This window comes from Diadema setosum, chromosome 18 (assembly GCF_964275005.1).
Source record: "Diadema setosum chromosome 18, eeDiaSeto1, whole genome shotgun sequence".
Taxonomy (NCBI): Eukaryota; Metazoa; Echinodermata; class Echinoidea; order Diadematoida; family Diadematidae; genus Diadema; species Diadema setosum.
The window spans coordinates 19489285-19561373 of NC_092702.1; the positions used below are offsets into that span (position 1 = coordinate 19489285).

At 38.5% G+C, this 72089-nt stretch overlaps 1 protein-coding gene across 1 annotated transcript; it reads left to right on the forward strand.

Moving 5' to 3' along the window:
- Positions 1-15161: 15161 nt before the first annotated feature.
- Positions 15162-57317, forward strand: LOC140241576 (homeobox protein Nkx-6.2-like). The gene is made up of 3 exons (XM_072321310.1): positions 15162-15654; positions 43908-44110; positions 56528-57317. The coding sequence occupies exons 1-3, from the start codon at positions 15162-15164 to the stop codon at positions 56909-56911; spliced, it is 1080 nt and encodes a 359-aa protein (XP_072177411.1). The 3' UTR covers positions 56912-57317.
- The last annotated feature ends 14772 nt before the right edge of the window (positions 57318-72089 follow it).

A 72089-nucleotide genomic window follows, 5' to 3' on the forward strand; every position in this document is an offset into this window, starting at 1 on the left:
ACATCTTCATACACGCAGGATTTGTATAGGTTAGGAACAGCTCGCGACAAGCGAAAAAGTAACAGGTTGCATGGCGATATACCACCACCCAACTACTACGCTCTTGGCTTCAGTAGTTAATAGTAATCATTCCATGCGGAGGTTACATTATTTTGTTACTCGAGAGTATGGGGGTAAAGTCAATTTCTTACTGCACTATATACATTCATTCTCTACAGTAAAAAGTTCTCGGAACATGACAGGCTTCCCCGGAAATTTTGAAATCATTATGGTATTTGTACAGGTACCACCAGGTTCCGTATGCAGGCAACGTGTTCATTTGAATTGCCAAGCAACTGCTTTTGTTTGTTTATTTGTTTGTTCGTTTGTTTGTTTGTTTGTAGTTGTTTTTGTTTGGTTTTCTTATTATGTTCACATTTATGAAAATTAATGTCGAAGTCTAAAGGGATTCAATATTCCTCCTGTGTTCTTGGAAGTTCTTCTCCCCCCCCCCCACTTTCTTCTGAGTTGTCGAGATTACGGTGGGTCCTATGATTATGTGAAATTGTATTCCACTTTCCATATTCAAATCATCTTTAATAACAGAATTTCAGGAGCTTATGATGTGACTGGACATGTGCATATTCATCCAGATTACCCCCATAATTCTTTTCTCACATCATCTAAGCTATGATCAATTATAATATCATTGTCAATACCACTAGAAAAATGAAACTCGATTAATTTATCATTATGCCATGGCAGTACAGATGAATAGTATGATATGAATTGTATGCTCGCATAGCCTGTACAGAAAAAAAAAACAACAAAACAAAACAAAACAAGAAACACACACAAAAACACAAAAGACACACACACACAAAACAAAACAAAACAAAAACACTGGATTTTTTAACAAATCTGGAAAACAAAATGAACATGGATGGTTGATTGTATGATTCCTTCTCATCTTCATGCTCTAGAACTTTTCCTTAAATTCTTTGGCGATGGATGTGCAGTATCATAACGTCCGATCGACTTGAAACAAAGACGGCTATTTACACAAAGACCGTGCTTTTAACACACATCACACCCCTAACCACCGCTTCCCAGTTACCATCGTCCCGTTCCTGTCCCCGGACTGACCGCTGGCTGAACCCATGACACTCCACACCCACCCCTACCTTTGTCCGTCACTTTTGACCAGTTTAAAAAAAAATGCCAAGCTCCCATTTTTTAACCACATTGTTAGCACGTCGTTTTTTTAGCGGCTAACAAATTTGTCCTTCGGCCCTTAATGATCAGTCGAAAAAAAAAAATCCCTCTAGAATGCGAGTTAGGACTTCCTGTCTTGATAGAATAATGGAGAGCTAATTGATCTGCCGCTGTCGAAGTCTGCACACTTTTGTATTGTTGGTAGAGCAGGCACTAGGTGTGGCTACTTGCGCACCTTTGAACTCTCACTCCGCTCGTGAAATAATAAAGCAAGGAAGGACCGAAGGATTATAAAAAAGCTTTTACCAACGAACATAATATAAACATATAAACTGACTTGGGTGGGGGGGGGGGGGGAACATACATTCATGTCATTGATCTGAAGTATATACTTCTTATTCAAACACAATTAGTTTGTCAACTATACAGATCTTTAAAAAAAAAATTGTTCATCAATTCGGTAATGGCCGGTGAACTAATGGTATAGTAAAGTATCGTACTCCTTGTTTATTTGTTTGTTTGTTTTCATTAATTGTTCTCTTTTGAAAGTGATGTCCAACCACACCCACTCCCTTCCCTTCCGGCATGCAGATAACATTTTATTTTTCTCGATGTAAGCCATCAAAACCATTCTTTTCTTTTTCTTTTCTTTTTTTGTTTTACCATCACAATTTACAGTAGCGGACATAACATGCCTGTCGTGTGTCGTGTACATGCCGCTTTAGTCCTTTGTTGCTTCTTGCTATAATTTCCCCATGAGACCTGCCGCGCACCCAAGACAATTTTACACCCTAAAGGATTTAAATGCGGTTGCCCAGTAGACTTTACACCCACAGTTTTGATTCAATAACAGATGACAAGGAGAAGCTTTTTGAAAATGTCTATGAGACGAATGATTTCTAAGGCCCCCAATTCCACAAAACGAAAGCCCTTTACCCTGAGAGAAATGATCAAGATCCCTCGGCAGTCTCCAAGACCAGATAAATCAGAACAGTTTCTATATGATATGGAATGGTTCTTCAAAGACAACAACTTGAAAGATTATCAAAACACCAAAAAGTAGTCTTCAAGCAAATTTCTCAGATCTCTGCGGAACCTTGATGATTGTCGAACGTTCACGGAGAGATCGATAAGACTATTGACTGTATTGAGAGATCACTGCATGATCATGTGGTTTCTCCCTGAGATCTTTGAGAGATCAACCAAGAACTCTGAGAGCCTTAGTCGTTCAATGATACATCAATGATCTTTCAATAATCTTTTCAGTGATCTTCTCCAAAATGTGGCAGTTCTTGAGAGCCTGTCGAAAGACTATAGTATAAGACCCTTGAGCGCTCGATGAGAGATCGCTGAAAGGCAGCTGAAAGGCCACTGTAAAGCTATTTTCATAAAATACCTCCGAAAGACTACTTTGGGCCATTCAAAAGAATAGAGACCATGGAGACCATGAAATTCACGGACAGATCACTTAGGAATCATGAAAGACCTCGCAGATTATTGAAAGTTCACTGAAGGGATTCCATGACATTTGCTCCTATGACAATATTGCCCCCTGACTTACCTGCACGCTATTAAAAGCCAAACATAAATTCTACCCACAAACATTATCCCAACCATAATTCTATTGCTCACATCAAACTAAACCTAAAACCCTATCAAAACCCAAACCCTTAACCCCAAGTCCTTGGAGAAAACAAGACAGGAGTAATTGTCACAGGAGTAAATGTAGTGTCACCTGCTGAAATATCACTGAGAGATCTGTCAATTTTTTCGGTCTTTCAGTGGTCTTTCAGAGGTCTTGCCTTATGTGAAATAGGGGTGTGAGGTGCTTGTCGTCGCAAAGATCCGAATTCGGTAGGTTTGCAAACGGAATACTAGTATGTTCCATGCATGAACTACACACTGCCATACAGTCTTATTGCATTGCCACCAGTGGCCGCTAGATTGGACACGTCATTTTAGCGTGTAGTCATAATTGATGCTGTGCATTATTATGGTGTCTGTGCCCTTTATTGTGTGCCATAATAATGCCCACTCTACCATTCTTTATATCTTTCCCAGATTCGATTCTTTATAAAATCATTTCCTGAAATCCACTTTACAAAAGTTTCTACCTCACCGGTCATGCTAAGTCTCACCCCGAGCTCCCCTATGCCATCACCCCCTTTTTGAATTGTCATTTTTTCATGCATCTTTTCTGAAAACTTCCGTTATTATAGAATACAAGTTGGTACAATACTTAACGTTGTTTTCTGTTGAAATCTCTTGTCAATTTTTGATTGCTGCCCATGTCACATAACTGTCTGTCTCTTTCTATCTCTGCCTCTGTCAACCTTTCTACATCCCTCCCTGTTTTATTCTTCTTTGCCCTTCTTTCCCCCTGCCATCCGTTTCTCTCTGTACGCGAATAAAGCCAGGATTGCGTCGGATGACAAATCGCTACTACTTGATCACCTTAATTTGATTAGGGCCTCACTTCGGCTTGGGTGTCAGGACAACAATCGGCGCGGGAACACAATCTTCACTCGGAAATGAAATTCAAATACAGGAAGGAGCAATGGGGAAAACTAACGGAATCAAACAATAAATACAACCCTTTCACGACTGAATATTACTCATATTTCACATTTCTTCGGGCTGCGTCATTCCGGGTTAACTTTGGAAAAGTCCTGCGCGGGTTCCATCTCGATCCTGTTCATTGCTCGAGCCTGTTGACACCGCGGCGTTGTGTTTTAAGGCGATAGGGACTTGCTTGGTACGGTGCGCAAACATACCGACACACATGCCTACTGGATCCGCTGTAATAAGCAAATTATTTTGATTCCAATTCGTTTTTCATAGAATCCCGTCCATTCAGCTACCCGCAGTAATCATGAAACGTGTTTTTGAGCGCGTATTAAGAGAAGGGAAAAACTCTACAGACCTTTAAAGAAATTGCGTATTAAGTAACACCACTATAACAAATACATCGCCGAAGGGCCAATAGGTGCAAAGAAGAATAATACTGATTCAAGAAATATATCTGCTCTCGCACGACGACTTCTCATTTCCATGCAGCATCTCGCGTTCGGGGAAGACAAATAGAAAAATAGCAGCCGGGGGCACCCGCTTTCTCAGGCGAAGATGACAATAGAAATCCTTTCTATATCGATGCCCGCTTGATATTGCTCTTGTAATAAGATTAATTGTGAATATAAATTTTCAGGGTTTTTCAAGACCATTTTTCCAAGCAAGAGCAGAGAAAAAAAAAACAAACTCATTCGTACTGTGCCTAGAGAAATTGAAAGAGAAAAAAAAAACAGAGAAAGAGAAAGAAGAAGAAAAGGAGAAGGGGAGAGATAGATAGATAAAGAGAATAAGAGAGAAATAGAGAGAGGGTGTAGAAAGAGAGAAAGACAGCGGGAGAGAGAGAGAGAGTGAGAGATGGGGGGGGGGGGGGGTTGCCTGTCACCCAGAATTATGTCTTCAATAATCCAAGATTGATGTAGATTCATTGTGCTAGGCTCCCACCGATATCGTATGAAATTTTTCTTTAATTGGATTACTCTTTAGTAGTCGCTTCCCCCCAGGAGCATTTTTCTCTTTCTCCCACGTCTCTGGGTTATATATTCCTTCCGTTCCTTCTCCCCCTTTTTTCCCAATCTTTGTGTCAATCTACGCTCACTCAACCTATCATGTCTGGTGCCCCCCCCCCCCATCCCTCCAACTCCACTCTTCTACCTACATGATTATAAGGATGGTAAGTCGTTGTCAGGTGAAGTTTGCGAAGAAGTTGTAGTCTCTTTTCTTTAATAGGCCGACAAGACGTGTTTGGTGTAGACACGCGGTACGTCTTAAAACATCAAGTCTTACTCTGTTTCTATTTACATCTATTAATCTTTACGATGTATTTCCTACACGTCTAAAAAAATCAAGTCTCATTTTATTTCCATTTACATCTCTTTGCCCTTACGATGTATTTCATGTGTGTGTGTGTGTTTGTATGTATAATTGTATGTATGTGTATGTATGTATATGGTATGTGTATATGTATACATGTATGGATAAAACCACATAAATACGTTTTCAATTCAATTATGATTTATTTCCGCCCCCCCCCCAAAAAAAAAGAGTGAAACAAAATTATAACTGAATTGAATTGAATTGCATATATAGTATTTGTAATGCTCCTACTATTTTGCAAAGGAAGATCCGAAGACATTCCCACATACCAACTTGTGTATAAGGTGTACTAGACAACAAGTTAACAAGTCCGGGTGGGTAGGCGTGCCCAAGATTCCAATGGACACTGGTTAGTTTCGTTGTCACGACTCGGCCCTCTTCCGGTGGATACGGGGACGCCCGTCTTGGCTACTTCGACCTGTTTGCTTTCGGGGTAAGATGTGGATGTTGCCCGGTCTTACACTGAAAAGAACGGCAAATCTAGGGACACTTGATTTCGTCGGAAAAATGACTGTGCTCTGGAACAAGGTTATCGTCGTTTTGAACTTAGCGTGATGAGTTACCGTATATCCCGGAACTTGAGAAGGCTAAAGATGGAAAATATGGTAGATCTCATTCTTCAATCCTCAAAACTATGGCCGCTAACATTTCGACAACAACTGACTGAAACAATCAAAGTTCTAAGGAGTCCAACCACAAGGCGGGCAGCCACAAATTTAAAACATTTTTGGAAGAGAAATGCCTTAGGGTGTGAATCAGTCGCACATGAGAATATGAGCCGTTATGACGGAATACTCCAATCCAGGTTGACTTTGATAAGAAGGATGCAGTCAAACAGATGACATGCTGAAAGTTTTAGACTGATTAAAAAAAAAAAATATTAAAGGTTGAAGTTTGTTGTGTTCTAAAAGTATCCGTGATATCGGTCATAATTACATGTACGCAAAAAAAAAGATGAAGAGATGAATAGAATTTGGTGCTCAGTCGCTCTTTTTGGATAATCATATTCTGTTATTAGTAGAGGAATTATAACTGTATCCTCCAAAGAAACAGAGTAAGAGTCCGTGAAGTCTTTCTTTTCAGGTGTGTTTGGCATTGATATACGTTCCTCACACCAGCATGGGCATATTGAATAGCTTTGCGCCTGCTATTTATGAACATGAGATGTGGATATAACAACCGCGTGTTTTCATACACATGACGAGTGCAAACCTGTAATCATGCAAGTGCAATTTCGAACCAGTTGAGATGTTGCTCCTTCACATAAACAGTATGTGATGTGTTGGTTCACGAGGTGATCTTGACATAGAAATAATATTATCGACTCACATTTCGTTGAATACCATCTTCTGATATAAGTGAACTTCTCAAGCAAAATAGATTCACATTTAAAAAAGAATAGTGATATCAGAGTCATTACTGCATGGCTTAGGTGTGTATATGCCTACGACATCACAGAACTTTCTGCTAGGCAAACTGCACTTCAGTGTCTTCACTGTACCATGCTCTGCTCCGTCTATCACAATGCATCACCAGTGAACTAGTGAAGCACAGACAGTCGTGTGGGAGTAGCTAGCCTTGGGGGAGTCAGTTTCTCTGTTGGGTTTTGAACCGATTCGGCTCAGGCAAGCGGCTTTTCTTTCTCCTTATACCTCCTCCTCTCTTTCTCCTTGTCCTTCTTCTTCTTTTTCTTCTCCTCCGTTTTCTCTTTCTATTAACCTTTACTTTTAAATCATATTATGATTAATGAACAGTCGGCTTATTATGGCTACAACATATTCAACGCGCAAAGTCATAGGATAAAAACATGCATGATGCAGTACAATAATCAGTGATAAAGCAGAGTAGGTAGTGTAAAGTAGGCTTATAGTGAGAGCGCTCAACGGCGTTTTAATCTGTAGAGACCCCACCCTGATGAGTTGAACAAGTTTGACTAAGTATCATCGTTCATGACAATTGGAAACCTTCTGAATGTCTCTTTAGCTCGATGTACACCCATTTGGACAACAATAGACCCGATGCAGGACGGAGATAATTAGAGCTGAAAAATATAAACAATCTCATTTTGTTCCTGCTTCAAATTATACAATGGTATTATAGAACCATCTTGGAATCCGAATGACATTTGCGGCTATAAACTTTGGCAATTGTTGTGTGTGTCGCTATATGAGACAATTCCGATCCTATATATGCAATTACACGGGATCTAATCAAGTATATAGACTCAAATAGATCTTCAAAACCTTTTTAAACATGCCCACTCTTCCAGCATATTTTGCCACTCAAATCTATTCTCAGGTTCGAATGGCTCGAACAAAAGGGGAAAATGTAGAGCAAGGAGGTAGACATCGGTTTTGAAATCGTACAATCATTGCGTGGACTTAAAAACTGTGCCCCGTGGCGAATAGGAGTATTATTTGTTCAAATTATCAAAAAAACCCTCATTGCAAAAACATAATCCGGTCATCTCCGTGTAATCGAACAAAAATATTGGATTATGTTTCGAGGTCTTTGGTGCGATGCTTCTTGCTGTCTGCTTTGATAAAATAGCGCGCGCTTTTATCAAACGGCGGGAGTAAAGAAAGAGAGAAAAATGGAGAAAGGCGCGCAAAAGAAGAAAGAGCTCGAAATAGAGGGGGGAATGATATGAAAGATTGTAACATTGCAATTTCATCAGTAATATGATTCAAATAGAATGAATCAAAATGTTTGGAGAGTGTGCGTTTACACACGCGATTTTACCGCTGGAATACGATACGAAATAATATTGTTACATCGCAATTTCTCTTTTGTTCTGCCGTACAAGAGGGAGCGCGTAATCTCTGTGGAATACGCCGCGGAAACGAATCGTCAGAGAACCAAAGGGGGAGAGGAAGAAAGCGGAGTGAAAGGAACCATGAATAGGGGGAATAACAAGAGCGATCTCGGATGAAACGGAAAGTTCTCCTTTTTTTTCCTCCCCCGTCAATTCCACTTGGTCGTTGATTAAGTCAGCAATTCTCGTCGCCATCATCCAGCGTCAGAGTTTCCATAAATTTGATTGTCTTCCTGTTAGTAATGTAATACCGGTAATGGGGCGCGGAAAAGAAAATAATTAAGAGTTTTTTTGAGTCGCTCTTGCTTTAATACCGGCGGATGTTCCTAACACGTGCTCGAGCCGTCGGTCGGTCGCGAAGATCGCATCGTGAGTGTGTATGGAAATGTTTCCAGCGGGAGTGAAGCGGGTGGCGTGTCATTTTTTCCCCTTCGTCTTGCAAGGTTGGATTTTCGCTTGAACTGTTGGTTTTATCCACAGTTTTATGTTCCTATAAGGTGTCGGTCGTGTTTGTCTTTTAATGATTCTCTGTATCAACATCACGCCTCGGAGGTTTCATGCGACAGACGTAGAAGATTTTACTCTACAATCAGACAGATTTATTTAAACGGCAGCTACTCTAATGTGTCGCTATAGAAGGGAGAAGTGTGACTTCTGAGGATAGGGGAAAATAAGAGGAAAAGATATATAGATAGAAAAATATATATGAGGAGATATGTAAATACTGGGATCTTTTTCGGTAACTGGATAGACTAAGAGAAATAGGATAGAGCTCGACGTCGGACGCCTGATAGCGCAATGATTGGCCATTCCATTTTTTGTATTTATTTTGTTTATGCTGAATTTTGTAACAGTTCCAATGCAATAACAAATTTGTGCATGCCCACAGTACATAAAATACAGTCGTCACGTTTTATTCTGAAAACAAATAAAAGCTTGGACACAGTCGGCGTCCCTTCAACTTTGATTTATGTCATATAGATATATCTTATATTCTTTATTTGGTATCATTATTTGATCTGGTCTGAACTTTCTTATTCACTCTCCGTTTTGTATTCACTGATGATTTGGGGCTTACAGCCAAACTAGCTTGTTTTTATGTAGATCCCGTCATACTTCTTTTTGTACAACCCGAAGCGTCATATTAATATTGCCCACTTATCATCAAAATAATTCTGTTTTTATACATAATGTATATTTCTGTTGTCTGCTTAAGATAGCAAAGTAGAAGAATTTGTGGACATATCATTTTCAATGACATTAGATTAATTTTAGATGCTATGGAATTCAATAAACTTGTATTGGAATGACACACCCATACACACACGTATACAATATATATATATATATATATATATATATATATATATATATATATATATCTACTCAAATTAATGAAATTATTGAGTCGAGTTGTTTTAATCGCAAATTATCGACAAATTACCCCTACATCGACGTAAATCAGTTGTCAATTTAGTTTGTTAATCAGTTGCAACAAAGCGAAATATACTTATTTACCTAGAGTAATTTGTCAATCATATTATGTGTGTGTGTGTGTGTGTGAGAGAGAGAGAGAGAGAGAGAGAGAGAGAGAGAGAGAGAGATCTTTCTTCAGTTCTTCTTACTTGCTTTCTTTTTTGTTTTCCTGTTGTGATATGTTCGTGGAATCATGGACATCACTAGCTTGTAAATATAACTACCGGGTTTTTGTGTGTGTGCGTGTGTGTGCGTGTGTGTGCGTGTGTGTTGAGAAACAGCAACAAAATAACTCCTTCAAATCGCCTGACATGCTGGAGATCGATAAGTCTGCAAAAATCAAAAGACAATTGCTTAAATTTTATGGTATGGGGCAATTCATAATTTCTTCCACTCTCTCTTTACCTGACCCCGACTGGTTTTGTCGATTTCTCTCTCTCTCTCTCGTATCTCGCTGCATAACTTCTCTCTCGTAGTTTGCTAAACATCGATATAACTTGCATAATGAGGTTTTTTTTTTTGGGGGGGGGGGATGAAAATAGGAAATGTCAAAGTCAAGATGAGGAGTTCGACAAGAATCTCCCAGATATGCCTGTCTCCTCGCCATTTTCCCCCGCCGAATCGGTGTCGGACAGGTGGTGTTCATTACCTCTGCTGAATGGAAACGGAACGAGTGATGACGAGAGAATCAGAGAAAAAAAAATCAACCGTATTCTGAGAGAAGCGCCATGCCATACTACAGCTTGTGGGTCTATTCCGCATCACACTGAACATTTGATAATCCGTCATTAGTATGCGTTCCATCCCGTACGTCCATAAGAAACTCGAGCAGACGACAGTTACCAGGGAAACATCTGGCGAACGCAGGCATCAGTTTTCGAATGCTGGAACTATAGATTCATGTCCCTTGAAAGTCCAGGGCCTTTTGATAAAAAAAAAAAAGAGAGATAGAGAGAGAGGGGGGGGGGGGGAGACGGTGAAGGTGAGGGAGAGGTATTTGGAAAGAGAGGGGGAACGGGAGAGAGAGAGAAGAAAAAGCAAGGGCATAAGTTAAATTTATTACAAAACCCTAACATGGAATGACCAAAAGGTCCGACAGCTGATTGGAGCTTGCCTATAGCTATACTACTCTTATATGAGAGGAACTGTTTATAGAGACAGTCATCATCGTTGGAGGACTTCACCCAGTGGATGAAAAACAAACAAACAAACAAACAAACAATCATGATATTATATCATATCAGAGATGGTCATGTATTATTATCTCTCTATACCTTACTTATATGTAAGTATGTATGACATGGGATCATTTTCTTTGGCCCCGTATAAGAGAACATCAACTGTCAAATTACTCTGGTTTCGTTTAATCGTTACACGGATTTAGAAAATATATTTGTGGCGGAAAATAAATCATTCGGGCTTATTGGTGTTTGTAATTCGGCGTTAAATTCTATCACCATGGTTTCAAGGAAGAAACCTATGGCTGTAAATTAAGAAGAATAACACCCCATTTTCATTTAAGAAAAGATAGCCTTAGAGAATATCATAACGATGAAATATGTATTGCAAGAAACTTAAGTAAGTTGCAGGCGTCCCTCCCCCCCCCCCAAAAAAAAAATGGTTTCTGCTTAGACACTTGTTTTCTCCATAATTTAAACTTGTTATATTCTCAGACACGATAGTTCATTGTCTATTTCCAGTGCGCTTTGTTAGTAAGTAGAAATATCAAGATATGTATTTGTTTTGATGAATATTTTACGTTTAATATGAAAAAAAAATCTCAGTGGGAGAAAAAAAAGTTAAGTTACCTAACACGCCTAAAGAGACAAGAAGAAAAGGTATATACGTACGTATCTACTTATGCATAACTATTGCATCTACTTATCTATATCTATACCTGCCCATCTGTCTATCTATCTATCTATCTATCTATCTATCTATCTATCTATCTATCTATCTATCTATCTATCTATCCATATATATATATATACATTCATATATTATTATTACCCTTCCTTCTCTCCCTACCTGTGTTATTCTGACCATGTCTATATCCTTGTTTGATAGTTTTTACTTCACTTTTTTCTCTCCTTTCTCGTGTCAGACAACTTTGAATTTTAATTTTCATATATTTTTGGAGAAAAGTCATACAATATACGTCTTTTATGTCGTCGCTAATTTTAAAGGGATATTTTAACATCAAGAATGATGTCAGAATTCTCGAAGTAATAGTATCACATAATCCTGACTCTCGTTGTTTTCCATATTTCAAGAGATAAGGACAGGTTTCTGTATCTCTCATTCTCCAATTGTACTCTTTGTCGCATTTTCTATCCATATTCATGATTTTCAAAGATGTGTTAAATGCATTGAATGCATAAAAATACGGGAAATGTATTGGAAATCCAAAATCGATACAGCTATCTCCGTGCAAAGTTTTTCTCCATCGTCCCCAACCCTAAGGGGAGCACACACTCTTGGTTTAAAAGAATCTGAGTGAAATCCCCTCTTTTCTCTTCAGCGGAACGATCCCTCTGACGCCTTTCTCTGCCATCTAGATGTTTCAAGGACAGTTTGGGATATTCAGAATGATGCAAAATGGATAACCCCAGCCGCGCGCTTCGTCAAAATAGGTCACATAAAAAGGTACTGGGTCAATATATATTGGAGTATTCAGCAGGGTCCTCTGCAATAATGTAAGATGAAATTGTTGTCCTTGTATCCATTCATCTTCCTCCTTTTTTCTTTTCGTCGTCCTGGTAAAATTTCGCAGCCATGATTTATAACATCGATTCCCATACCGCGCTCCCCACACAGTTTCCTCATCCCCTTCTTTACTGTTCCATTTTTCCCTCCTACATGCGAGGTGTGAAAACGATCTCTTATAAATACACCACGAGAATCAAAATACCTCTGGAAATCCGACTGATTACGTCGCCCGCCATTCATCTCGTAAATTGAATGCTGTAAATCTGAGTTGGGAGGAGGACTCGAAGAAGGTCAGAAAAAAAAACCACCTTTTTTTTCTCCCATCAAACGTTCTTTTCAACCGTCCCTGTAGGTCGCATCCATACGTTTACCCCTGTTATCTTATCTTCTCGATACATCTCTCTCACCTTCGTTATTAGAAATTGAGGGTCGGTTTTTTTTTTCTTTTGGCGGCGCCCTGCCCCAATCGATAGATCTCAATCATTTGCTGAAAAGTTTCTTGCTTTTGCCGGCCACCTACCCTCCCTTCCTCCCTTCCTCCATCCATCCATCCTTTTCGGTGTCGTCATTTTAGCCTGGATGAGATTTCCATGGCTTTGCAGACAAATTCCTCCGCCCTCAAGTTCGTCTCAACACATGCACCAGTGTGCAGGAACGTTTTTTCTTACTGCTCCCCACCCCGACCGCTTTTTTTTTTTTTGTTGACGCACTCGCCAACTTCGCTGGCACGCACAAACATGTGTGTGTGTGGTGTAACACGGGCACGTATGCTGTGAATGCGTGTTATATTACAGAGATGCGTTCTAAGATAAAACTCACACCAACACACATAGGGATTGAGATGATAGTGACTTCAAGATGAAGATGAACCAATTAAATGAGACAGAGGGAATATCGAGAAAAAGTCGAAATGTTACCAACGGTACAGAACTCTACTTTCATTTGGTAAAGGTGTTTTCATGTGTTTTTATGTCACAAAAAATGCTGCGATACTTCGTAGACCTATATAGTGCCAGTACTATTGCAAAGTGATGTATATACATACATATACATAATTTATGTGTCTGTATATGTATGGTGACTGTGTCTGTGTGCTTGTGCGTGTTTGTACGACGTTTTCCTTTTGTCTTTTTTTCTTGATAACATTTGATTACCCAGTATAGATCTTTGTGCTCAGACCCTAATGAAAATGCTTATGAACTTCTGATAACGAACGGTTTGACAAGACGCTTACAGAAAAAAAAAATATATATATGACGCCACATCGCCGATTGCCTGTAAACAACAACACCAACAACAACAAAGAACGGCTGAAAGGTAAATGCTGACATAGTGCATGAAAAGGCTAGTTAGTACTGGGTGGTAATGTGATATGACCGTGGGCTGATTGGGTGATAATGCAAACAGGGTGAAATGCTTTTCATCGGCTGAGCCGGAAAGGAAATCTCACTTAAGTGCCAACAGAAATCTCATGAAATTTTCACGGTTTTTGCGAAGAAGAAGAAGAAAAAAAAATCAGCCGAGATCGGTAAATTATGAAAGGAGGTGCGTATTTTCACAAGGATATAGGCCAATAACGAGGCGTTACCCTAGCTAAGTCCAAATCCCGCACCTCTTTTCGACGGATGCCCGCCAACAATGGTTCGGTCGAACTCCGTCAAACGCTGCCGCCCCGTGCTTGGAATGTCGATAAGTCGCACAAATCCAAACGCGCTATGAAATGCTCATCCAATCAAATTGAGATCAATACCCAGATGTTTTCTTTTCATCCGGTGTCAGAAAAAAAAAGTTTAAGAGAAGAAGAAGAAGTAAAAAAAACAACGAAACAACTTTAAGACTCTGAGGCAGACATGTGGGGAACTGGTGTGGAAGTGAGGGGCAATTTCACAAAGGGGGGGGGGGGATTGTGGTGTAGTGGTGACCAACTTGTCAACAACCGTGCCAGGGGAGGAGGCAGTTAAACGTCGAATAATAACGCACATGTTTGATTTGACAAATCATATTATGATTTTGCAAGAATTCAGTAACTCACGCTTATCAGCATGCCTGAAGTATAAACGATCGCGCCCATCGAAATTCTCAGCCAACTAACCTTACCCATGACGTCAGCTTATTAACAACCAATCAGAGAACACTTTCTACCCATCAGAAGCTTCCATCCCTCATCCTCTCTCTCTCCCTTTCTCTCTCATCATCTCTCTCTCTCGTCATGGCCAAAAGCTGAAAGCAGACGACTTAAAAAATCGAGAAAATCGAGACAAACAAGCCACTCTCGACAAGACTGCCTGGCAAACTTTTGTAGGAAACTTGGGCTCAATACATATATGTTTATGATTGATGGTACAGTTTATCGACAACGCTTCGGCAATCCTCCGTGAAGGGAAAAAAAAAACACTATCGACTCCACTTAGGATCACTTCAACTACGCACGCGCGAAATTGGACACACTCGCCGGCGAACACACACACACACACACAAGACATACACACGCACAGAAACTACACTGGCGCGGGCAAACTTGGGTTCAGATACACGCGATGAGCGACCGTGTTTATCCATCACTATAATGGCCTATTTGTGAACAACTGACGAAGAATTTGTCAGTCTTTTTAAGTCGCTTGTTTTCGCTGGAAGGAGGTGGTATAACACCAACCACTTATCCATGCTCACTAACACTCGCTGGCCACCGGCTACCCGCGGTAGTCTTTCTGACTTAACTGTCGACTAACTTCTGCGGACTCTACGTTGAATTCAGTGAAGATTTACTTGCATAGCGAGAGGACATATTTTAAGAGATTTCTTTAGAAACTAGGAGTTAATTTGTGATGCATCACTGGCCGAGGTGATTATCATTTTTATTTTGTTTTATCTCGGTTTGCTTTCATGTTATTAGCGTGATTGAATCTTGATGACCGCTCGGTGTAAACCTGAAGTCTTCCTTCACTTAACCTGCCGGAAATCTGGACCCTGAAAAAAAAAAAACCCCAAAACAACCCAACCCTGAGAACCTATCTGTTTTGGAGAGATGGAGAAAATGTCAGAATCCATGATCTCCCTACACAACTTGGTGGAAGCCGCCCGGCCGACCTCGCTGATTTTCGGCTCCCCGCCGCTGGCTGCCCTGCACAACATGACGGAGAAGACACCCCCGTTGAGCTACTCGCATCATGCTTACGTACCCGTCACCATGCCTAACGGTACCATCAAACCGGTCGCTATTCCGGCGAGCTTGGCGGCCGCCTCGGCAACCACGCCGCATGGCATCAACGACATCCTCTCCCGGCCGGACAGCTCGGCGGCAGCCGTCGCCACAGCCGCGCTGACAAACCATGGACTACTGAATAGGTTCACAGGGTACGCGGGACCCGCTGGACTTTACTTCCATCGGATGGCCAAACCACTGGCGGATTTCGGCGCGGCTGGGCAGGCTGCTGCCGCTGCAGCAGCTGCTCTCTACTGGCCGGCTAACCTGCTCCATTCCCCCGTGTGGAGAGATACACACCTATCATGTCCACCAGGTAAGAATTTATTCACTTCTGGTTAACCTCAACATCACTTCACTCTCTCATCCGGTTGTAAATTATCATCCATCAAAGGTTTTCGTCCTTCCTGTATGAAGCTGAATTATTGTAAGCCTAACCTTTATAATCATTCAAATCCAAAATTACTCTCTAAAGCATACTGTAGCTGAAGTCACTCTTTTTCCGGGAACGTTGTTACTGCATGTCAAGAGGACAGATTAAACAACTATTACGGCATCCAGCTCCCCTCACAACGATTGTAGACGCCTCCCTCATTACAGTAAAGAAGGATTTGGCAGTTTCGACATGAAAACATTGGCCCACCAACAATGGCCTCTGGTACAATATTTTATTTATCCTATTATTAGCTATCCAAGTAATGAGAAAAATACAAAACGGACAAAGAAGCCCACATGTGAGTAGGTATTGATCTACGCGTGTATAGGATCTTCGTCAGTACGGTTGACGAGTTACATACGAGTGACCAAATGATAATTCGCATTGTATAATTGAAAGAGTCACGCCGTCCAGTATGCTGTTCTTGCTGTGTGTGTGTGTGTGTCTTTTGTTTTTATTGTTTGTTTTTGTCTTATAATACATGAACAAGTTGTAGATAAATCATGATCAAAGACTTTTTATGGTTTTGTGCATGAATTGGTATAATGATAATGAATCGGTCGTAAGAGCTTATTAAGCTGTATTCCTCTGTGTATATACACTTTAATCGGGAAACATATTTCTACTTGGGTGTTTTTCGCACGCTTCAAGAGCGCCAGCAGAATTGGTTAACACAAACTAGTAGATATCGGTACAGTTACACTATATCATTTAGATTTTCTATACTTTCCTCTCCATCTCTGACACACAAACTCTCTGTCTGTGTGTGTGTATGTGCGCGTCTCCTTCTCCGTTTTGCTCTCTAAGTAATAACAATGATAGTAATAATAATAATGATGATGATAATGATAATGATAATAAGGACTTCAATTTATCTAGGGTAGCCTCTTCAGTGTTGCCACTGCTTTACCAGAGGGCCCTGTTATTAAACAGTAGTAGTCACTGCCAGTTACTCCTACGATGCAAAAAGTTAAGTGTTTACGTTTTGCAGTGCACTGTTTTCAACAAAACATCCTGCTTACTTGACATTGTATGAGACCAGCGAGCAGGCCAGTGAATCTAATTCACCTTCAAGTCTTCTTGCGTCATTTCATCGCGTGTTTGGTCTTCATGTTCAACGCAATAAACTGCAGTATGGAACTCTGAGATGACGAAAAAGTCTGACAGCTTCCTTGGAGCTGACGTCATTACATGTCTCGAGATGATAATATTATATTATAATATGAGAAGCCATGCGTTGATGTACTTACAAGATCATTGGGAGAAAACGAATCCCTGCAACACTACCAAATGCACAATAACTTAGGCATTACTTTAACCTTGTACACTTTTACATGGGGGACTCCCAGGCTAATACGTTCAATAGCCATAGGAAGGACATGACGCGTGTTTTCGTGTATATAGCAAACGGTACGCTCAGTTAACAGTTAGGCCTATACATCCATATGAAATCTCCTTGGTGACGTGTTTGCCACACACACACACACACACACACACACACACACACACACACACACAAACACACACACACACACACACACACACACACAAAGCGTCACGACAAAATTCTGCACAGCACACTGGCTATTTCCAGAATACATTTGATTTTCTGTTTTCCCACGATGGATTTCCACAGTCATTCCAACCATAAACAGATGTATATGTACACGTGTATGTATGTGCAAAAGTATAATTATAAACACATGTATGAATATAACATATGAATATGTTTATGTTTATACATATAATGTATTTTTATGTATACATATAGATATGTAGGGCCTATATCTCAAGTCTTCTATAATAATCATAAGTATGCTGTTCGAACTGAAATGAACTGAACTGAAAATGCTGTCGATATACAATGATAGAATATACAGCGGTAACAAGTGAACCTGACTTTTTTTTTGTTTTACTATAGTGCATATCTAGCTCCGTACATACCTACACAAAGGATAGTTGTAAATATGCATACTTTTAGACATTTATGTCCAAGCAACAGGAAGGACTTAAACGGTTAGGCTTACATGGTTTAAATGGAGAAAAATGCGGCACATCGTTTAACCCTTTGTGTGCCTTGAGTCCCGATTAACACGGAAAATCCCATTGCACCGTATATACTCTGTCCAAAGTCCCTGGCGTTGAAAGGATTAAAGTTCACTTTCAAAAATTAACGTTTTTCCTATTTCATTTTATTACGTCATGTATGTTTAAATGTGGAAAACTGCAAAGTGTACAATCTACATGAAAAGATTGATTGAAAATGAAATAGGAATATATTGTAACAGAGAGATCTTTTTCATCCTCAATCTCCAGAAATGCGACAGATTTAATGTTATTATTATTAGTAACTATTCAGCCAAATGAAATTGACAATAACAGTTACATAATGTAAATTCACATGGAAATGACAAATTTGACGTATAACAAAAATATAAAAAGGATTTCTATATTGTTTACACGATGTTTATAAATGATTTGACATATCAATGCCTAAGCAGAATATGAGTGTCTTATTAATCAAGTTTGAAAACAATGACTGAAGTCTCCAGCTGTGATATGTGCGCAGTAATTGTCTTGACTATCTCAACAATAACTTACTTCGGCGATGCATTGGACAATTCTTTCTCTTCATTTCATTTCATTTCATTTCATTTCATTTCATTTTTTATTTCATTTCCGGCCAAACCATATAATATGACTATTATTGTCTCGCATTGGATTGGTCTCCCTTCTTTTACATTCCACATTAACTCGATAGAAAATCATAAAGCAATAGCAATACTTAGACTTCTATGGAATGAAGTAACGATCAATCAAACAATCAAACAAAAACAATAATTAGATATCATTTTCATGTGCACTGTTGACTTTGAAATTGAAACATGAACAAATTAAGCCGTTGTTCACGATTGTCATCTGGAAACTAACAGTGCTCATCAAGGTGTTATCATCTTTGTCTGATTGATCAGGGTACGATTAATAACCGCCTTTGGGTTAGTTTGCTCACCCCTATACAATCCTACCATTAGAGACCCAAAGTCTGTTTCCAGGTCGAGGAAAGTCGGGGGTGGGTACCCCGGCTCGTCTGGAAGCTCGGTCTGCTAGTAATGATCCTACTTTAAGTGTTTATACATCTATTAATTTAATTATGTTTATCTTATAGCAAGGACAAGTAACGATGATTGGATGACCGAAGAATGGAAAAGCATAACCTATATAACCAATTTTTCTTGCGATTAAAAATGGTTAAACAAAACTTTGGACTCCCCGTGTAATATTTGTTACTCAATGACTTCGGAAGAATTTTTATCGCTGTTTATTACCCTTGAGATAAAGCAAACAGGTATTAATTACACCAGATTAGATATGTCGACAAAAAGACTAATGATAGACGTATCTATGAATTGGATTGAGAGCGATATGAAGGTGGCGGCGGCGGCGGCGAACAAGGGGCGACTATCACGCGATGGCGCGGCCGATTTCACGCAGAAGGAAATTATTTCGCCTGTGGACGTGCCTAGCAAGGAACGACCTTCGTGCGTTTACAACGAAACGTTTCTCGGCAAGACAAAACTATACGTCTTCATTGATCCCAAAACAACACCCTTTATTTTTTTCCAAATATGCATAATTGATGCCGATAGAAGTTCATAAACAATAACTGATTGTATTTTTTTTTTCAGACAGAAACTGCATTTCAGGTGAGCATGCATTTGCCATAGCTTGTTTGTATCATTGTTGAACGCGTGAAATGCCAGCGTAGCGTGATGTATCTCATGACTGTCCAATACCACCTCTGACAATAATTGCAAACTGACTAATTCATTCCATAGAACGATTGGTTTGATGAGTATTGTATGTACCACTTGTTACACGGCATCCCTACCATACAAAAGGGAATCACGACGTTGTTAATTGTGACGCCCAATGCTCAATCACTGTAGCATAAAGACGGCAAAAGTAGAGAGCAATTGTCCATTAACACGTGGAGGGAAAAATGATATCTTTTTTTCGTGACTATCGACCGCCAATGTCATCCACTGGGAAGCGTAAATATTACATGATTTTGATGCGCCAGTCTTCCGTACAATGGCTCGACAGTAATTGCAAATACGGAATGGTAAGCACTGGTATAAGGTCTGCTCCAGCAATGATACGGAGGGGGAAGGGGGGGGGGGGAGGAGGGGAGTAGGAGGAAGGCAGGCTTGAAGTAATTATCACCGTTTATTTCAATGTTTTCTGGGCGAGAAATCATCAAATCAGTGAATTAATCAGTCTGAGGAAATTTATTGAATTTTTGTGGCGAGATCATTCATTATTTATTTTTAAAAGTCCAGACCTTGAGATAGAAGCCCACAAGGCGCGTGAAAGGATCATAAAAAAGGCATTTTTTAAAATTTGTATTGGAACGAAATCTTTGTAAAAAATATAAATTATGTGCGACTCGTGTGAAACATAAAGATATTTTAGCATTGAATTAAGTCACTATACACCTTTGAGAGTAATATATACAAGCTTTTGATATATCTATATTTCATGTCGATGCAGTTAAACATAGAATTCCATGTATTTGTTTCTTTTTTTTTGTTGTTGTTGTCATGACTGCTGAGTTCGAGACATGTAGGCATTTCCTTATGCTATACATCCGACTGGTAGTATAAAAACAGCAGGACGATATACTTATCTGGACTACATAACAATATCTCTGAAAGCAATTTAGATACTATTCAGAGGGGTGAAGGTTCAGTTGTGAGTTTCTTCAATTTGTCTCCCTCTACAAATTAAATTTGTTAAGATCGCAACTGCTGATCTATAAATCAACCAATATCTCTCCATGTTACATTAAAAAAAAATAAACCTTTACAGAGCGTTCGTGATAATACTTCATCATCATGAGCTAATATAAAAAACCCACAAAATACTCACACTGGCCATTATTTGTGAGAAGAAAACTTATAGTCATACCATCTCACCCCTATGAATATTTCATGTGTAAACACAGTTCTATAAGTAAATATCATACATTCATATACACGTTTGTGTATCTATTCATTATTTGTATGAGTTAAAATATAAAAACACACGCATACACACAACATTTATAAATATTCAATGTATGTACATTATACATCTATGAAACATATAAAGAGTTAAATCTCAAAACGACCCAACTTCATTTTTGTCAATTTGAGATATTTGCCATTAAACCTGCTAAAAACATAATTATGTATGCCCAAGTATTAAGAAAATATGTGATTTTTTTTTTTAAAATCACAACTGCCAGAATATTCCTTGTAATGGAACAAGTGAGGTATTATTGGACAGGTTTTATTTTGATCTATGGGATGACGAACTTAGTTTAAAATTTTTGAAGATGGCACTTACTCCGTACTGCAATAAAACTCTTCTCATAGATACAATGTATGTATACATACGGACATATTATTATATTCCCCAACCATTGCCAAATACAAGCTAACTCGTGTCTCGTTATTTTTGCCGTAAGTCGACAGAATTATTGTCCTACTTTCATATCTTTTGAACAGCTTCGTGTTTTCAAAGCGATCTGGGCCCTGTTTTATGAAGAGTTAAAATCGATTATAAAGTTGATTTCAACTGTAAGTCTATGGCAGACTGTGTGGTAAGGAAATTTAAAATCGATTTTATCTTTTGATAAAACGGGGCCCTGGGCGTTTAGACTGATTTGTGCCTGCTTCGAGTATACCCATCAAATTTAGTCAAATTTTACCTTTCTTTCGAATGAAAAAAAAAAAAAACCACCTCCAATTTGTGCTGTTTTGCGTCTCTTTTCTGTTGTTGTTTTGTTGTTGTTGTTGTTGTTGTTTTGCAGTCAGAAATGAAAAATGTGCTTTTCTCTTGAACTTAAATGATCATAAACATACGTAGGCCTACGTTTTACTGATATGTTAGTAATCAGCACATCCTCACAACCGGCGCGCTAGTCTCTCAAGAGTAGTGCTATATAGTCCCTCTGCATACACACGGGGTCGAACATGACCCGGTTGTACCCCCGCTGGGGGATTACCGTACGTACGCTGTTGCGAGTCCTGATTAATAACGACGTATTTAATTTGTGAGCTTGTTAGGTATTTACATTCCCGATGACATACCTGCTTCGTCAACGCCATTGTTGCAGAAATCATATCTTTGCCGCGTAATTTCGACCTCTGAACAAAGAGGCACGGTTCTTGTTTTTTAACTGAATTTAGTCACCTTTAGTTACATCGCCCACAGACACACAAAAGCCACGAATCGAGCTCTAAACCGGCTGTGCTTTGGACCTCACTGGATAGGTTTGTAGAGGTCTATAGGGGCTACTGCTGTACTTGTAAGGATAAACCGATCAATGGTAAATCAAAGATAGCTGATTGGGTGATAGACGGCTCCAGTGAAGTAAATCGTTTTAGTGGGTTTTTGGTCACTGAGGTCTGATCAAAATATGCTCACCCTTAGATATTGAATATGCAATTATGATATCCATCTACCTCGTCAAAAATTAACATTACGTAGATACAAGATAACGCAATCACCTTGTGTTTGCATGTAATTGTTTATTCATGCATGATGTTTCCGTTTACAATTTACACACACACACACATACACAGATACGTATATATATATATATATATATATATATATATATATATATATACACACTTATTTATGTGTGTGTATGCATCTATATATTTATTTTTTATGTACGCATTCATTTTTGCAATATTGTTTTAATTTTCATCAGTTTTTTAAATAGATATCTAAAACAAAACAAAAAAATGATCCAGCGTGCATTCTATTTCTATCGAAACCAAAGGCCTTGTTGAAACGGTGTGGTATGGTAGTCCAGAATTGTGCTTGACAGAACACTTGGTGTGTGTTTAAAGAAATCAGCTGTATATTATTTATCTCATTTCTTTCATTCATTCATTCGTTTATATCTTCTACTTATTATTCGTTTATTGAGTATTTTTTTCTCTATTTCTCTGTTCATTTGTGAATATCAACGCATCTATTCCTTCATTTATGTATGTAGATGTTTTCACTTACCTATTAATTAATCAACTATCAATTTTTAATTCATTTGTCATTTTAGCTTCTAGTCTCTGCAAGTAGAATTGGAATGGTTCATTGTCATGTGCTTTACTGATCATACCAAAGTTAGAAGTTACAAGGGAGTCATTATAAATGTCTATTCTTGTCCACTCAGTTATAATACAACACAATTTAAAAGAAAAAGAATAACAAAGATATCTCTGTGAAGACTTTTAGGCTACTTATACATGCCTCAGTCACACAAACAGATCCATATTTTTATATGCTGCCGGTATGATCTTCTTCAGAAAAATAAAACAAAACAAAACAAAACAAAACAAAACGAAACAAAACAAAAACGGTCAATGAACTGACAAAGTCTGTTGCTAAAATTTCGATTTACAAGGCTGGAATACCATCAAGCAAAATTCAAATAGCATTCCGTCAGCATTATGAATAACTAATTGTTTAATAGTCACTGGGTAGGACGGATGGGGAGGATGGCGACATTTTGTTTTGTACATTTGAAAGTATATAATATTTATTTAAAAAAAAATACATGTTTGAGTTGGTTCGACAGTGGTTGCGCCGTAATTAACATGCTTGCATAATTATATCCAATACAAAAAGCACGTGTTTCTTTTTTCTCCTTTTTTTCACATTTCTGAGACTTGCTATTCAGTAGCGAGAATCAGAAGTGTATGTTGTTATTTGAACAGGAAGTTCTCCTTGCGAAAAAACGGTTAACATCGAGAGCAACTCCTTTGTTTTTCTGCCTTGGACAATCCGCTTGCTCTTAGGCACGGGTGCTCGCTGGCTGTCGGTGCGGGGGGCTTGGCTCGACTAAATGAATTGTCGACTTGGTAAAATACTCATCGATTTTGTTAAATTATGACCTCCAGCTACAACTGGCGTTGTATTTAATGGAATCGCGGGGCGTGAAAATAGTCTTTCATTGTTGGCGGCTCTGCGCGCTCCCTGGAGGACGTTCGGAGGGGTTTCCGCGGTGACAGTGACTGAGAGGTGGAGGGGAGGAGAGGAGAGGAGCAGTGTAGATGTATGACGATAACGGGCGCTTGGGCATGCCTCGATCCTATATCGCGGAACCCTAGTATATCCTGCCTCTCCCGCCCATGCAACCCGGCTCAGCTCTCTAACTTGTAAATGCGACGTCATTATCGAGCGCTTTATGTCAAGTATCACGGTATTTGTATCCAAGTCTGTTATACCCCATGCTCACAAAACGATTTGGAGTAGAACAGGAATATGGAGGCGAGGAATTTTCCATTGTATCCTAGAAATATGCACCAAGGATGAATGATGGTATTTTGTTGTTTCTGTTAAGTTGTTAATGTATCCATGCAGTGAGAATACATTAACGACCCTTAATTTCACTTATTTTGTTTTTATCATTTTGGGATATATCCTCAATCATATTTCAAATGCTTTGTCATTGTAGATTATCTTTGCAGTTAAATTAATATGTGTGGATCACAATTATTAATGCTGGCCATATCATTTACATAGTCATCATTTCTGCCAAAATGTATTACTATAAAACTATATCGTTTCTTGAGATCAAAATCGCATTAGTAAGAATTTTGTCGCCATAATTTGTGTGGGTTTTTTTTTATGGTCACCATTTACTTATGACGTGTACGTGATTGCATGTTATGGGTGCAAACTGAGCAAAATTAGTATTGCAGCGATGTTGACGCTAAATGTTGCAAGTGGCATGGAAAATCATGAAACCATGTATGTGTGTCAATAGTCATATTCCAGATTACGTTCTGACATCTCAGAGGTTCCAGCGAGCAAGCGGGTTTTATTGTGGAGCGCGGTGTAATAAACAGGTGAGATGAAAACGAATAATGCACACAATCTTAAATGAGACATGATTGATTGACATGGGGACCAAAGACAAATAGCTCTTAAATTCAATCAAGAACCCGACCCGCCTTCCAATTTGCAGCTCTGTTAATGTTATCCGGGAGTCGCGTAATTGAGGCGAAATCAACCCCTATCGTTTCTCGCCGCCCTGACGCAATACCCCGCGATCCTCTTCCTCAGCGCCCCACATGTCCCGTCCTGCGGGCCGCCGATGAGACAGCTGCACAGAAAAACACTGAAAGACTTTATCATTGGAGTGGTCTATCTTTAGAAAAGCTCCCTACATCGTCATCATCACATCGGCGGGAGCGAGGGATGAGGACGTAAAGAAAGAAAGAACGAAAGACAGAAGCAAAAAGAGGAGAGAGACAGAGTGTGACGAAGACCGGGTCGGGAAGGGATAGCGAGACCTGCTGCCGCGCGCGGGAAAATAAAAATGCACTTTCACAAATTAACATGATTAAATTGTTCGCGGGATTACCTAGGTGTCGATGATGAATTAAATGATATCGCCCGCCTGTTGTTTTAACTCCTGGTCGTTCATTGTCAGGCGGTAAAATGACATCGGGCGGGCAGGTGGTCGCGATGAGGATGTAGGCTCTCGATCTCTCCGTCGGCTCGCTCTCCCACCGGAACCGAGCTTGGATGTTGTGATAGGAGCTGCTAGGAGGGAACCCTTTCTGCTATTTGACATAGAGTATTAAGAGAGGAGAGGCGTTCGACTGGGAGAGACTCAAGAGATTTGATATTTCAGGGAAGCGAATTGCACTCACCTCGAATCCCTGGGTGCAAACTGATGGGGAAATATTCCAGAGAATCTCGATATTAATCGTATTTCTTTATTCCATTCGCATTTCTCCCAAAGAATCATTAATAGTTACATTACGCTGAGAACGATGACAAACGAATTCGAATGCTCTTATTCAAAGAGCATCCTATACAACCATGTATTTGGATATCATCTGTTTTATACAGACGATATAAATTTTGCCTTGATTTATACGATCCCCGCTGCAATTTTGACAAAATTGTCATATCTCACTGACGCATCAGATGGAAAACGAAGAACGCATATTTGATTGAATTTTAATTTTAATTGAAATCAGAAGATGTATCATTCGGACATAGTATTAGGCAATTCATCATTGATATCACGTTCAAGGGGATGAAGGTGCACCTTGATATATAGACATGATATAAATCGTTTGAAGTACGTGCCATCACATCACTTTCCGTTTCTGCCTGTGTGACCCTTTGATATAGCGGAGAGTGTCCTTGCGATAGGTGTCTCAGAATACATTGGTATTGCACATACCTTTCCTTAGATGTTTTCATTGACTATGTAGTTTAGATAGTGTGACACATCCCCTGTACAGCGTTTTAAGTCCATAATTATCATATTAAAGGGATCGTATATTTTTGGTTGAGACCTAATTTCAGGTTTCGAGCATTTTTTGGTGAGATAATGAGAAACCACTTATTATGAAATATGAAAGAGCATGTAAGTCCATTAGGAATTCAACGTTTATTTGATGAAAATTGGTTTTGAAATGGCTGAGATATCCAAAACAGAGTGATCCTAAAAAAGTGTGGGACCCACATTTCATTACGATAGCTTTGTTTTTCTTTGTTTTGGATGTTCCAGTCATTCCAAACCCGATTTTCATCAAATAAACTTTAAATTCCTCTTAAAATGGTATGCTCTGTACTATTTCATAAGCGTTTTCTTGGTATCTCGCAAAAAGCTAAAAGCCCAAATCTTATCTCCACCAATACTGTACCATCCCTTTAATGCCCTGCTACCACAATGCGCAATAAGAGCTGCGCTCTCCGAGCAAACAGTCAAAATATCAATGATAATCACAGAAGTGACAAAGCAGATCAAACGAACAGAAAAATTGAACTTCTATAGAGAATAGACCTAGAGAACGACACTCGGTCACAAGATGAATCTACCACGGTTCATTTGGCCAAACAAAATTGCTACCTAAAGGTATTTTCTGGCTTCCCATTCAAAACAATAACAACAACAACAAGAAAAGAATGCTCAACTTTTACTTGGGGAGTGTGCATTGGTATAGCACAGAGACAAGGCAGTATACAAAAACGGTATAGTTTAATTTTCTTTCATTTCATTAAAAAAAAAAAGATGATGCAATAGCAAACGCACACACGCATTTGGATACACGTAATGACAGAAAGCCAGTACATTTATTGTCAATTATGTGATCAACGAAAATACTGTAAACGAAAATACAGTAGATATTGTGACTTTAATTACAAATGTCTAATCAAACTTGTTTGAATCGAAATTGTTGGATTATTACATCATGCCACGTGCAGCGATGTCAAGACGCTCAAAAGTTACGTAAAAATGGAAAGGAATCCTGAAAGAGTGGTAAACGTTGTCTATGCATACATGCCGAACTTTTGCACACACACAGACACACACAGACGCAGACACACACACACACACACACACACACACACACATTCAAGTACCCCTTGTTTGCCGCTTGATATTTCAGTTTCAGGTTTAATTTGTTTTGTTTATCTACTTGTACAAATAAGGAACGTGATGGATGAAGCGACAATTAAACTACTAGTGTGGTGTAACAATTGATTAATATTAAATGATAACTTGTAGCATTGATCAGTTAGATCATAATTATGGATTCTCAGCAGGACTGCTGACAAATAAACAACGTTAGTACCTTCAAATCGACCATGATTATAGCAATCATCATTATTGTCATTATAATCATATTTATACCTATATTTATAGTAGTAGTAGTAGTAGTAATAATAATAATAATAATAATGATAATAATACTACTAAAAATCAAAACAATGTTTGTTATTAGTATTATAACTATCAATTATGATAACAATCACGAATATGATTTCATTATTACTCCTCCTGCTATCATTAAAGTTATCATTGTTGTCATCGTGTGTTGGATCTTTCTCGCTGTCACTCTTTTCCCCGTTTTTGTTCCTATATAAGTCTATGTGTTTGTATACGTGCGTGTTTCTGTGTGAGTGTGTACGTTCAATACTGCATGTCTTCTTATCTACATGGCAGTCTGTTTGTCTGTGTGTTGTCTATCTGTCTGTCTTTGTCTGTCCTCCTCTATCTCTGTCCGATCTGCTTTTGTAGTTCCCTCCTTTTCTCTTGCCTTTTTCTGTATTGTTTACCAGACGTATGAACACCTATTTAGCATCAAGAATATTTCACAGGTCAGGTTCTATATTTGTGACATAAATCTTCAGCAGAAACTCTCGGTCGTGTGAATTAGAACTATAAACGCGATGAAAACAATAACAAAACTGCCCCATGCAATCATCAAAAACATTTGACTAAACGACGCAATCCATTTCTCGGCCACACATCTCGGACTGAACATAAAGTTTGCCTAAAGATGATCCCAATTTTCGATGGGAGTAAATGTCTCAGGCCCTCTCTCTTTGCGACGGATCTAATTTGCGGAGTGGAGTCCGGAATTGTATACCGAAGTCGGAGAGATAAGCGAGGTACATGTTTCTGTTTCGTGTACCCTTAGGAAAAAAAAAAGAAGAAAAGATGAAAAACGTTTATTGAGAGACGAGAGAGGGTGCCCCGTGGATCATTTGTCTTTCACAATCTTGCCCATAACTTTTATAGCATACTTATTGTGATTAATTTGATAAACGGTGGTGGATTTGATATGATTAACTCGATTACGGTTTACACGAGAATGTCTTCCCTTTGTTTATAAATTATCAAATTGGATTGGGCGAATAGAAGGAAGATTAATATGGCATCACATCGTAGCGGTAGGACATCTCCCCTTTCAGTCGCCTCACCCGGTTGTCGTGAAACTCGATCATTGTGTTAATCAATTTGATCGTCTCCTCTCCAAAGACAAAACAAAATGAAACCGTCCTGTATAGAATTAAACCGACAACTAGCCCATTTCATTTTATTTTGTCTCGAAAGACAAAGGAGTGCACTAGAGATTTACAGCGCGCACACACACACACACACACACACACACACACAAACAAACAAAGCAAAAACAAAGCTTGAAGACAAAGAAAGCAATAGGCAATTGTGAAACAGAAAGCGAGAAATACATTCTACACTTTATGGGAAGACGGGAGAAGAATACCAAACTCAAATGTGATAAAACACTTTTGAAATACCACTTAGAATTTCTCCTAGAGACATCCAATGATAAACACATAGATATAGTAACGTCCAGCTCTTGATCCGTTGATTTATCTCATTCGGAAATCACGGAATGCTATATCTGAAAAACCGTTTCATGAGGGCTATTCTTATGCATTTGATACCGTGATGCGCAAATCGGACACATTGATTGAGAAGAAAATCAATGCGACATGTCATGATTGATTGATTTCAATTATTTTGTCTCTCAAAACGCGTAACCAAGCGCCTCAATAAACCCAATGTCATCAATGAGGTTTGTATCAAATTATACAAAGAGATACTTAATGACATAGAAAGAGATGAACAAGAAAAAACAAAACAACGATGCTCTCAACAATCTACACAAGAATTATGAGACGACCCGCTTTTTTTGTTAACGTTTCAAATATACAGTTCATTTCTACTGCTTGAAATGCAATAAGATGTATTCGAGTCCCATACATACATATTCAGGAATTGTTAACGAAGCTAAAACATCGCAGTTCTATTTGGACGCACAAGAGAAGCGCGAGCGGAAATCGCGATGTTGGCTGGGTGTTTATTTACCATACTCCATCAAAGTTTATTAGAGTTCTAACTAGTAATGGGTCGAGAGTAGAGGAAGACGCCCTCTCTCTTTAATCGTAAAAAGCCCCTCGTGTAAATCACATCGTTCTCCGCTGAGGAAAAGCTTCCGCCATTTTGGACCCTATTAGTGTGCTCTCCGCAGCAAAGGATGGTCTACTTCATCTGGCTTTCCACGCCAATCATTATTATCAATAAACGGGGCTCTACGGCTAATTAAGGCCCTAGATTGGGCGGCTATATCGGATGTCATCAGCCACCGAAGCTCCGTTAAACACGGGGTAAATCCTCGAGTGCGAATAGAAACCCGCTTGATTAATGAGCGGGATTGCGTTTCTACGGCTAACAAAATGCCAATAATCTCATTATCCGCCGTAGGAGGGACTCGCTCTCAATCGCGCGCTGAGCTCCTGCTTATCAGCGAGGACTACATGCACGCCATCCACAGCGGGCCCTTGCCTCAGCGCGCTGTATAGCGCCGCCCTCGATAATATTATGGCGACGGATAAGTGTCATCGAAGTCCTAAAAGGCCATGAAGCAGGGGTTTCGGCAAAAGCGTTCCTGAGACGGGCGTTATGCAATCCCTTTTCACTCGTCGGAGAGGAGCGGTGAAGATGATATCTACGACTTCTGTCCTCCAGAAATAATTAACGAGCAATGTGTAATAATCGAATCTGCGCGAAAAAGTACACAGCGCATGATTTATGAACTGTGTTCTGGGTGTACTTCAATTGAGTAGCGCGACTATTTGCGATAGTCGGCTTTTAGAGGGTGGGCCATCTATCTTGGCACGTTTGATTATCGCGTCGAATTTGCGTCACTGCATGCAGCCACTGAGTATCATTCTCGAACTCACCCCGCTCCACGGAGACAAATAATGAAGCCATTGTACAAAATGAATCCTATACATACTCCTTAACCCAGTCTCTGCTGTTTTTTTTTTTTTTTTTTTTTTGCACGATGGAACTTTGTACTTTTCAAAAGAATATTCTGAGTTTTAGGTGTGTTTTTTTTTTTCCATTTCACCCGTCTCGCTGCATTACATCACATCGAAAAGTAATATGCATTTAAGTTTTATTATCTTCACGCAATATTATCTGTTTGACTATACACTGTCCATGTAAACCCACACTGTAAATCATTCATAATCTATGCCACTATATTGTATAAAGAATTGATTATCAATCAAGATATGTGACATAGTAGAATTTTGTTTCGTATACAATACTGTCAAAAATATCTTTGGTTTCCAGATGCCGTCAGACATCTTTTTACCAGTGAGCATGATGTACTCAAGCTTAAACAGTATTGAACTTTCTCCTTTGGCGGGCTTTGTTGGAAATCAATCCATAAAACCTGTGTCAAACCAACAGATTTCATATCATATTATGCTCTAGCATACGCTTTGACCGAAACCTTTCAAAACCATTTTGAAAACTAACGTTTTGTTAATTTTCGTTCATGCTGTTTTCAACACATTCTGAGAAAAGAAAGAAAGCAAGCAGGCAATTTGTGGCGATAGTGACGCGACCATTTGCTCTAACTAAAAAGAAAATGTCATTGATTTGTTACTACCTCTGTTAATCTGTTGCTGTTGATGACATTCGAAGTTACGGGTGATTGTATTCCTATATAATGGCATCAAGTTTTATGATGTTCCACAAACACATATTATTTCAATTACACATGATATTTTGTCATGTTTCTCTAGGTGACTTTCCTTGCGCAGACATCCGTTAAGATTAATAGTCGCAGGTTGGGAAAGATAGCCCTACCTTTGAGATATGAATAAACGGCTAATGAATATAATGAGTGAATAAATAAGTGGTGAACGACGGAATGAATGAGTAGATAAATGAATGAGTGACTGAATCGGTTTATGTGTGAGTGAATGAGTATTGAATGAAGAAATAATGGATGTATGAATGAATGAATGAGAGAGTGGAGAAATGTACGAATGGTTAATGATTTGATGAATGAATGCATGAGTGATTGAATTACAAGGTGACTGAATGCATGAATGAATGAATGCATAAATGAGTGGATGAACGAATGAGTCAATCAGAGTGTTCTGTCAGATCCTGAAGTTTTCGTCAATCATGTCTCCATTGAATATTCTCGCACTGCTTGACAAGGATCAGTGGAAAGAACAATATATAATTACAGTGAAACATACCTTAGCGGCCACATGTCTATAGCGACCACCTGCCGTATGCGGCCACTAGAAAAAAGAAAATCCCCATTAATGCATACGTCTTATTGACTTCGGAGTTTGCTAACACAAATGATCGATCGTATATGGAGCAAAATATTTGCGAAAAAATGTCTTCTTAAAGAGAAATATAGATGGGTATAGATAGACAGATATGTAATAGATAAAGAACGACATTAGTCAGCGAAAAGAAGGGGAAGGAAATTTATTGCATAGAGAAATGATTTCTATCCAGAGGCAAAAACAACAATAAAAACACATCAAACAAAATAATAAAGAAAAAAAAAACCTCGGTCTTACACCGAACCGCAACTCAACACTGTAGTGTCGTTGATATAGAAGTTAGATGAGTTTGTCCACGACGGAAAATCCATCATCATTAACCCGTCGATAACTCTTCGACTCGAATAAGAGTGAAAATGAGAACATTGCCAAAAGGGTAGATTTGGGCATAAATACCCGAAATATTATTGTATTTTTTCCCCTTGGTGTTGTAGACTGATAGATAAAGTAGGACGCCGTGTGTGGTTACAGCTCTGGGCATATCGATGTTATGCAGCAAACATTAAGAATGTTCTTGCGATCATGCCAGGAGTTCCCCGGGTCATTCTGGTTCTACTGAATCCAATTTTTTCTCTTCCACCCTTGGGTTTACAAACCAGTTGAGCGATTTACCACTGATTTCGAGCAGCTAGAGAATACACGTTTGGTACAATAACATTGATTATTGTTGAATTATGGCTCAAAAACTTTGTGGTCAAGGGGGCAATAGATTACATTACCATGAATTCATCAGTGGAAGAAATATAATCTTTATAGCTATATGTATATCTCTCTCTCTCTCGCCTTTCTGTTGGTCCCTATATTGCTCCATTCTGTAGAAGAATACGAAATTCTATCTCTTTCCTCTCTCTCCCTTCTCACTCTTTCTCTTCTTTTTTATTCTGCCGCTTTTCCTTAACCTAGCCTCCCTTAACCCTTTGAATCCCATCTCTCCATCTCTTCTTCCTCTCTCTCACTTTCTCTTCTTCGACCTCTTTCTCTTTCGGTCCCTCCTCCTCCCATCACCTTTTGTCTCTCCTTTCTTGTTTTTTTTTTTGTGTTTCCTTTTCTGTTCCTTCCTGCAGTCTCCCTCTCCCACCCTTCCTCCCCACAATTGTCCTTACCTCCCCCTCTCTTTCCCCACAATTCTTCTCTTCATTTATCTTACTTAACGCAATACACTAGCATTCCTTCCCATTTCCAACATTTCCGTATACTTACAATATTTTGTAAACTTATCCTTTATTTTCTATTATGATGAAATCTATGTATTCAACTTCTGTAATATATTTATATGTTTCTGTTGGAAATGAAAGAAATAAATGAATGAATGGAATGAATACCTTTAAATTGCACCTCGAATCTACATCTTAACATTTCCACGCCACCATCTCCATCTCTTAAAAAATCGTAATGCCTCTGTCATCTCTTTATTTAGAAGAAACATTCCTAAACACTCCTGTGCATATCCCAATTCATGCCACATCTTCCCTGCCATCCCCAGCCGAAACAAACAAACAAACAAACACACACAAACAAATAAACTAACAAACGAATAAACAAACAAAAACCGAAATAGCAAAGATAGTGTCATAACACACAAGTTGCATATTTTCGCCAAAAATCTATTAATATACTGCGCTGTGCTCAGAATCTGTATCCTGCTCATCTCGTGATGAAAGAAATCTTCGATTATTGAATAGATTCATATAGTCTTATTGTATTTTTTCTTCAAATTAACGAGTGAAACGACTGCAAATATATTGTTTCGTCTAGCTTATCTACAACATTGTCATCTAAATGATCACAAGCACGTGATATTCATTTTCTTATGTAAGTTGTATCCCGTGATAATGAAATATTATTTTGCAGATGTGAAATGCATTTTACCTTGCCACGCCATCTTACTTTTTGAAATCTTTCAAACTTCCCGGGAGACTTTCCAGAGACCTATTGTTCGATGTTGTCATTCATGTGTGGCAATAAAAATCATAGGAATTGTTTCAAAGTGTGTCGTCGGAGAACCAATCCAAATCCAAGGGGAATGACCGAGTGCTGCAGCGTAGCGCGATTGTTCGCTCACAAGGTTCACGCGAAAGTGATTTGATTTGTAAAAGCAGATAGTAACCTCTCACGTATTATTTAAATCGCAATTGCAGAGAAATTGTTAAAGACTTACCCAGAAAATGATCTTTAGAGAGTACTTTCCCTTTAAAATAATTCTGTCGTTTTGTCCATATAATAATTCAGACAATGATATGAATTCATGAATTTCCCATAAAAATAGGGTATGAATAGTGGAAAAATGGTTTGATGGTGGACGAGTCTCACCTTCGACCCGCCGACGACTTTCCAATGGAATCATGTCACTGAACTAGATCACTCAGCCGTGCTCCCAACATCTAAACCCAAATTGATTGCTTTACCGTCGCGGCTGTCTCTCAAGTCAGGTCACGATTCTTCATTGTGTTGAACTGCTCTAAAACAACTCAATCATGGCCGGGGGGAAACGGAACACGGAGGTTGGTTTAAAAAAAGAAAAGAAAAGAAAAAGAAAAAGAACACATTCGCTACATGAATACCATATATAGTGAAGGTCATGACACTCTCGGACAAGAGTGTGAAGAAGATGCAGTCTCCACATTGGAAAAGACAGGAGAAACTTTGACCTTTTCATATATGTATATGCAATAATACCGGCACCGATATTAGAAAATGATGTCAAACTTCGCCCACTTCTCGGCTTTATGCCGGTGGCAATCATTAGAGTATAAACGCTCTTACCAGACATCAGCTGTGTCAAAATTATTGAAGATCGAGGTAAGAAGGAAAAAGGATAGACAGTTAAACAAGATAAGTTGGTAATGAAATTTTTTAGCTTAAGCATGTAATATAGACACAACTCTCATTGATGTCACTGTGATCCAAGTTCTACGCGTTCTAAACACACACAAACACACACATACACACACATACACACACACATACACACACACACACACACACACACACACACACATATATATATATATATATTGCGAGGTACTCTCTGAGATCTATCTATCTATCGATCGTTCTTGCTAGCTATAGCTATATTTCTATCTGCATGTATGTATGTATACATGTATCTATTCATATCTATCAATCTTGTTAGCTAAATATATCTTTATCTGCATACATGTATCTAGGCGCCTATCTATCTATCTTTCTATCCATACATCCATCTTGCTATAGCTAGCTACATTTCTATCTGCATGCATGTATGCATGTATCTATCTATTTATGTATCTATGCATCACGAGATGAAAAGTTTAATTTCGTGATACTTATGAATCATGTCCATTACGTACAGTGTTTAGGCGTTAGTATAATTTACTCTTTGTAATCACTGCTTTTACTTTTTTTTTTGTAGCTTTGGTCCATTTACCTACATCTTATGACATGGGCAGGGTAAAAGACAAATATGAAATTCATCCAATCGACACACGGGCATTGCGGGTTTACCCACATTACTGACAGCCAGTCGTTCCACTCTTGACCAATGGAACGATTTAGATCCCATCACCATTTACCTAATCCCCCCCCCTCACTCATTGTGTGGCACGAGTCAAATGCATTTACCACTTTTGTGTGTCATGTGTGTGTTTTTGTAATCGCCTCATGACCAATGGCCATTTGAAAACTTGAATTTCACGGAAACGACAACTCTAGAGGAGGAAGAGGGAATCCTTACTCCCCCCCCCCCCCATTTCTTGTCACCACGTCATTAAACTTTGTTGATCTTTGCAAAATGCCTTTTCCAAATTCGCAAATAGACAGAGAAAGAGAGTTTTTGCTTTCTCCTCCCCCCCCCCCCCCCCCCCCACACACACACTGTCTGCCATTAGTCACCTTTGCTGCGGCGGCCATTGTTTAGCGTAGGATTGCCATCTCCCGCAGCCAAAGCAGTCATATAGTAGCAGCGGCCCACCCAGTTTGTCCATCCAGGGGCTATTGGGTTGAGTTGAGCTGAGCTGACAATCATATATACATATTCTAACTTTTTGATGGAAGGTTTTGTTGGGGCGAGTAGAGAGGGAGTCATTTTGCATTCGCCAGTAAGAAAAACAAACACAGAGAGATCGATTTCAACTTTGATCTCCATTCGCCTTTTGATCGTGATGCTAACTATACTTTATGTAGAGGGCCTACTGTATACGTATTCATATGAATATATCTATAATAAATCAGCTACTCTAATGCTATTCCAACATGTATATGTGTGGACGGGAAATACTGAACGGGAGATAGCTATGTAATCAGAATTGAAAAGTAATGGAAAAGTAATAAAAATTGAAATTCAAAGATTATACATAGAAAAAAGAGAGAGAAAGCCATTCTTTTTTTCATCAACTGGGACATCTGACTTTAGAGCTATAGCCACTTTCCTCTCGAATAGAGCTTTGAGAACTAATGACTAATGCACAGTTTTGTTGTTGTTGCTGTTGTTGTGTAATTCGGACCATGACACTGGTGCCTGCCTGACAAGAAAGGACGAGCAAGGTTTGGCAGCATTTATAGCGACATTTAATGAGGAGTTTGGTATCGTTGACATCTCATCACCAATTCACCCCCCTGAATTCGACGTTTTTGGTTTGGAGGTTTGACTGAAGATGTCAACCCTGGGTCGCGACAACCATGCCGACCATTCTTCATGCGTATATACACAGATGCACAGTCACAAGGGAACGGCTAGCTGGCACAGAGACTAAGGAAAGGCAACGCTAATGCAAGTATGGTTTGATTGGCTTGAAAAAAAAAAACACCCAAACAACAACAACAACGCCAAAACACTCTTTTTGCAGGCGGCAGGCATTCTTGATGAAGCGTTCGTCACTCTCGGTGCGATGAACTTGTGACAAATATGATTCTGCACTTCCGGCTTTAGTAAGCACGGACGAGTGTTTATCTTTCTGTGAGCGATATACCAGGGTGCCCGGTATAGTCATTCGTCCCAGAAAGGTCTTGAATGCACGTGTGTTAGTCGGTGAGATTGCGCCATAGTATCTTCGCTCAGTGGGTGCTGCAAAGGAGTGTCATCTTTATGTAGTCATTGAAAATTAAATATAACTCAAACAGACTATATAGCGGATAATATTTGCATTACTAACAGAATATCGCTAAGATTTCTTTCAATCCCATTTGATATGATTTTATAGGATTTTTTTTTTTTTTTTTTGATGACGAACCATTGAAATAAGTGTATCCCCAATCCACTTGCTTATCCACATGCTTATGCATCACCGCTTATGAAGCTCGCGGTAAAAGATTTGTGCTTCATTTCAAATGTGGCGGCTATTGTGTGGCGTCAACTTGCGCTGAAAAGAAGGCCTATACTATGACGCAATTGTGCATGGCTATGATGGGTGTCTTTAATCAAAGTAGTAGCATTCATTTGTTAACATCGCATTGCTCTCCTATTAGTCTCTTTTCTACTCATTTTTTTTTTTTTTTTTTTTTTTTTTTAGATTGAGCATTAATGCAGGACTCAGAGGGTGGCGATCTAAGGTAATCCACCATCAAAGCTTTCCCCGCAAGTTGAATATTTAGATACAAAAATTACTATGTATCCAAAATTTCAACCTACAGAGAAAGCTGTAGGGTGAATGACCGGGATTTCCTCGTTTTCATTTGATGATCTGTGTCAATTCAATCATTCTCATTCTTCATCTTCTCCTTCTTCTTCTCCTTCTTCTTCTCCTTCTTCTTCTTCTTCTTCTTCTTCTTCTTCTTCTTCTTCTTCTTCGTCTTCTTCTTCTTCTTCTTCTTATTATTATTATTATTATTGTCATCATCATTATCGTTATCATCATTATCATTTCTATTAATATCGCCACCCTGTCTCCACACAGTTTACAATAAATTTGTTGCGTTCCTTACCTACTGAGACTCCCCCTTCACCCTTCGGACCATTCCTCTTTTGGTCTGACTTAACAAATTTTCATTTCTCATTTTGCACCTCTGTCATAATGATAAATGATAATGTGGTCTTATTTTCCCCAAGGAAGCCTCTTCACTGTTCTCCAAAAGAGGGTCTTTTTCCATTTTTGTCATTACCCCACCATTACCAAATACTCATTTTATACACCTGGGTCAAGAGGCACATTCTGAACGCAGCATGTTGTCCAGGGATGGATACTCTGGGCAGGATTTGAACCTCGTACCTTCTCTTTACAAATTCAAAGCCTTATCCGTTGCACCACGGTGCCACCAAAATTCAATCGCTAAGCGTTTTTCCTCTCCTGAAAATCCCTTGAAATGCATGGTCTGTCAATGAGCAAGAAAAGCTATAAACAGATTAAACACTGGTTTCTGGAGAGCTTTCTGTATATTTTCATTGAAGTCCTAATGTGGAGTTAGTTAGCTCGTCCTTACTTTTCTGTAGTAATTTTGATATGTAATCTCAACTAGTTTGTGAAGACCAAATATAAGATGGCCACAAATATATTTTGCTTCCCTTATGTAAGGCACTTAAGAAAGACGGAAATACGAATGCATTAAAGCGATCAGTACAATATGGCGTTCAGACATTTTATGCATCCGGTGTGACTAGCGCGAAGAATATCTTGAGACATTGAAGTAGCGCATGCAGGAGCGCGTATCGTCGTGGGAATCCACTTCACCTACAAACATTATCAAAGGAAACGCAAATTCGTGTTTCCGATGTGGGAATTTTCTCACACACAGGATGATGTAGCTTGAGCTGTGTAACATTCACGCACGTCGATGGCGTGCATGTAACGGCTGAAAGGCCTGGCCTTAATTGTCCAAAGGGGACAGCATGGTCGCCGAGGCCAAGGTGGGTTCACAGCCGTGACCTTCATGAAGAGAAAGTAAGGAAAGGATGAGAGCCAGATACATTTGTGGCCCAATGGAGGGTCCCCGAAGACACCACCAGGGTAGGCCGAACATGACATGACACATGGCGATCGCAGCAGACAGTTATAGGTCATCACTGGCGAAGGATCTGGGATGAAAGACATACCGGCAGAGGCTGGATACCTGGTGCAGACGTTATACGTTCAATCGAATCATGACCTAGACTTCACCATCAATTGCTTGGTGGCACTTTGCTCACATTTGTATCAACATACAAGGAGAGCGCATAGTATGTCTTAACATAAAGGAAGAAAACGTAGCCATTCTATCACTGTGTTATCTACAGTTGATCTTTAAGTTGGGAAATCCAAAACGTGTATCCACTGAATGCACTGAATCAAACAATCAAAAAGTCAGAATGGTGGTGGGGTATGGAAAGGAGGATTGGCGTACCAACCAAAAGAAAAGTTAATAACATAATAGTAAATATGACACAGTATTATGATAATAAATAATAAGTAATATGAATGAATGAACAAATGAATAGAAATTAATAAAATAATGAATAAAGAAATGAATAAAGTAAGCAAGTAAGTAATTAAGAAATGAAGGAAAACAGATCATCGGCTATTTTCCTCATCGCTGGTCAGATAAATATCGGTCAAAGTCAGTCAGATCTGTTAAAATCAGCCGCCGAGAGTACAGGACTCAATATTTTCCCCCTCTTACCTGTTTCATTCCTTTTTCTATAATAAATATCATTTAAAGTAATATACCACTCCCAGTTTCAGTTAGTTTTGCTATATATTACATTGAGTATGGCAAGCAGATATGGCGGCAGTGTCAGTTAATGAAAAAAAAAATGTGATGTCGGTGAAAATCACAAGTTCAGCTGAAGTAAAGCGATTACGTCATCACACCACGACTCTCAAATTGGTTCGTTCATGTGGATGTTATGAAATCATTCAAATTGTCCATAACTGAGAAAGTAAAATCCCCAACCCAGACCTTATACAAAGACCTCATGGCTAGATCGTATACTATTTGACGGAGGATATGATTATATTTGATTATTTCGTTCTGATTTACAGTTACGCGAACAAAGAGACATTCGTAAAGATATTATAATAGCTTATCTATTATAATGAGTCCCAGCAATTAGAGACATGGTGATTTGATGACGCCATGACCATGATATCACGACCTCGTCTTATCTGCATAAGATATGTGACCCTGACTGATATCACACTTTTAGGGTAAAAACAACAACAACAATACAACTTCATAATGCCACAAACTTTAATTTCTCAGTTCTTTTGATTCTCTAAAGAAGAGGTCAATGATCTATTCTGTTGATATTACTGTTTTTGTCAATGCAAGCTTGAACACGGAGTAGCTTTAAAGTGTCATGCGATGCCTATATACAATGTACCATTGTGTCCTGGATGAGTTGTATGGACAATGTAAGCGGTTATCTAAATCACAATTCATTGAATAATTCCCTCCAACTTGATCCAAGTTCTAAACCACTTCATAAGTATGTCTTCAGCTGATCTTTCTCTAATATGTATCTCAGTGTTGTCATTTTCATGTATACACAAGTGGAGATATCACTTGGAACAAAAATACGAAAAGAAAAAAAAAGAAAAGGAGAAAAAGGAAAGTCGCTTGCAACGAGTCACCGTGTGAGACTTGTTTAACAGAGTTATGGGATGTGTGTGCGGCGCATTGGCAGTTACTGAAACGTTGCGACAAACGTGTTCTGGAGCGAACTAGAGAGAGAGAGGGGGGGGGGAGGGAGGGAGGAGGAGGGAGAGATAGAGAGATAGGAAAAGCTAGAAAGAAAGAAGAAAGAAGCAACTGGTGTAAATTGGCACTCCACCAGACGTTGTACCTTTCAACTTTCGCCCCGTGTCTCCCCGAAGCTCCTTTGAAGTCGCCCCGCTGTACTCCGTTCTCATTAGGCGTCGATCCGAATGACATCTGCCATAGAAGGGCGGATCAGGGGACTTATTTCTGAGAGGGGATTTTCAGATAAAGTGGGGCTCAGGTGCTGCTTTGGGTGTAAGTGAGAAGGGAAAAAGGGAACTATTTTGTCACAGCTGTTGCCGTGATTTGATTTCTGGGATCACAGCTCGAAATCATTCAGATCTTTAATTGATAGCTTCTCTGCCGTTAACCACATCACGTCCTGTTTTTATTGCGAATTCAGGTAAAACGTATGTGAAAGGTGCAAAGAGCTAAGATGGAATTGCTTTCATGCAGTTACTTCATGATCAGATTACGGTCAATTTATGCCTTTCGTGACTCTTAGCTGATCATCCAGTATCAGCATTTATGTAGGCCCTATACTTAGTATAGATGGGCCAAACTTTGTGTGGTCTGAAACAGTACAGAAACGATTTCATCATCGAAATGGGTCCATTATGTTTTATCAATGCAAACTGCAAAACAACCGTCTAGTACTGACATAAGATATCCCGTTCGCCCTGTGTAGCAATGGAAATTATATCCTTAATGTGTGCAATAATTCCGTTTGATGCATTCACTGTAAAATAAAGCATTGTCACCAATGTTCCTGGCGGTGCGTTCTTTGTCTGCAGTGGGTTAAAGTTTGCCCCTTCGCCCCACCCAGTTTGCGTCGGACTGCTCGGTACATCTGTTCTCTATGGGTGTGTTGCATGTGTTTATTGTTCGATCAAAACGATGAGTTGTTTGCCCATCTATGTCACAACCAATCAGTCCCTCTCATCCGTCTTTATAAGCAGCTCCAGCGAGCTTTGCGGGGCCAGGCGCTCCGACCATCACCCGGGCTCGCTGGGGGCTAAGACATAGTCAGACGACGGTATAACGGGGTAGACATGATGTGGTAGGAGTGCGGCGCTCAGCGCATTAACACCAAGGTGTTCAAGCGAACATTTGGGTCACATTGAAACGACGAAACATTCCTGTTGATTCTTTTAAAGAGAGAGACACCACACAACAACTAAAGCTGATGAGGCCTCCTGTGCTTGACACAAGCATATCATTCGTAAAGCGGCATGTTGTTGTAAGACGTAGATACCACTCACTTACCTACTTACTCAACTAGTGACGGTGAAGAGAATTCAGATTGATGATTATGAAAGGACGCGCACAAAACACACACACACTGGGTGAGGCTATAGCATAGTGGGAAGGTGTGAGGGTCAGTGAGGTGTGGATAGATTGAGCTGAGCAGGGATGAACATCAGTTTAGTCATGGGTGGTCCAAAGCCATCGGTGATGTGTGCAACATTGATTAAGTTACATGAATGGGAAACCTTTTTAATTTTTCCCCTGATGTTGTATTCCGAATAGCAAGAAAGGTGTAAATGTTAAGTCTGCTTGCAAGTAGATCAGCTTCAATATGTTCCTTTCGCACGGAGTTCCAAACCGCACGGAGTTAATGGCAGGACCCTCTGGTGGACCACAGGAAACACTGAAGAGGCTACTCTGGATAAAGAAGACATTATTCTTATCATTATCTTCTGTTACATACTCTATCACCTTCGGAAACTAGATGCATCCGTATAAATTATAGTCTATTGAGAATTCGGGATCTCGTCGGAAACGGATGAAACAAGATGTCCTATACTGGAGTCAAACCACAGTCCGTCCGAAAGCTCAAAATGATCTGACTTCCACTGACACACTGCGAAATTCATGCAATATCAAAATTGTCGCCAGTCGTCTGCGAGATCACTTTTGCAGGGGTAGCATTATTAGTAGAGAAGAATTTAAACGGTTACACGAATTTTATGATACAGTAGTCCTGTTTAATATGACAATGCATGAAAGAGAAATCCACAATTTTTGTTTAGCTTTCGTGGCGTTTAACTTTGATAAACAATCGATGGATGGCAGTATTTCATGCCTTATCGTGACGTAATGATCAGTCCTACATGTTCATAAAGCACAAAGACGCATGAATACCAACAAGCCTACACCAAAGAACATCGACGTTTTTAACCACACTGTCACTGAAAGATAAACTCTAAAGAAAACAGATGAACAGTTTAGTTACAACCCCTCGACTTCCTTCATTGTGTAGTGATATTGACACATCTAAAGTCTACTGTGTGTGGTGATGATACTGACATTGTTGACCACTTGTAGTCGTAATTATCATTTGTCTATGTACCTCCCAACGAATGATAATGACTTGAAATTTATGAAAAAGAATTATTTAGCTATCCCTGTATTTTGATCAGTGCAATATAATTCAGTAGGTGAATTGTGTATATCCCCTGTGAAGAATCTCATTGACCGGTAAGGGCTTTGATGCTCCAGTGTACGTGTGTGATAACTGGTGCGTAGCGATCGAGAGTAGGAAATCAGCAGGACTGATAATGTACCAATATATTGTGTGAGCGTAGTGGTGTGTATACAAGAAAGAGTGAGTGAAAGCGAAAAAGAGCAAAAGGGCGTGTGAGGTGGTGAAAGAGTGGGAGTAAATACCGAACCCTGTCCACCTCTGTTTTTGTTATAATGTAATGTTTAATAGGGACAGAGTACGGTTTGCCCAGTTTGCTGGCCTACGTGTCCTGTCATAAGACCATGTCTTATATGTCTGTATTTTACTTGTTTCTTTGTATGAATGCTAAGCCTTGTTTTGTAATCTTTGTATTCTTTGTGCAATTCAGTCTTACGACTGCGAGACATGAATACCTCAATAAAATACAATTTATCTATTGACTTACCATGATTCCGAGGGCATGGAATTAACGTCATTAAAATCGTGATGTTTCTATAGTGTCATCATCCTTCAGCGTGTTTTGTTTCAACTCCCTTTCTACATCAATTCGTTTGAACGCATGAAGAATTTATTCTAACAATTCAAGTTCGCCTCTTTTAAAGCCATCACAACTTCATACGACATCCGCTGGTCCACATATTTGGATTTCGCTTCCGATAGGACAAGATCTGTACTAACTTTACATCTACTTCTGATCTTGGTAGTGGCAGTACATGTGGGTATGGGAAATACAGTCGAAGTGTTGATGTCGCCATTATATTAAGCGCCATGCTACACGCAATTTCTGGTCCAAGTGGATAATTTGACGGACTAATCGTAGGACTTGGTCCAGACTAATTCTACATCTACTCCTGATGGTAAATTCGCCACGATGTTTGCGTACATCAAGCGTATTACACGACTTATGTCGACAATGTACGTTGGCGACATACAATTGAATCTGGTCACTCTTTGATTAATATACTTGATCAAAATATCTGATCAAGATCTGAACTAACTTCACGTCTACTCTTGATCTTGGCAGCCGTATCGTCTGCTTCGCAAGGCTCTCACTGCCCGCGGGAGCCCGCCACGGACAAAGACGGAAAGAAAAAGCACACGCGGCCAACCTTCTCCGGCCAGCAGATCTTTGCGTTGGAGAAGACCTTCGAGCAGACCAAGTACCTGGCGGGGCCGGAGCGGGCCAGACTAGCGTACGCCCTAGGCATGTCAGAGAGCCAAGTTAAGGTGAGTTTTTTGGGCTTACAACACCAACTTTCGTCACAATTTCTTGATCAAACAAATTCAATAATAACAAGTTCAACTCAAAATACAATTTCTATGATGTAAGGCATAACGACAGGTACTACAATACGGTTAATTTCAACACAAAATTGCATTGCACTTAGGCTAAATGCTTGTATTTTTAACTTTTCATACGTCAAACTGACAATGTTTCTTATGAGAAAAATGAGTGATGTAAGCAACGAAATCATCCACGGTGAAAAAAAAAAACTCCATCTGAAAAGGAGAAGGTACATAATTATTTCATTATCATGCACCGATACTTTATGGGAATTGATTCATGCTAGAACGATTCATGCCGTGCTAACTACACTAATATACAACTACAACACAATCATCATCAATACCATTATCATCGTGTAGTACCATTTATTTCCCAGACATAAAGTAGGTGATTTATGCATGGTCTTTCAATCTTGCCGATTTTCTGCAGTTCGAAGGAAGCTTGTGATGCTGATCTGGTTGTTTGTTGTGAAGACTCCGAAGATTATTGTGTGTCATTTTCTACATTTGTTTGTTTTGGTCTGACACAAACACACACACACACACACACACACACACACACACACATGTATATACATATATGAAGAGTTGAGAAATGTGACATTAAAGCTGATGAAAAATATAATTGAAATATGATATAAATAATATTTTCCACAAATTTCTTGATATGTAATAAATGCAGTATTATTATGAAGAGGTTTTTTTTTTTTTCTCATCTTATAATTAAACCAAATGAAAACGGCGTTTTATCTATTTCTGCATTCAAACTCTTCTTGTAAGGGAATTAGAGGAAATGAGCTGAAAGAGGATGCTAACCCGGACCACTATTTCTTTTTCTAGTTTTGCCTTTCGATCAGAAACAGATTTGGTTAAATGTAAACATTGAGAACAAAATACGATCTAATCGTGACGCATTTTATAGGCTCTAATCCGTGATGTAGTGACTAAAAAATCAGAGCAGCTGATTTATGCTTGCATAGTTATGATTCATTGACTGTACAATCCACGGGCTGAGATGTACAGAATACTCATGCTTGGTAGTCCCATACGTGATCTAGTATGTCTGTCTGGACTGCGTCATAACAGGCTCCTCATTCCAGAGGACGTTGATATCGTAACTAGACAGGACACTTCCAGGATTACGACTGTAGAAATGCACGTTTGATGCTGACAACCTAATTTATAACAATGCAAAAATGACAGCTTACGATTACAGTTAAACGCAATTCCACTTCAACATTTACGCAGATATATATGTTAATTACTCGTTTTTATGATCAGTATCATAGAGGAGGACTCTTCGTGAAGAGAGAGAGAGAAAAAAAAATCTCGTCAGTCAGGATGTTGAAGGAAGACAAGGCAATGCCCTTCGGAAACATCGCAATTGCCTGCCTTAGTCTAGCTTGGCAGCAACGAATAATCAAGAAAACATTAGACGTTTCCTTCGGTTCGTAATGGCCTCCTTTGACAACCATCAGTGTGTATGAATTCAAATAAAAGTCCCATCAATTGGTCCTCGCTTGTTGTTTGCTCGCTCCTCGCATGATTTTAATCACCCGCCATTTGGCATAAACGGGCGCCATTAAGGGAAAACTGTGTTCGCTTCTTGTGTTTTTACCCCTCTAACAGCAAACGCCTACGTCTTCTCCTTTTCCTCGCGATATGCACCTAGAGAACGCTTTTCCCCATCCCGAAATGACGCCCCGCGCTCAAACGCGGCGCTCCTGAATCTTAAAAATGGCGTATGCCCGTCGGGTGTAAAGTCTGCTCCATGATCGACTGCTATATTTCCATTTAAATGACAAAATGGCATTACGTTTCTCCGCCGATATTCACATTGCTCGAATTTTATGAATTTTTATCCTCCTCCTGTTCACCCCCTAAGTATGAATAAAGCGGATACTATAGCATGAATAAGTCGTAATTTAAAGAAACTGGAACAGGCATATCCAAATGCAATGCAGCAGCAAACACAAATCAGCTAAAATTACCCTAGATTGTTGACGTTGTTATTTTGTATATTCATTATCTGTGTACGCAAGCACAGATACATACACAGATATATATATATATATATATATATATATATATATATATATATAATTATATAATTATATATACAGGTATAAAAGGTGCATTTGGACATATTGTCCTGTTTTCCTGCAGTATTACACCTTGTCATGAAGGTAATGGCTATGTATTATTTGGTTTGAAGGTCATCCGCAGACGAGCTACTGTGGTGTCTGCCCCCCCACGGAAGAAAGCAGTAACTGCATAACTGCTGAGCTGAGATAAATGCGATTTTGTGTTTTTTGCAGATTCTTTAAAAACACAGAAACATTCAAAAATAATTTTGTGGTATGATTATGCACCATACCTAGTTGTCTAACAATACCTACGAAAAAATGATGTTTCCGTTATTTTTTAAATGTTATTTAGGAAAATGCAGTTACTGCGGTGGCTCACCCTTGATTCTGGGTAGTTTCCCCACGGAAAAAAGCAGTAACTGCAGACGGCCAGGAGTCTGCTGTTTTCCCCATGGAAAAAAGCAGTAACTGCACATGTCACATGACCATAGGAGGAGAATTGTTACCACCACCAGGTTATAAAGTTCTTCTACTTTCTGGTTAGTCTAGATCTATAAGATCTAGGACCTATCGCTAGACCTAGACCAGGTCTTGTAGATTGAATGGCATTCTGTGTAAAAATAAGGTAGACACCTATGTACCCTAATTGAACTTTGGAGTGCCCGGCCTGGCCCCTGACACATACCCTGGACTAGACAATAAAGTCAAGTCTCTTCGTCTTAGATCCTAGTCGAACTCTGACGTTACACTTAAGCTAGACTACAGATCTATGCCCAATGTTAGTGCTAGACCTAGATCTATTACGTTAGATTAGGCCTACTGACATTTTGTCGAATAACAATAGATTAGAATCTAGATCTACTCTGTAACGTTAGATCTGGTAGGCCTAGACCTATTTTAAACTTTAGGGCCTAGGTGCCTATATCTAACATTAGACTAACGTTAGTGCATTAATACTACTAGTGCTCATCTCCCTTCAATATATTTTCAGCTCACCTAGATTTGCTGGTTCTGGCCAAAGCCATGGCTACCATGACTTTTCCTCTGCAATTCATGATAGATTTACAGGCATGCCTGGACAGCAGAAACTGTGTGACAGCATGGTTAGCACTGGCATGATCACTCAGACTGTACCAGACCTGCAATACTGTGCATGCAAGTGATGACTGTGATGTGATGCAATGTTTAGCTAGTTACTGTATGCTGCAGAATTTATGCGCATGCAGCTGCTGCACGCGTATTCTGCACTCTGAGCGCGCTGAGTCTGCCAGGTTTGCTAGTCTCCAGAAAGAAGCTTTTTCTACAACTTGTCATATGATTCCCTGCGGGCAGAGTCAAGTTACTGGTGAAACAATCTTTTTATATCTACTCCCCTAAATTATGGGAGAAACTGCTGTTTACATTGTTTAAAAAAAAAAATAGTAGAAAAAATAAATGGTATTAGGGAAAAAATATACAGGAAGGACTATACAGAGTCTGAATGATAAAGACTAAATTGTTAGTTACTGCTTTCTTCCGTGGGCTTTGTTAGTTACTGCTTTTTTCCGTGGGGAAACTTGCAAAGTTGAATCAACTGGATGCAGTTACTGCTTTTTGCAAAAGTGAAAAATTGTATTTTTGGTCACTTTCATTTTTCTTTTTGCAAAACTGACCTATTAACATTGGAGAGCATTGGGTAAACTATTCATTTTTGCAAAAAAGTAAACATTCATAAAAATGTCAGTTACTGCTTTTTTCCGTGGGGGGGCAGACATATGAATATTCATGATGCGTCGAAATGGCTTGGTTAGTTTGTTGATTTCTTTCAGGGTACTAAAAAAAACACACACACACAAGAAGTGACATTCAGTAGAAACCCGAAAGTAGGCAATGTAAACTTGTTGTCGACTATGTCACATAGAAATGGATAAGTACCCCCCTTTTTCTGCCGTGGACGAGTAAGTTGCAAAATCCCACACTCTTTGATCCTCGCCCGTTCCTCTCTTCCCACGTCTCAATACTTCGGGGACTGGTGCCCTGTAATTTCTCCGTCTTATTGCCCGCCCAGGAGAAAGCAAATCTTACGCCACTTTTATTGTGGAAACCGTTTAACCACTCTTGAGCTTGTACAAACACGGCGGTGGATTTTCGCTGCTCTCTGTAGAATTAAACGGCTTTGATGTGGAGCAACGGACGCGGGAATGGAGTCGGATATGCGAAAGTGCAGAAAGATGCGAGGCGAGTGCACCTATCGTCTGCAAACGTTTCTTTTCCTCTTCTTGTCAGCTCGAAGAAACGATACGATCGAAGCTTTCATATCGACAGCAACAATGTCGGCACGTTTTTATTGGGCACCCCCACCCCCCCCCCAAAAAAAAAAAAAACGAGAGAAATACTTTTATTTCTTCATTCACCTGCAAACGACATTTCTCGAATTAGTTTGAGAAACCGTCATTCTTAAAGATCTAATACACATTTTTGTCACCATCAATGTTTGGTCAATTCTTCTCTGTTTTCTCCTTATTTCTTACATTCCCTTTGCTTTTTCTTTATTAGATTGTTACTTCTCCTTTTTTTTTCTTTCTTTGCCCGTTCTTCTTCTCCTTTATCCCCTTTCTGCTCATTCTGCTAATTTCTCTGATTAACTCTGTGTCTGAATATCGCATTTATTGGAATCTACACATTAAGCTCCATGTACCTCTGCACAGCGAGGAATGAAAGAGGTTTCAGATAAAGTGTGCGATGACTCCTGTAAAACCCTCGGCCTTTAGGATCGGCGTGCCTCAATTTCTCCGCCTCACCCGATGCGTGATAAACAAGTCGTTATGTTAAGTGAAAACATGGAACTCGATCCCTTCGGTACTCGCCACCTGCTTTTACCTATAACCTCATTTGTTGGGCATTACTCTAATAACTCTTTCGAGATTGCTTTGAACACCTTGCTGGCAGCACAACACCGGTACTACTTCCCCACCCCCTCCCCTCCTTTTCTCTCGCTCTCTCTTTAACATCCTGCCTCTTCTCCCAATCCTTTCTTTTATCTGCGTCTATATGACTGGCCTAAATATCGACATTTCGTCTTCGTTTATTTTTGACTTTCACCTCTGCACAGCCGCTTGGCAGACCTCACTCTCTCTCTCCCCCTTTCTCGCTCTCTACCTCCCCGTTCGACCGCGCGTCTGGGTTCGATTGCAAGATAATCTGAGGTGGGATTGGGCCGGAGCTTATGCAGCAATAGAGTCGTTGTTTGGAGTGTAAAGCTCCTCCTTCTGATGTCGTAACCCTGGTGAGGGGAGCTAGCCAAGGTCACGGGGAGCCGACTTGTTAGCGCGCCGCTCCGCTCATCTGCTATCCTTGTGCGTGGATCGCGGGTATATTCCCCTCGCCGCCGCGGTTGACTGTGCCTTATCTACCCACTTAAAAACGCGCGGATCGTTTCCTGTATTGTAATAAGTGTTTCAGCTCGAATTTCAAGTAGACCCTCCAAGAGCCAAGCGAACGGGTTATGCCCTCACGGTTGATGATGTTTTCAACTGAGCATCTAATCCACTAATATTTTTCTCTTCGTGGTGGTATTCCGGGCTGACGCGTGATGTCAAGTTCTACTTCGAAGCGAGAGTAAAAGGGTGGGGGTGTCGCTCAAGTTGCCCTGCAGTGTAGGTATAGCCTGATTCCATTTGCCCTTGTTGTGCTTGATCGAGCGCTACATGGCGCGCGTGTAACAGCGTGGAGAGCAATGCAAACATCCCTGCTTTGCAACATGATAGCAAACATTGAGAGGCAACTTCAGGCTGCTTACTCCCCTCGCAACACGCGCGCTGATGATGTACACTTGCGGAAAGTTCCCGTCCAAAGTCATTCTATGGTGTCCCTAAGAAAAACAACTTAATATTTGCTCTCATCAACGTGATGTTGGCTCCACAAATAGCTCATTTTCACGTCTCGTTCTTGCTGCCTACCTTGGAGCGATAATAGATGAACCCCAAGTTGCCAACAACGGTCATTTAAATGCACTTGTCTCTTTTGGTGGTCCTCCATCTCAGATAGTCAAAATATCCGGTTGGTGTTTGCCTACCAGGCTTCGATTTGCTTTCTTATAATTCTGGTGGATTTGTAGAGTTTCTTCAATCTTCTCCCGTGGGCAAAGGGAGCGGGAACGTCATGATGAAAAATAATCGGAAAACGTCGTCTGTTGGAGGCGATGAGAGGTAGGAACGACGAAACAATATGCCCTTGTACTTCGTCTGCCTATACTGAGAGAGCTTCGCTGTTGGTATCTGACTTAAAGGACCACTGCAGCAGGGCGAGATATACCTCGAGGCTTTAAATATACTCACTGCAATGTTGTCATATGAAACGGTTCGTCAGACTACGCACGGGATAGCGATTTCATACTTTGAGTCAGTAATACGTGCGTTTTGGGTTAGAATAACTTTACTCTTTTCCTCGTTCAGGGAAAAATTAGAGTCAAACCCACAGCGTAAAACAAAGAACGCAAACGAATAGGCTGAGAGGAAAAAGAGGGGAAAAATACTTCACAAAAAACCCCAAACTATTAAGGTGGTCCAGGAAACATTCTGCATTTCATCAAAGATGTATATTTGTATTTCATTATACAGAATATCAATATTCATAATTATGTCAATGACGTATCGACAAACAAAACGCACTCGAAGAAGGACATAAAAACGTCGCATACAAACTCGACCTGGGCACTTTATTCAATGAGGACTAGATTCCGCAATTCCCACTTTCTTTTTTCTTCTTTTTCTTCCTCGTGAAACTCTTACCAGGAAAAGTTTCTAGAAATATGTAATAAAATGTAAAATATATGTGTACTTAATTACCAAAACACTCTTTGAATTAGTGTTTCGATCCAGTAAGTTTCCAATTTAAGAATATCGCGTTGAATATTGCAGCAGACTTACAATTGATTTGTCATAATTGTTGTGCTCACTTTAGAATGAGGCACTTGTCTTGTCTTCTTCCTTTCATTTTGTTTTATTTGGTTCACCACAATTGACCACTTATACCGCAAGTACTGAGTTATTTTGTAAGGAACCCATTGATTCACGTAGATTACATGTGGGGTGGGAAAAAAGAAGATTGCCTTCGCTTTAAGACTATTAAATTGAACACCTCTACGACGGCGTACACGCACTCGGCTCTCAGCGCCGCGGTCTGCACTCCCCTACAGTGTGTCATACCGCATGCGGGCTCTCTTATAGGTTGCACGAGGCAAAGTGTTAAGCCAGGTCAGTCGTATTATCCAGTGCTGGGATTGACGGACAAATAACCCAATGAGCTCCGCCATCCGCGCCGGAGCTTTAGGCGCTGACAGAGTCTCCGCGCGACAACAAACTCGTCTTGATGATAACAAGACACTGCACACCGATCCCAAAAATATAGGGCTTCGACAGCAAAGAAAGAGAGAGGGGAAAAAATGGCTTCGCTCCAATAAAGACAAATAACTGATGAATATTAATATGTATGTCTATATATTTACATATAGTGAGATATCTCCTGATAAACACACTTTCACACTCACAAACACAAACACAAAACCAAAATTGTGAAAAATGCGTCGTAAATTTTTTAATTGTCACGCCTTATTTTCATGCATCTGGGAAGCTATAGCATCCCATGCCCCTACAAAAACTAAACAAAGCAAAACAGAATAAAGATGAAAACTCAAAGAAAGTTATCATTTATCAACGAGTGTATATATATATATGTCTGTGTGTGTGTGTGTGTGTGTGTGTGTGTGTGTGCATTAATGTGTGAATACAGGTAGATAATTATTTACAGCTAAAAGTGTCTGAGGTTTCCCACTTTTTAAATTTTTCTCGCTCACCTTCCAGTATCAGAGAGAACTTGATCACATGACGTAAGTAAATACAATCACCTGTTACACAACGATTCAAACATGTTGGTATTCCATAATGTTACAGTGTCTTGAACTGCTAACTTATAGATATATGAGTAAATTTAAACCCTAAGTCCATTCTTTTCTATCAAAGGGCAGACCTTAGAATTCACGCGAGCATCGGGCTCTATTCTTCTACTGATCCTGAACAAAAACAGATTCAAAGTATATATTCTCTAAGGAAAAACTGTGAAAATGAAAAAAAAAAGAGAAAAGGAGGACAGAGAGGGAGAGAGATGATGGGGGGAGGGAAAAGAAAACTGAAAGAGAAAAGGAGAGAGACAACTGGAGAGGGAGCGAGAGAAACTCGTTGGGGTCTATACCTCAGATCCCTTTTCCCATATGTGTGGATTAGAGGCTAATTTACACCAGATATTGGGCCTACTCCCCACACCTGACTTTGCCATACCAAGCCAGCCAGATCAAAGCTCACACCGCATCTTCGCCGAAAATTGGACGGAAATCCCTCCTCAAAGAAGCAGCCAATATCTGCCAACAGGTTCCTCTCTTATTCCATTATTCGATGGGGTTTCCTACCCCCCCCCCCCCCCCCGCGCCTTCCTTTCTAGACCATATCCTTCCAAGTGATTCCTGGAACGTGTTTATTCGTCTCATTAATGCCAACACTTCATGTCATGCTTAAATCAAGGTATATAAATATGTGATAACGTATCGCAATCTTTCAGATGGGATTGATGTTTTTGCACCTGAAATCTGATTTCGATGCAATGAGGAAAAACTTAACATAAATACAAATCTCTCAATGCATTTGATGGCAGAAGCTTTCTGCCGTTTCCACATAAAAGGGAAATTGTTCTTCCAAATGAGCCAGGTTATAGTATGTATAAAATCCAAATTTCAAAATGCTACTTTCGTAAGCATGCTAAGCAACTGATGTATTGAAACAATTCAAGCTTTTCCTTTGTAGATAAATATGATATTATCATAATCATGTATGTAGATTATATACATTGTACAATCATTATTCATATATATACATATACATAATATTTCCACATATACATTTACTCTTTTGAAGTGATCTTAGTGATGAGATACATGAATGATATTAGATTGACTTATCATATGTTAGTCCTACCATTCTCTATGTGAACCCGATACGTCTGCCAAAAACGTAATATTTCGGGGGAAAAGCATGTGTGCAACTTAATGATTGCCGATCATGGATTTTACACAATAGATGATAATATTTACATGAACACCAACCAGTCTTAATTGAAAAAAGTGGGTGTTATGGATAAGATGGAATGATTCTCAGGAGAGTATGCCCCTGTATCTCAGCTATGATTTTCAATAATTGAAGTATAGTCCATAGTATCTTAATTGATTGCGATGGAAAAACAAATAAATACAAATCCTTCAGTGCCCTGGCTACATTGACTGATTTACAAAAAAGCATTTTGCTGTCTCCACTCACAAAAAAAAAAAATGTAGGTATGATATCCAAATGTAAAATATGCTATTTTCGTAATCACAAATAAGTATGCTAAGCAAAAGATTAATCTAAACAAAACCTTCCTGAATGCAGACACACATATTAATATCTATCTATCTTATTTATCTTATAAATGTATATATATATATATTTATATAATATTGTATATGATTATGTATGTAGTCATATCCATATGCACATACATACACGTTTTAAGATAATCATAGTGACAAGGTAAAACTATATGAATAATGTTAGGCTGATTTATTGTATGTCAATTCCAACATTCTCAATGTGAACCCGAGTGCTTATTTCGGGGAAAAAAAAAACCAACGACATGTGATTACTTTAGTGCAACTTAATAATTGCTGATCATGGATTTTAATGTTTCATCACAACTGCAACCACCAGTCTTAATTCAATAAAAAAAAAATATCGCATTTTGGAAACGATGTTGAAATGACTCAAGAGGATATGCAGCAGTATCTCAGCTATATATAATTTTCAATAATTGAAGTCGTTCATATCTTAACTGATTCTGATGTTGCAATTCAATTACATGCAGGAAGACCCGCCGGCCATACTCTGTTAAAGTAGGCCTTCAGTGTTCAAGCATGGGAAGTTCGAGTATGTGTGACGTCACGTAACAAGGGGAGCTAGATTGCTATCACATAATATATTTCCTCCGTCACTGCTCCGCGATATTGAAGATTGATGGTCTAATTTGCGCATGTTGTAATGGGAAAGAGGTAATGTTAGCTTCCATATGCATTTGTGCCAATATAGTTACAGACTTCTGCAGCTTGGCACGCTAGGTCACGCACCATTAACCATTGGCGGGAAGTGCTTGTTGCACCGTTAAAACAAACCGTGCTGTAACATGACATATGGTACATACCACTCACCGGAACGACTGATCAGACCAAGATTTAACATAACCAACAGCAATATCAAAACTCCTCCTATATTTTCTACATTAATTTAGCATCTATTTCCCCCTTTTTTCTTTAACTGAAAGGGATGGAACAGTATGGACGTCGGTATTAATAGCTATAATACATAAGTTATAAAAGTTATGAGTATTTCCGATTCCGAAGATGTCATCCACGGACCGAGTTTTATGCCTCATTTAGCTGGGCAATTGAAATGTCAATGGCGTTGTTATCAGCAATAAAGGCCCGATGATAATTTTTCTGATGTAGAATCGCATGAAATTATATGACCTCTTTGCCCAGACAAGGATATAAAGTAAAAAGCACCACCATCCCGTTCCTTCAGATTCGTTAATCATTTATATCACTTACAACGAACAGTTTATGAGTCAGACACGTAGTCACCTCTCCATCAACGCGGACATCAAACCTCACTGGTCTAAAGAAAATTATACTGCAACGAGTTTTCTTTTCTTTTCTCTTAGTGCTTTAAATTCATCATAACTATATTGCATGTTATGATTTGTAATCTATTTGTTGAGTGTATCTTCATGATGTTGATCATGATCCATTAAAGAAAAACTCGTTACTTTCCATCGGTATTCATTATTTTTTAGTAAAGATAATCAACATCGTATAACGAACAATCATAACAAAGTTGAATAATTACATTATATATCATCTTCCTGAATGCATTAAAGATGCACGTTTACATGTAATCATTACATATGAACACCCACACACAAATATCATTTATAAATGTGCATATATATATATATATATATATATATATATATATATATAAATGTGTGTGTGTGTGTTGTTGTGTGTGTGTTTGTGTAGATATATGTTTCATTTTCACCTCGTGAACCTCACTAATTCTATACTTGCATAAAGAACTGTTCAAATTATATGCTTAAAGTGTATTATGCAGACTGGTCTAGTTTATGGGTCAAAACAGAACTAGACCGCATTTAGCTGCGTTTCCGTTGGAGCTGGTCTTACATCAACACAACACCTTATTGTCTGAATTGATTTTATAAGTACATTTGAAAACAAATCCAACAGAGGTAAAGGAATACATTGTATCAAATTATGACAGAAAATAAGAAAGTTATGGAATACTGCAGTATCGCATATTTTCATCAACAGCGATGTTGGTGGGAAACACATGTGTAAATTTTACGAGATTATAATATTTTCATCCAAATACTTTCCTACTAATTACTACACAACAATATAGCAAAAAATATTAGATATGTTTTGGTTGATAATCTAGCAACACATATTTCATTATATACTTTATGATTCAGCTTGTACTAAACGTGCTTACAAATCAATTGTTAAAACAAAATGATTTGTAAAATGACTGTTTTGTTTTGTTTAAACACTAATATTACGAAAATAATAGATATGTTTCGATTTGTAATCTAACAACACACTTTTCATAATTTATGATTTAACTCTTACTAAACGTGCTTACAAATTAATTGTTAAAACAAAATGATTTTGGAAATGACTGTTTTGTTTTGTTTCACCATGGTTGATAGATAAAGATAAAGATACAAATGCATTATTGAATCGAAGCCCAACCCTACCTCGATACATTTGTCAATGTCTGTATGTGAATACATAATTCCATATGAGCAAGATATCTTTCACAGGCAAACTACAAACAGTGGATAACTACAGTAATTATAGGAATTTTCGAAATCATAAAAACAGGTCTAAAGGTGTGACGGTATTTGTCATGCCTTCAACATAACATTCCTTTCTACTTCCTTGATCTCAATAAGCATTATTTTCAATGCTATTTCATTGATTACATATCTAATTCAATTCAATTCGATTGAATTTAGATTCAATTTCCAATATCACATTAGTTTTTGTAAGCACATTAATTGTAATAGATGCGTTTTAATATGAATCGGCATCGCACCCAAAGTGCTCCTAAATTTGCAATTCTTGTCATGACAGGTTTGGTTCCAGAACCGCAGAACGAAATGGAGGAAGAAGCACGCAGCGGAAATGGCGGCTGCGAAACGAAAGCACGACTCGGCCCACCACACCTCGTCCTCAGCCGCCGATCACTACGCCCTCGCCCACCACTCGCTACTCGCCGCCGGAGCCTCGGCTGCAGCGGCTGCGGCAGCGGTGGTCGACCGCACCGACCATCTCGATTTGGAGGTCGACTCGACTCGAAGCGAACACTCCATCGACGACGTGCACGACGACAACGATGACGAAGACGATGTAGAGATTGATGAGGTGGTCAATGACGATGTCGACAATGATAAGGATGTGATAGCGTGCAAAAGGCGGAGACTCGACAACCAAATAGAAGACTCCGATTTACACTAGGAATTGCATTACGCGACAACATCAAAGGTTCAAGGACATTATTGAATTTTAGAGCTCTTTACATAAAACTTTATGACAATGTACTGATTTATATTGATGGGAATTTGTTCAACTCTCCATTGTCTTTTCTTATTTATAACACATATGAGTGACAGACTGTGAATTTTGTTTCAATCTGGAAATTATTCTTGTCGTACATATCGGCTTCTGTTCATTGTTATATTTTCCTTGGTGTGAATAGTAAGCTCCTGAAAGGCTCGACCAATCCTCATCCTGCGTGTAAACCAAGTTTTGATCAGACCATTAAAGCTCTTTTGACACATTGTTTAGCAATTTTGCATTTGCAGCAGAACAGAACTATAAGATGCGAATTCCAATACTGGAATTAGCAACGAGCAAAAAAGAAACTGATGTGAAAATTAGCAAGAACAAAACTAACATCTGTCTTCATAATACCCTATAATGCTAAAAATGAGCAGGGCATGGTTTGTATACATGGCTCCCCTCTCTATCCTATATAGAAATACATGAAAACAGGATGTTGTCCGGATGATTGTTTTGGTAACGAAAGAGAAGAAAAAAGAAAGAGCTTGAGAGGGAGACAGCAATCTTCTTTAAAAACAAAAAACAAAAACCAAAAACAAATCCGACATGCGTATGTCATAATGTGGTTGATGTCTTTTCGCTGGCATATTGTGCAATTTTCTTCCAGTAACCTGGCAAGTGAAGTTATCCAGAAGTTATTTCATCGTGTATGAGGTAACCATCTCTTGTTTTGTCAACAATAGACACTTTGTTAATCACATCAAATACTTTACTATAACGCCAAATATCATGCATAATTTTCTACATTGTTGTTTTGATTAGATTGATTTGGTGAAGTTTCTTTGTAATACATGTATATACGATATCACACCAAAGAGAAGATTCATCGACATATTATCGAATCTCGAGGGAGTATTTTTCTGGCAGTAACTATCTTTTGTTGTGTTCCATCTCTGTCCCTCTAAACAATCAATCAAACAAACAAACAAACAAACAAACAAACACACTAACAGACAGATAAACTACTACATATTTTGATCACGAAAAGTAACAACAGAGATGAAATCAATACGATTTTGGTTCAATTTCCCTTACAGATATCGCTGTATCATGTTGAAGATTTGTGATAAATGAGGTGTTCACATTAATTATTTTATGTCAATTATGGTCCTTTCTCTCAAAGCTGCAAACACAAGACTGCTTATGTGCGTCAAATAATACATTGCATGTTACATAACGCCAAAAAATAATCGAACGCTTGCTTTATCAGCCCATTATTACAAATTTTTACTGTCTTTGAAACCAAACATTTGACAAGAATTTCAAAGAGAACTAAAAAAAGCTGGCATTCCCATAATCATTTCTGTAATAGTTATAAACTGACTGCAAATGATGGTATTCAATATTTTCTGCATGTCAACCAGTTGGAGTCGGAAGGTATGGTCACTTTTTGTTTCTCAACAATCTTGCCATTTTTCCCTTGAGATTTATTTTATGATGAAGAACCGTATCGAGAGAATATGGAATAAAAAAAGAAAAGATGCTATGAATAGACAACAATGCTAAGGTTGGTAAAAATTACAAGGTGTTATCAAAATTGTTTGCGTTGATATATTTGTTTTGTATCTTTTCTACGGATTTCCCAATTTCATATCGCCCTTTGGAGCCATGATTATGATGTGTGTTAGCAATACGAATCCCCCATAGTTATATTATGCACACCACTGTAAACGTAAAATGCTGTTTTGAAGGAAGTCAGTTCAGATAAACAAAAATACATATATATATGTAATGAGAGCAACTGCCTGTGCATGCATGACCTTACTTCCTTTTTGAAATGAAGCGGCAGAAGGTTTATAAGACTGAAAGACGACATTCAACAGCCAAATTTATTCCTGCTAGCGGAAATCTAACCCCCTTTATTCTATAGATTATGTAGTCCACACGTGTACTTACACGTGCCGGACAAAACAACGTTGTTACAGACATCTCAGCGTAGATCAATAGTCTCCATCAATCCATGCCCCCCCCCCCCCCTCCCACCCCGACTATCGACATTGGAGAGAGATTTGAGTGATTTCTCCATAGCATTTCAAGGGATACATTACCGCCAGACAATAATCTTGGCATCTCACATCATTTCTATTTGTGCAGACTCCTTCATGACTACAACAAATTCAGTCTCGGCTTCAATTTCTATCTGCCCCTAATACTATACTAATCTATACTACAACGTATTTGTACTTCTACTGCCAGTACTTTGACTTCTTTTGCTGCTCAGTACTGCCGCCATATTTACTTCTTTACCCCTGTCATACAGTACCATTGCTCTCACTTCTGCTACCTCTTTGCAACAATCACCGCTCGCTCTTTTGCTTTCTTGAAAAATACAACCGACAATCTTATCCTAAATGCGGTTTGTGAATGCATCACCTTGAAGTATAGGTGTTTTCTCCCAATGATAATACGTTGATTCCCAGGAAAAAAAAGTGTTAAAAACAGATATAGAGGTTCGTCAGTTTGGATATGCAAAGTAAACGAAACTGTTATTTCTAAACGTGTTGAGAACTTGGCGTCTGTTCACATCTTGAGGGATATAAACAACTTTGAGTTACAAAATAACGTAAGTGATAGTGACACCGCTTGTGCGGTTTATTTCATTTTGATAAAATCGAGTGGAAATTATAATTTATTACTCATTGAAAAGATGGCTCAATCATAAATGTAGATGTCCTGTGCCTGGATATTTGAGACCTCTTTGGAAACGTACAGACATTCCATATTTATTGAACTCTTTACACACTATTCTCATTGCATTTTCTTAGTCAAAATATATGTATTGAGTCTCGACAGGGAAACTTGAAAATCGGCCCACAGCCCGAACTGAAAAGCTAAATACAGCTCATTTTACAAACCATCAGAGCATGGATACTTGCTTTGACAAGATATTATCAGAATGTTATGATAAGTGCATTCCATGTGCATTCAACTTTTCTTTTAACTGCTCTTCCCGAATGCAAGCGTTCGGGAATTTAAGAAAAGAAAAACGAAAATATGTCGCATAGCTCTATATTCCATTTGGCTGGCACGTTTATTTCTGAAATTGAACGTTACTAAACTCACTTCGGTACTGACGATAAACAATTCTATTATGAAGTTTTGTCGAATGAGTATTGCTTGTAATTAGTATTTTGTGTATTGATAAGGTGTATATTCATATCGTGTGGGTGTTCGATGTTTTGTTCAATACTGGCCAGTTGAATAAATCTAATATGATTTGAAGGACAGTATGATTGAGTGGAAGTATATGACTGTCCTGATATTAAAATGAATATATTGCCGTTAGATTTTGGCGCGTGTACGACTGCTAGTCGAAGTTGCTTCTTTTTTATTCTTGCCTGTGTAATTTTATTATATGTGATGTGGCTGAGAGTATGATGATACGTTTAATTAACTCTATGTGGGCCAACAAAAGAAGTTTGCTTGTTTGGGGTATTCGTTTTTGTTTTATTGTCGTTTTTCCTTTGGAGAAAGTCTATCTAAACGTATACTTCATATTTCCACACTCAAATCTTTTCCAACATACTCTTTCCATGCATTTACACCATCGTACAACACGAAGGTGTAATATAGATCAAAAGCATTCTTAATGACACTTAGAATAATATTATTGTAGCTGTAATGATTTTTAAGGGGGTAAGAAAGCGGAGACACACAAACACACAGATCTAAACAGACCTTTAAAAGAGATTTTACTTCTTGTAGAGTTGCTGGGTATGACTTCACAACTTCACGAAATAAGAGAGATTACGTGCATTAAATTTCATCAAATGAAATAACGTAATTTTGATTTTTATATCATCGATTTTGAGGCTGATTAAAAATATCATTTGAATTCACTCCCACGCTATAGGTTATCACATCAATGTTCTTCATTCGTAGATTTTCTTTTTGTGTTCTACCCCCCCCCCCAAAAAAAAAAAGAAGAAGAAGAAAAAGAAATAACCAGATTTCGTTTTTTTAACTATCGGCAGCACTCTCATCAAATCAATTGAAATGCGTGTTTACCGGTACCTTGGTCTTTTGCACTTAACTACAAAGGAAAGACAATGTCTCTGCTAAAGTTTATCAATGACAACAGAAAAAGAATGGATGTGCGTGTTTGTTTGTTTGTTTGTTTGTTTGTTTTACGTGACGTTAGGGTTAAAGTGATTTTTTTTTTCTCGTTTGTTTCCATTTTTGCATTCACTTTGCTTCTCAAGTCAAACAAGTTACATTTAATACATTGTTGTAGAGAATTTCATTTCATTTCATTCCATTTCATTTATAAAATTTCCACATAATTCTTAATTATGCAGTGTTGTATTTATAATATACATCTAGAGGTCAATAACAGTAATATAATATTTTAATATTATATATATATATATATATATATATATATATATATATATAGTATATAGTATATATATATGTATATATATGTATATATATATATATACATATATATATATATATGTATATATATATATATGTATATATATATATGTATATATATATATATATATATATATATATAATTCAGTATATCAAATAGTATTTCATGACACATATTGAATTTAAATCTGTCCAGTATGTTACATTCATATTGGATGATTAAGATTATGTGCCGGGGGAACCTACAAAAGAGCAGATGCTTGTGGGGGTAGGTCCCCAGAAAAAAGGCAATTACACACACACACACACACACAAATCAAACACAACATAACGAAATTACAAAGGAGCAAAGCAAAAGTACAACATCATGCAATATCATGCAGCATGATTATAACATTAAAACATTTATGGCTGTATAAAACGTGAAAGGCAGTACATTAGTTTTGATTCAATAATGAGAAAGTCAGTATAAGCATGGCTTGATGGGGCTGACGGCCTTTTTGGAAATTCATTCAGGTTTGCATCTCACAAAAGGTAGATTTTTTAAATAGAATGTAGCGGGAGAGATTATCATGTGTATAGGGTAGTGAAGTGCATTAGATGTTTGTGCAGAGGTCAATTTAATGTATCATTCATCAATATCAACACAATAATGCTAAGGGGTCGAGACCATAATTCTAAATAGATTGAGTTAATTGTGCAATTAAAGAAGATATCCACCTCAAAAAATGAATACAGTTCAAAAGAAAGAGCAAAATATTCCCTACAGAATGATATAAAAAAAGACAAAAATCGAATAGGAAATAAGGAAGATATTACATTTTGAAATTTCACACTTTTTCGGAAAACCTTTCTTGTCCAGTCCTTATATGAATATTCAAATAAGCGAGTTGATGATGTCATACCCTCACAATTTTTCACGTATGTTATTTTTATGAAATTCCCCAAAAAATGTTATTTTGAGCTAAAACAAGTAAAAGCATGTTCCCATACTAAGATATATTTTTTGTTTTGTTTTATTTTGGGTGGTTTTAGGACAAGTTTTATATTATACAGCTGAAATATGAGGGTTTTTTGTCATTTCTGCATAAGAAATGAATAAGAAATAGTGAGAGCATGACATCGTCAACTTGCTGATTTGAATATTCAGAAGGACTGGTCAAGAAATGTTTTCCGGAAAAAAAATGAAATTTCAAAATTTCATTTCATCCTTATTTCTTATCCAATTTTAGTCATTTGTGCATTGTTCTGTAGGGAATATTTTTCTCCTTCTTTTGATTTTTTTTGGGGGTGGATTACTTCTTTAAAAGTCACCGAGACTGAGGCATCAAAGAGGTCAGTTGTCATGGCGAGTTCATTGTATGAGTTGATTGTGATGTCATGATGAGGCAGATGTCAGAGTGATCACATGTTATAAAGAAATCGATGGTAAGGCAATTGTTGTGTTATGGTCAACTGGTGGGATGGTGCTCTGAGTGTAAAGTAATCCGTTGTCCTAGTGATATCGGTAACCAGATGACCCGAGTGTTAGGGTAAAATAAATTGGTGTTGAGAAGATCCATGAACATGTCATTACAATATCTGCAATTTGTACTTATATCAAATAATAAACTAAACTTCATATCACGATAGTTCTGAGGTAACATACAAACTACGCACAAAATTGCCAGAAACTTTACCCGGACTTCAACACACTAGTCAATTCTTGCAAACTGACCATAGTGAAAACAGGAAGAGATTTTAACAAAGCTTTTGGAAGCAAGCAGACGATATCTTACTAATCAGCAAAGGAAGAGAATCAGTCAAACTCATTTGATGTCCTTGTTATGAAGGAATTACAAAATTGCCTTTTTTTTCAACCATATCATACTAATGATCATAGATTGACACACATACCCACACACACACACACACACACACACAAACACACACACACACACACACATACATTCATACATACACATTAAATGGGTACGCTGCTCATAGAACGTCTATTGCTACAGGCTGAAGTTACAATGTATCTAACAGAATCCGGAGACATTCAACTGCAAAGTATATGAGCTTCATCTGGACATCAACTTTCCATGTTTCCTTGTATGGTTTCCCAGTATGTTAAGCAGGGAGTATGCTTATGGATGCATGGGATCTATCAGATTGACATGGTGTCAGAGTTTAGAGCTTTATTACTGTTTTGAAAGACTTTAGATATTTCTTCGAGGCCATCAACATATATATAGTCTCATAATATCGTGGTAAGTCAGTATTTTGTATATACTTTTGCTGGAACATAATTTTTTAAGATGCACAATATACCTTTTCAGTCAAATTTCAGGGTACACCGTATTGCCATGATTGTGTAACCAACATGTAGTGTCATCCTATATCTCAAGCCTTAGAGTTGCTGGGCCAATGCAAGATCATCGTTTATTCTCGACCTATCATATCACCTGTTCATTCATTCGACTACACTTAAAATCATTCTTTATAGAGAGATAAGGACGTGTGATGCCGCTTACAATAATGAAGACACATTAAACATTACGCTATTCAGTAATACGGAGGTCTAAACATTATACTAGTCGGCGTTACGTGGAGTCAAACTATTATAACTGGAATTTATATGGCTGTATGGTCTGTGGAACTAACATCCTCGTCAAATATTAATACCCCTAACGTCACTCGTAGCGTTTTGACAACCTTTTTTTTTTCATAGTGAAGACACTTATTATGTGGTATGACTCAACTCTTAAATCCCAACCTCCGTCAACACCTGCAGTTAACACACCACCTCTTTTTTTTTTTCTTCTTATCATCTACCGTATTTGAGGGACTGCAATCGCAATGCTATACAGGCAATTTCTTGATACTGAGCTTTCGTCAACTTTATTTCGCTTGGCATAGCTCCCGTAAAGATTACTAGTAATTGTCATGAGTATATCCTACTGTACATGCATTCGTTGGGTTATGATAAAACTCACGAGTGCAGTCTCCAAAAGCAAACACTTATACATGTTATAGAAGATAGGTTGAAAACAACAAATCAGGTGAGTGCACTATTCCCCGCACGGCAATCATTATCGCCCATCCCCGTAATTTAATCAACCCTCTCCAAGGTATCCCACGCCCTAAAACTGTACTGCAATTGTGTTTCGCGTTAACAAAATCGCCATCAAGTTCAATAGTTTGACGTACACAATTACGTAGAGGGTAATGATTGAATAGAATCGGCCCAGCTAGGGATAGATACCCCACCTTCCCTAAATCCGAAGTGGTGATAACCGAAATCTTTCATGACAATTCCCCTTGTAAATCCCCAATGCTTCTGCGACCATTACGGGATTTTTTTTTTTTTTTTTTTGGAAAAGGTAAATGAAAGTCATATATAAAATCGCTGGAAGGTGAGTAAAATTGAGGAACAACGTACAGTCAGGCGAAAAAGATAAAATGTAATTACGGCATCAGATGTTGAACTCATCAGGTGCCGTGATCTAGCTATCATCGTGTTGACCCACGAGGTCAAAACAAAAGAGGATGGAAAAACCCCTTCAGTCATCTGGGGATAATACCAATACATTATTTTGTTCTGAGGGAACGGATTTACAAAGGGACTGCTTTTTCAGTTTATTTGCCTAATCATCTGTGATCGGACTGTTCGTCAACGTGGTATAATCCAACGGATTTCAGCTTGAAACAAAGTATCTTCATGATTATATTATCATAGGGAAAGATCAGCATTCTGCGTAGATGAAATACCTGAAGAGAGAGAAGAGAATGTTAGATATATATTATGACCAGATAATAATAGGTTAAGATAAAAGTTCAAGCACCTCCAATAATGTGCTTTGAATACTTTTGTCAGACTAGAAGAGGGCTTTTAAAGTCAACCGTTAATTCGTCTTGCAGTTGACTAAAATGAAATAAAAGAGTGGCTGTCTTTTAATTGAACTTGATGCTAGGTACAATTAAAAAAAGGTATAGAAAATATGAAATTTTATGAGTTTTAAAGAAACAATTAATCTGGACATATATATAATGACACTGACATGAGATGACGTGATGACAACATCCCCTAACAATTAGTTTCTCATGTACTTGCAGGCGAATCTTCACTAAAATTGCTGAACAAGCTGAAATAGTACTTTGTATTGTTGTAGATTTATTATTTTAGCAGTGATTAATCTAAATTTGGAGGACATTCCACTTGCTAAATCATCGACCAAAAGATTATATATATATATATATATATATATATATAACGTACCGTTTTATAATTGTTTTGTGAAAACCTGCTAAAATCATTATATGATGAGCGAGTTTCATCAAAGCGTATAACCATTTTGTGGTATAAATAGTTCTATAGTAGTGTCTATCCAACAAGTATAGCCGAATTCAATGACTTGCAAAAACATCAAACATAAATAGCTATGATGAAAGCAAGACATTATTGAGCAGAGTAATGCTAGTAATATTAGTAAGCTGAGTTGTCTGACAGGCAGGATATAATCACAGGCAAAGTGTGGACTTTTTTATCTGAGTGAAATTTTAATGGCGATAATGACAATATTGACTGCATTGATAGGTACTGCTTGCGATGTTGAATGATGGAATGGTTACCTAATCTTTTATTTGCATTACGAGCTTTATTTATGATATTGAAATCTTATGACAATGTTCGTAACTATCAATACTATTACTCCGTTTATGAATGTGAGGGTCACTATAGCATCAGTGGCTATATGCTTGGGATATCTGTTTTAACCTCATCATTATCTTCGTCAACGATACTGATATTGAGTATGACTTTCGTGAATGATGATAAGAGTTGGTGACGATGGTGAGAATCATAGAAAGATTTATCGATATCGTCACCGTCATCAATGACATCGATAGCATATGCTACTGTTACTTACTTCTATCCGGCTCCTCCAATACAATTTCTTTTACTCTCTCTTGCTTCATTTCATTCTTTCCCTTAAAGCTGTAATCAAATTTAGACGGTTGGAAAACAACAGTACCTCGGCAATCCTGTGAGAGTGATAATTTCCGATTGGATTATCTGCCCATGTGGCTACCATGTATTTTGCAGATGGATTGTCAAATGACGAACACAAACAAATTCATTAAGTATTGACTTCCTTTCTGAAATGCGTGGGACATTGGGACCAAAACATGATTATGGATGGTTTTTAACATAAACCTGAGTCACTCTTCATTGCAAAAAGGTATATATCGATGGGTAAACCACAATATCCGGTGTCAGGTGCGGAAATTTACCAGATAGAAATTAGATTCAGAATCAAATCTTTAATTAACCTCCGACTGTGTGTTTGTGTTTTGTGTTTGCTTTGTTTTTGTCATGCGTCAGTCATTAAAGCATTACCTGAAAATATCTACAAATTGGAAAACAGCGGACAGTCTGGGCGTTAGATTACATTTTCAGGTTTTACTGTTCCAGGGAATAGCGAAATATGACCATTTGTGAATCAAATGAAACCAATTTTGACGTAAGCTGTCAGGACTAACGCCAAGAAAGATTCTTTAAAGGTTTTACTGGGTTCAAATGATTCTTAACTTTTACATTTTAGTGTCCTTATCTTCGGATTTGAGTTATATAACTAAGCATATCACGACGAAATAAAAATTGGAAAATCAAACAACCTTTAATCTTCTAGAGAAGAGGAGTGTCGCATGACAGAAATGCGAAGTAACATTTGATCATAATTGTATAAAGTCAACTGAGAATGGGTGAAGTAAACGTCTTGTACAGCCGTACAAGAGAGAGCCGTGAAAGAGAATAATAATCTTGAATGTGTGTGGTCACTGTACAGATTTAAAAACATTCGTTTTATTTTGATATACTTACATGGTATATAAGCCAGCTTGTAATAATGGCAATTGATTGGGTACATCTCTGTTTTCGAAGTATACTGTTTTCCAACGTATACAATTTATAGAATTTCATGTTCAAACAAAGTACGAACTTTCGTAGACCAGGTGACTAGAATGACACGTCAATTAACAAGTGGGGGAAGCATCCATTTATTGTTCTGCGTTAAATGCATTAATAAACAGCTTCTATTAATATTGACAAATACTAGGTATTAATGAACACTTTGTTCCTGTCAGATGACTGTTCCAGTAAAGCAACATCTATAAGGATTACATGAATAATCATTACTTCACAGATGCTTATCTCAGTGAATTTGATAACCAACTTTCCTGTAAATACAAACAACCTTTTCTGGCCAGTTCTAAAATCGAGCTACAAAGTGGCTCATTGCATTGATTCGGATTTTCATCATGTGTGTTTGGTTGATGATTGTACAATAGCTGTCTGTGGAATGAAAAGAAGAGAAAGAAAAAAAAAATATCATGGTAAGGAGTCAAGGCTCATAACAATTACTATGGTACCTATACCTATCACACCCATACCTCAACTATTTTAACATGGGGTAACTCGTCCAATTTTTGCTTGATTCGCTTTTCCTTCTCCAAAAACGTGCTATCAGAATAGTTAACAACGTCAGATATTTATCTCATACAAATGAATTTTTCGTAAGAACAAGATTTTGAAATTATCAATTTGCTTGATTTGAATTTAGGCATTTTTATCTAAAAATTTTCCACGAATGATCTTCCTGATATTTTTCTTCACATGTTTAATAGAAACTATACTTTGTCCATCCTGTCTTCCCAAAGAGACGCTTATCACCTTCCTCGTGCTCGAACAATTTTTGCGAAGGGCCAAAATATTGGAAAGATTTCCTCGCAGAACTCACAGGTTGTTTATCATTATCATCCTTTAAATGCAGATTAAGGCAGTATTTCCTGAATAATTACATCATGCAAGCTTATTGATTTTTTCTATTTTGTTCAAGACTGTCTCGCTGTATACTATAATATGGTTGTTGTCATGTTAATCAGATTTGAGCCTAGCTGCTTGCGCTGTCAATTCTGCTATACCAGTGTTCTTAATTCTTCCTTCTCTAAAGACTTCGGGGCGCGGTAACAGCTAGCATTCTTATATGCTCACTTCACTGCAACTGGCTGATAGATTTGTCTTGATTTGCTGAGTGTATATTTTCTCTTCTCACTACTTCCCCCGTCTCTTCCGAGGACACAAATGAACATTTTGTAGTAATATTGTCTAAATCGTATCATTATATTCAAACTGTTAGTAATGCCATAATAACAACTATTTACCCTCTTGCAGCATGTGGTTTATCCGATCTCCAAACCTGCATTAGAGAAGAATTTGCTATATCCCTGAGTATTTTCGTCTTCCTTTTTTGTTTTCTATATCTTGTCATTTGTTGCACCAGTGCTCCCCATCTTAATCTTTACACTCGATTTTGATACTGGGACCTACGCTCGACAAGCTTGCTTTTAAGTAGGTTCCATCATATTTCTTTAGCATTTATTCTCAGAGTCCAGCTTTATTAGATTGACCACCATGTTCTATACTGTTTGCAATATTCTATCATGCTTCCTAGCTGGATATCAGGTTTTATTTCATTTTGCTATATTTGATGTATTTTTTTTCACTGAGAAATATAAAAATTGAATTGAAACTGAAAATCATGCAACGGTATGGTGCTAAGCATTGAGATAGGATATTTTCAATGTCTTCAGAATCTCCTTCACTAATTAAGCAATCTGATAGCGATAGTCATGAGTGTGTGTTTTTTTACTCTCTCTCTCTCTCTCTCTCTCTCTCTCTCATTATAATGCTTCGCCTTCATATAAGAATGGCACCCTATACCCTAAAACAAGACTGATATAAAAATGAAACAGTAAGAGAAGAAGTAGAAAAAAAGGGGGGGGGGATGAGGTTGATGACGTGACTATACGTTCCACTTAACATTACACTGCAGTTCAACTTATTCTATTCTACGCACAACAAAACGGATTTTCTCGTCAATCAAAATGACGTATATTTCTTAGCATCATTGCTATTATTTTTTTTTTTTTACGGAAAGGGTTTGAGCAAAATGATGTGGCAGAGTTTCTTAGGTTCTCGGGTTCAGTGACATCTATTTCCAGCAAATATGAATATATAATTACAAGTAACATGCGGTCAATTTGAAAATGCTGGGGACACAGTGTGCCCTTAAAGGCGTGATTTACCATTTGCAGATGAAACAAAAACCCAGCATTAGTGCTTCAAAATAGCTCTAAAATGGGAGTTAGGGATAGAAACAGCCAATGTAAAAATTTGAACCGGTATAATCGATGTTAAGTATTGTTAAATATACAAAATGTGAACAATAGTTATAACAAAAATGTTTCCAGACTAAACCGTCTGCAGTTAGGGTTTAATGAGAAAAATAATGATATCTCCTCATATTTTAGGCTTTATTGCAAAAATGTTGTATGGTAGGATGTTTGTGATAAAACTGACCTACACATACGCATCAAAAGTGATATTTTGAACATTTTTAAAATCACTGTTCCCAAAGGTAAGCAGGACCTTTAACATAAATAAGTATTACATTCCATAAAATGCAGTATCATACCAAACATATATAGAAATTCAAAATCCAGGTAAGGACAAGGACAAAGACAGAGACGGAGAAATGGACAGACAATAACAGAAACAAAGACAGGGACATACGGACAATGACATTGCCAGGGACATCAATTTCGACTTATACAACAATGATGATATGGACATGGGTCCCAACAAACGTTTCATACAGGGGAATTGTCTAGGGTATAGAGAATAGAATATGGAGGGACAGGTATCAGGCAGTAAAGCGATGTATGCATCAAGAGTTCCAGCAGGGGAAAAATATATATACACTTATTAACTTATATCTATTATATAGTTGTTAACTATCGTTAATATGTGAAAATCTAAGTTATCTGTTGAGTCATGCATGAATGATTACACAAGAGTCATACATATTTTTTTTTTTTTTTTTGGGGGGGGGGGGGTTTGTGAAACAAGACTTTTACAAAATTTGTTTCTGGTGTATGCTTAAGTGCTGCTGTCATTTTATTGTCCATCCTTTGATATTAAGATTCCATAACTTTCTTATTCTACATCCGATTTTAGTCATACTTGTGTCAGCCAGTTTGTTTGAATTTTGTTCCACATGGCAAATTCAAATTGATTATGGATTTTATCTTTACGTTAATCCTCAGCAGCGCGATTGCATCCTGTGATCGTATCTGCAAATCGATACATTATTCAAAACGACTAATCGTTCCTTCGATCGTTATAGCAACCAGACTCTGTTGTATGTTTAACTTAATGTAGCAAAAAAAGCTGCTGTATGTTTAACTTGTTAACTTGTAATCGAAGCGTCAATGGATTACATAGCTGGGGGAAGGGGGGGGGGGGCGTGGGAGCAACTGTAAACTATATTCAACGAGGCATAGACAGGTGGGTTATGAGATGGGGTTGAGGTTGTTGTGACGTGTGAATCCTCTTACTGTTGTTGTTAGGTTTTTTTTTCCTGCTCTGTCGATCGCCCCACCAGTCATCCTAGCGACCATTCCGTTTGTATAATTACTCAAAATGACACTTCTGTTTCGCGTGTTCTCCCAGCCCAGTTCTCCGTGAAAATATTTTGAATACAAATGCATTTTACTGTTTACATTTGGCACGACTGGCGTCACAAAAGAAATTTGTGTTTTTCTTCTTCCTCCCATCCTCCACTCATCCATCAATCAATTCTGCCCTTCCTTCGGCTTGTTCCCTGCTCAATGACGCCATAACCGCCAAGTGTAAATACCGCTCAGAAAAACAAACAGATACAACAGGCGGGGAATTAAGACACCGGTATTCTGAGATTATCAAAACGACCACGTTGTCGCAATTTCGTAACCAGGATTTCGACCATTTCGCGTACTTTAGGGATCACGGGCACTCCCCAACTTAATCCCGACTCACTTACAATTTGAGGCAGAAAATTGCGCATATAAATGATATAATTATAATCGCCCATTAGTGGCGGGCGCTGTCTTGGAATTGCTTTGGTTATGTATGATGAGACCGAGGTCGCTGGATCGGTCTTCTGGGGAGGTAAGCGGTATCACCACTCGCCCGAAATGGAAGGAGAGGGGGAGATAAACGGGAGGTTGAGCGGAGAGGAGGTAGTAAGAAGAGAGGGAGGCTTGAATTAGATCAAAGTATACTCTGACAATGTCGGGGACATGTTAAAATGGGCCCTCCAAACGCGCGAGGATTTTACACGGGCGACCAGCGGCGCGTGGCCCGAGCGGATGATTGATGGCTGCATTACGCGCCAGTCGATACGCAACATTACCCGCCATGGCGCTCGGAGAAATTCTACCTCATTTTAAATCAAACTTTTACGTCTTCATTCCTCGTTCCTTCGCGCTATAGACTTTTTTACCGATCCCATTTATATGGCCCCCTTTTCTATGTCCTCTTTAGATTTTGTGATGCCTAAAACGAGATACCTGTTTAACAGATCTCTTGGGGGTTGGGCAGGTTTACTCGGCATTGCCTCTTCAAGACACGAGAAGTCATTCTGGACGATTCACATCTCCGTCTTCTGTCGAGTCGGCCGTCTCTCTCTTCTCAGTGCGTTGTAGTCTCTCTTCTACCCCTTTTCTCTTGATTCACTCTCTTCCTGTGAATCTTGCAGAATCTTACCAAACTTTATCTACATTTCACCAGAGTATTGAACCAAGCGCGAAGCAGTTTATAGGGGAAATAAACTGA

Coding starts and splice junctions, on each gene's coding strand:
- LOC140241576 (XM_072321310.1), top strand. CDS start 15,162: ATGGAGAAAATGTCAGAATCCATGATCTCCCTACACAACTTGGTGGAA. Junction 15,655..43,907: donor ACACCTATCATGTCCACCAG/GTAAGAATTTAT, acceptor TGATCTTGGCAG/CCGTATCGTCTGCTTCGCAA. Junction 44,111..56,527: donor TGTCAGAGAGCCAAGTTAAG/GTGAGTTTTTTG, acceptor TTGTCATGACAG/GTTTGGTTCCAGAACCGCAG.